This window comes from Mesoplodon bidens (assembly GCF_964165515.1).
Source record: "Mesoplodon bidens genome assembly, chromosome: 6".
Lineage (NCBI taxonomy): Eukaryota > Metazoa > Chordata > Mammalia > Artiodactyla > Ziphiidae > Mesoplodon > Mesoplodon bidens.
This window is the reverse complement of record NC_138162.1, coordinates 74,929,110-75,001,198: the sequence shown is the minus strand read 5'-3', so window position 1 is coordinate 75,001,198 and position 72,089 is coordinate 74,929,110. Positions and strand designations below refer to the sequence as shown.

General features: G+C 43.3%; 1 protein-coding gene across 4 annotated transcripts; it reads left to right on the top strand.

The window, feature by feature from the left end:
* Positions 1-32,881: 32,881 nt before the first annotated feature.
* On the top strand, positions 32,882-64,546 carry VLDLR (very low density lipoprotein receptor). Of its 4 annotated transcripts, none has more exons than XM_081236812.1 (19): positions 32,883-33,028; positions 33,456-33,595; positions 46,044-46,163; positions 49,734-49,856; positions 51,250-51,372; positions 53,039-53,410; positions 53,514-53,636; positions 53,726-53,848; positions 54,293-54,412; positions 54,517-54,642; positions 55,149-55,320; positions 55,926-56,144; positions 57,895-58,013; positions 58,624-58,763; positions 59,086-59,227; positions 60,075-60,221; positions 61,918-61,998; positions 62,841-63,010; positions 63,890-64,546. In XM_081236812.1, exons 2-19 carry the CDS (start codon positions 33,514-33,516, stop codon positions 63,923-63,925), a joined length of 2,538 nt encoding a protein of 845 aa, XP_081092938.1. In that variant the 5' UTR covers positions 32,883-33,028; positions 33,456-33,513; the 3' UTR covers positions 63,926-64,546. The 4 variants fall into 4 exon arrangements, with proteins under 4 accessions (XP_081092939.1, XP_081092938.1, XP_081092937.1 ...); XM_081236811.1 differs by having other exon boundaries at positions 32,883-33,130; XM_081236810.1 differs by having other exon boundaries at positions 32,883-33,290.
* The last annotated feature ends 7,543 nt before the right edge of the window (positions 64,547-72,089 follow it).

Here is a 72,089-nt window from a genome sequence, read left to right as displayed (position 1 = left end):
TCCACGCAGCACCAGCCCAGTGTTGTCAGTCTGTCTCCACATGACTGTCAGCAATTCCTGGAGCCCTAGAAAGCAGAAGCTTCAGATCCTAGACTCATCACCAGGAGGAGACCCGGAAGAGAATTTTGAAACTATGGCCAGTTGCAGCATCAGCTCACTCCCTCTAAGATCTGTCTCGGTAGGCTGAAGGCTGCCCGTGAGAGTCAGTGTTGACAGCTTAGACTTCAAGCTCCCCTGACACTGCTAGGTTTGGGTGCCTTGCTTCCTGGGTCCCCACTTTCCCCAAGGACTTGAGAGTTGGCAGTAATGGAAGAAGCAGATCTAGGGATAAAGTCCAGTCTTAGCCAGGTGGATTACCAGCAACTACCTATCTCCTAGCATGCTCTGGTGGGTTAGCGTGAGGAGACTATACTGGAGCCCATTGCTGAGTTCCTTCAACTAAATTAAGCAGAGCTTGGGGATATAGTTAAGAATATCAAAGCCAAGCCATCACATGACCAGGGAATCAGGAAACGGCCATGAGGCCAGGGTTAGAAATGTGGACATTAGAACCCATAAGAAGCCAAGAGAACGATGAAGAATGAGGTCAGGAGTGATGAAGACCCAAGTCAGGTTTCCTGGGAAGAAAAGGAAAATCAGGGACAGTCACTAAGGATCTGGCTGCTCAAACAGATGGGAGACTAGGGAGATGGAACTCCAACAAGAACATCTCCTGTGGCTTCAAAGGACCTGCTGCATCTGCTCAAGTCTCCTAGACTTGACTCTTCCATGAATTTACCCCAGGGGCCACTCAATCTGCTTGTTTAAAAGTGGATGTTTATTAAATTTGCTTCTGGGATACCCACAGCCCTCACTACACGTAATAAACTAATGACCCACAAAGCAAGAGGACAGCCTTCTGTGAAGCTCCAGTTGACATGACCGTCCAGACAAAGAAGGGCCATCAGATGAATCTTTGGCCTAATGGGATACATACTTCATAAGGGTTATCTCTAGGAAGGGCAAGGAAGAAATGGGACCAAGGCATCAAAAAGGGCTTTAATTTTACCTATAATGTTTTATCTTATTAAAAAAATTTGGAGTTTGAAATGTTAATTATAAATTTTACATGGTGGAAGTAAATTGCTATACTATGCTCAGCACTTTCCAATATTTTTTCTAATGAGTCGAAATAAAAAGAAAGAAACCAAGAAAAATTATGAGAGCAAGGAAGGGAGGATTGGGGGATAGGAGGCGGGGGAGGACTAGAGGGGGAAATAACAGGAAACGGGGGAGCTGGATGGGAGTGAGAGGAAAAGAGGAAACATTCATGTGGAAGGGCTCTGTGAGGCTACTAGAGAACCTAGGGGTCAACTGACACTGAAACCCAGCTCCACAGAGGTCCTTACAAGTATCTAAACTAAAGGGAGAATGAAGAAGTTTTAGAAGCCATGAACATCGAGACAAACATTCTTAGAATCCACAGATAGACCCAGAGTCCTCCTCCCAGGAATGGTGTGAACCGAGCCTCCAAAGGAGAGAAGAGAATTACAGGTGAAATCCATTGATGTTCCCAGAATTTCAGGGACCTGGTAACCCTCTGAACCAATCATCACACGTTTTTGAAGTCATTTGTCTAGTCTAGCAAGGCAGTTTCTCTGCTTTAGAATAGAAGCTCATGAGAAAAGAGGATTCACTTTGCAGTTAAATTTTGAACCAATTTGTCAGGAAATTAACCTTTTCTATGATGGAGTACTTATACTACATTTACATTTCTGAAACAGAAGTATGAGCAGTAAACATACCACCTAGGGACAGCCTACCTCTTATGCTAGAAGCACAAAAATCCATTTCCTCTTGCGATAAGAAAGAAAACTGGAGTTTTTTCCCTTATAAGACTTTAAATATCCAAAACTAGCAGCTTATAAAATTTTCAATGTTGGAGAGAAGACAAAATCCCAAACATGTACAGATTGTTTCCTTTCATTAACTGAATACTGGTAACAGAGGAGGATTCATAACTGCAGGCAAAATACATCCTCTCATTAATCCCAGCCGCTTAATTAAACCAAATGAAAGGTTCTAATTTTATAATGTCTTTTCAGATACTTAAATTCATTTATTGGGAAAGGAAGAATTTAGAAGGTTCAAGTCACATTTGGTTAAATTTCCTCAGAAGAAATCATCTTTTAGTGCAAAAGGGATTGTCTGAGACAATCTACTGACGGATTTCCTGTCCCCCACTTTTTAAGGCTGTCAGAGAACAAAGCAACCATAACACTGGGTCTGATTTCTACAAGCCACATATGACAGGAAGAAAAAAGCTTAGCTTCTTCACTGGACAGTCACACTTCAGTCCCGGGAGAAGGTAAAATCTGACCACGGCATCTGGTTAGCAGAAAACTACCTCAATTTAAGAAAATGCATTTATATATCCCTTCCTGGAACAGAAGGTAATTCAAAGTCGCAGAGAAAATAGTGACACATTGCAAAGCCATACAGTAAGGAGATAAGGAAATCTATACAAGGTCAGCAAAGAAATATCTGAACCTAGAGGTCATTCAAGACATGAGTCCAGTGCATTTGCAGTTGTAGTTAAGCATCAGAAATATTTTATTTCTGGGAGGGAGAAACACAAAATTGAAGGAAATGAGCAATAGATTATTGGAAAGTTTTGTATATGGGGACTAGTTTAAATGTAAACACCAGTGTCTAACTCTATAATCGGTAACAAATTTTTGCCCACCCCGCCCCCAAAAAAGAAAAATTCTTGACCATGAAAAAAGGGACTCCTGGGAAAGCTACTTTAAAAGAGGAAAAGACATGCCAAATAGTACCACTCTGGTCTCTTTACCGATCACCGATCCATTTAAACAGCCTCTTTTCCTAATTTTCCCAAAGCGTTGTTTTCTCACAGCATGTGGGTATATAACACTTCATGGAAGGCCTAAAACCATGGTAGGAATTATATCACAGCACCCTACATGCCTCAATAATAGAAAATACAATCACTGATTTTATGCAGCTTAGTTAAATGAAAAATGATATAAAATTATATGCAAATTCTAATTTGGTTAACATTACCCATGGTGGATGGCGGGCATGGGGGGGAAGCATACAGAAGTGCTAATAGCAGTTATCTTAAGGTAATAAAATTATCATTAACTTTTTTCTTCCCCTTCCCCCAAATTATCTACATCTTCTCTGATGCACTTGCCCTTCAACACGGAGAAGTAGACGGCCCTCTCTTCGCCTCCCACACCTTTGCGTTTCCTTTTTACATTTATAAAGGAATGTCATCTCTGCCCCAGCTTATCAAACTGTTTCAAGTCTGTCTCTCTGCACTTTCCCATCTACAAAGAACTGCCTTCCAGTTACTTATCCAAGATGACCGCCAGCTCTTTGCTGCTCAATATTTTGCACAAGTTCATTTGAAAATACATAGTATAAATGGAGAATTGCCTGAAGGCTCTTTCTTTTCCTTTATAGTCACACTTTGGCAAAATGCCAGCAATGAGGGCTATTCTATAAAGCAGTCCTATGTAATTCAGTGGCAGTCACTGTGGGGCATTTGAGAAAATTGATCCTCAGAGCTCAAAATATCCTCTTTATTTGTACCTGTGAGAAAACGTAATTGTGTTCTCAGTGCCAGGGACAATTGAGCTCCTTCTAAGAAACTTTATTTTTAAAAATCATGTAACCAAATGAGATTTTCCTCTTTGCCCTGGTTGCCAAATTTTCATCCCACAAGCACACATTTTCTACCCCCAACTTTGCCTTATTTCTCGTTGTCCTTAGTCCTCGTTATATTTTATATTCTTTTTTTTTTTTCTTTTTTTTGCGGTACGTGGGCCTCTCACTGTTGTGGCCTCTCCCGTTGCAGAGCACAGGCTCCAGACGCGCAGGCTCAGCGGCCATGGCTCACGGGCCCAGCCACTCCGCGGCACGCAGGATCTTCCCGGACGGGGGCATGAACCTGTGTCCCCTGCACTGGCAGGTGGACCCTCAACTACTGCGCCACCAGGGAAACCCTATATTCTTATTTTTTAATTGTCCTAGTCTTTATGAAACAAGATAGTTACAAGAAAAGCACCTGCCTTAATGTTATAAAGAAAATCAAGTTTGAAAAAGTGTCCATGGACTGGTAGAAGCATATGATCAGAACTTCCTTTCACTCTTCAGTGAAAAAGACAGCCAGTATCTTCTTTGGCAAAACAACACTGATAAAGGAAAAGAATACTTCTCCAACCTTCAATATTTTCTCTAAGAATCCTGGGCTGTTTTCCATAAGAAAGCTGGATCTCTTTAAGAAGTTCTGAGCTAGCAAAATGTTTTCATTAAAGACATCCAGTTTTTCTCTGTGGTTTGTCCCAGGGAAATGTGTGCGCATGAGAGGACCTGGTTGCTTATTTTGCATCAACAGAAGCACACATTATATTTCCTTTTGGGGGAAATAGTATAGATAATGAACTTCTGTTCCAGGTGCTTTCCAAACAGAATAGTAATAGGTTCTAACTCTGCTTAGCTAGAGATAAGTCAGCATGACAAGGCAAACCTGTAATTCCAAAGCAGCCACTGCATATACCTCCAACTGTATAAAGGTTATTGTATGATGGTCATTACGCCGTGGCTACTCAGAGGTCCCTTGGGACTGAGTATGAAGTATTAAGAAGAAATTCCCTTAAGTATTAAGGGTCAGAGGGAAGATGTCTGCTTTCATATTTGAAACATTCCATGCGGGCTTCCCTGGTGGCGCAGTGGTTGAGAGTCCGCCTGCCGATGCAGGGGACACGGGTTCATGCCCCGGTCCGGGAGGATCCTGCATGCCGCGGAGCAGCTGGGCCCATGAGCCATGGCCGCTGAGCCTGCACGTCCGGAGCCTGTGCTCCGCAACCGGAGAGGCCACAACAGTGAGAGGCCCGCGTATGGCAAAAAAAACATTCCATGCAATATGATCCAGAGTTGGCTTGTTTTCCTCCTAAATTACTTTCTAGAAAAACTCCCATCACTTTTTGCAGAAATGGAGCTGCACCTTGTCACAGGGTTGTTCTATGCAGCCTCAGTTGTGACGAATGCTCTTCCCCACAAAAATGAGTCCTCAAAGGATGACTGTTTTACCATAAGCAACAACACAAATTAATGGAGTGAGTTCTAACCAAGTGCCTGAAACACCGCAAAGCTTTTTACTAAAGATCTCATTACTCCTCACCACCAACCTTCCAGGTAGGCCTATGCCCATTTTCACATTGAGGCTCGGGCTGCTGAGTACCTTTTCCAGGGTCACACCATTACCAGATGACTGACACAGGATCCAAACCCAGATCTGTCTAACTCCCAAGTACACACTCTTAAACATGACTTGATTGGGACTCTACTTGTCCAGAAGAGCAGAAAGTCTACTTTCCCTTTCCAGCACCTGCCCACCCCAAAAGATCTAAGAACTCCCAGGCACTTCCTCATAAACAAGGGGCTTCTTCATCCTTCTTGTTTCTAGGTAGCCCCTAGAACCAGAACTCAGACGTCTCCTTCGATCCCAGAAGACCAGCTCTCGACAGAAGATGGTTGCTTTAGAAAACAAAGACCAGAAACCTGGTGTTATGGACTTATTGTTTTCATCACCCCAAACTTCATACACTGAAGCCCTGGAGGTAAGGTCTTTGGGAGATAATCAGGTTTAGATGAGGTCATGAGGGTGGGGCCTCCATTATGGCATTTGTGTCCTTATAAGAAGAGGAAGACAGACCAGAGCTCTCTCTCTGCTATGTGAGGACACAGAGAGAAGGCAACCACCTATAAGCCAGGAAAAGAGGAATCAAATCAGCTGACACCTTGATCTTAGCCTTCCCAGCTTCCAGAACTTTGAGAAATAAATTCCTGGTGTTGAGGTCACCCAGTTTGGGGTATTTTGTTATGGCAGTTCAAGCTAATACACCTGGGGTCCAATGAAGTTCAATAAGGTCTTCCACTGGCTATCAATGCCTTCACTAGAAGGCCTGGTCACTTCCAAGTGTCTCCAGAGCAATGGAGGTGAGCTGGACCTCTACCCTTGAGAATGGCATGACCTCCAGAGGGTGTTTTAAAATTAGAAGGGCACATTTTGGTTGTCACAATGACTGAAGGTGTGTTATTGGCTTTTAGTGGGCAGAGCCAGGGATTCTAGACATCCTGCAAAGCAGGTGATACATCTTATTCATCAAGAACAATGACCTACATGATTCAACCATCCAAAAATACTCCACCAAGCATTAAAGTTTTATCCCCTGTTTATAATTATCTGAGCCTAGATCCTGATTCTGTTTTACATAAAAGCACAAAAGATCTTGGCAAGGTTTTAACATACGCTGAAATTTCCAGGAATGCAGCTACCACGTTCAGTAAAGGGAAAATTATTGGGTTTTTTTGTTTGGAACATCACCAGTTGTGGCTCACCATTTCAGAAAACTGTATCACTAACAGCTAAGCTGCTTGTAATACAACAGTCTTCAACCCACTATACCTGTATCAGTTGGCATATGTGGCCATTGTGCTCACAGAGATTCTGCACGTGTAATATCTGACTTTGTATTGTGTCTTCTGGTATAGTTGGGCCATATTGCTTTATTACAAATTGGTTTCCATTCATTTTTTCTTTATATTATACTTAGGACATTAGGTTGATTATTTTTTGTAGATCATATATGTGTATATATGCTATTATCTATAACTTTCACTTCAAGATAGAAAAGGAGCATTTTAAGATATTTCTTACTAAAGGGGTAAACTGATAGCACTGAGAACCACTCTACTCTCCCACCAAACAGAGTGCCAAATCCTGTCTGGGCAACATGGATCTTCAATTAGAAAGAAGGAGGGTTCCCTACTCAGAGTTATCTCAGCTGTGGGTGCCACATGCCAAACGTGACTTGGGCTCCCAACTGCCATCTCTTTAGATTCACCCACCCAAGACATTTGCTCAAGGCCAAACCCTTTGCTTTTGGGAACAAGGCAACATCCAGCATCTCTGCTCACATCCAACATATCTTTCCACCCTGAGTGCTTTTACAGAGGCCTTTTTTATACTCCTATGGTACTAGATCACTCAGCCCACCCTGAAGGTTTCTATAGCCTGAAATTACTAGGAAAGAGGGTTGAGATTTTGGTCCCTTCCTTCCCAGGAAGGTTATCAAAGTCCTTATGCAAATTTACTTACCCCTACCTACCCCTTCATATGCACTTTCTCTCTTTGGAGCCAGATGAAATGCTGTGAGAGATAAGTAGGGCAGGAACTATCTCCTTTCCCCAGTTGAAGAAAGTGAGGCCCAGGAGGAGTTCAGGAGCTTACTCAAAGACACAGAGCTCATGAGCAGCAGAGTCTAGACTCCAACCCCAGTTTTTGAATCCAAATGCCAGCACAGGTCATATCACATCAAAGTGATGAAAATGGAAAATGTTGCAAAGCCATCCCAGAGTCAAACAAGCCCCTTCTGCAACATGCTGTAAAATGTATTCATTCTTTCTTAAACAAGGTAAACAGAGTCACCCCCCTAGACAAGTAGAGAGGATAGGACTTACAATTTGGACAGTATTTGGTCACCAACAGGAGCCAGAAATTCTTTTAACACACACACACACACACACAAACTCTCACCTGTTACTTACTCAGCTGCTTATTAATGGAAAATGCCCAAGCAATTTAGAATTTTATCTAGGGGCTACAAACTTCCTATTGGAATTATCAAACACCACTGCTTATTATCCCCTGTGTTCCTGAACTCAAAGGTCCTGCAGAGCCTGGGAAAGAGCAAGAAGTTTCGAGAATGCCTCTTTTTCGTGTGTGTTCCTCATCACAGCAGGAGAGCTAAGGCCACTTTCTGCACTGAAATTCCATATCGCTTTGACAGAAGCTATCCTTCCTTTCCCTTACCGAACATGGGCACCTCACCATTTCTCCTCAGTGGGTGCCCCTGAACTCCGGGAGAGCACGCCAGGAGCGGATGGAACAGCCCTCTCACTTGCCTCTCAGAACTAACCTAGATCTGTGAGCAGCATGCAGCTCTGTGAGTGAGAAGGGCTGTGGGCTTCTGGGATCTGGAAACCAGTGCTTGCTACAAGCAACGGGAGCACCTCCAGGCTGTATGAATGGGACAGATGTGCACCCCTAGTGCCCACCCATCAGCGTTCATCCCTTAAGGATGGCACTTGTTCTGCATAATCTCTATCAATGAACAAGTATCACAGATCACATTCAGTGGTTCAGATTACACACAGTGGAACCCCACTGTTAACTTCTCTCCACAAAGCAACTTTAGCACAAGGTAAATGTTTCTTGTGTCCAGTCCCCAACTTAAGCTGCCAAGTCACACAAGGATTCCGGTACAGAGTGTCACATCTATGAGAGGTCCACATTACATGCTCCAAAGGACAGAACTTTATGAAGGCTTCAAGCATTTGGGGTCTCAGTTCTGATTCCAGTAGGAATTTCAGTAGGTTACAGAAGGTACAGTCAATACAGGCTGCGGACAGACATTCCCCATGTGTGTATGTGCTGAAGCCTCCCAGTGTGGGCACCATGGTTGTGGTCCCAAACATTACAGGGATGTCAACACAGTTGAAGAGACTGGACAGCCTTAAAAGGTTAAAAATAACAAAAGGAGGGCAAAGTTACACAGCAAACAAAGAGAAATGCTTTGTGATCCCCAACCTTATTGAATATGACAACATGTATATAATGGCCAAAATTTCATAGACGCCATCTCACACGACACTAGCGACCAAAGACCAAAATAAGCCACGAGAAAACACATGACCATAGCAGGGGTTCTGGGTGGGAAGAGAGGGTGATGCACTCACAGAGACAGGTCGGGGCAGGAGGCTCCAAGTGTCCATAATAAGGGGGTTAGCCTTTGGAAGGAAAGACACTGGAAATTTCTCAGCAAGAGTAGTGTGTACAGTAGGAAAAGCTGAGAAGATGAATGACAGTCCATCTACACATGACCCTTGAACATGACCCTTGAACAGTCCATCTACACATGACCCGTGTGTATGAACTGCACGATTCCACTTATATATGGAGTTTTTTCAATAAATATATTGGAAAATTTTTGGAGATCTGTGACAATTTAAAAAACATGCAAGTGAACTACATAGCCTAGATATACCAAAAAAATTAAGAAAAAGTTAGCTATGTCATGAATGCATAAAATATATGTAGATACTAGTCTATCCTTACACAGGCACAAAGGTAAGTGATATTGCATACAAAATTAATCACATATTAGTTTCCTTACTGTTTTATAACTTTGCTTTCGAAGAATTACATTACCATACAATATGCCTCTATCTGGTAATTGGAGGAACTGCATACGAGCCTATCATCACAGTTAGGTGGGTTTTTAAGTGTAACAATGTTTCCAGTACAATATCCAATATGAATATCACTGTAATACTGTATGCCATAAAAATTTTATAACGATTCATTCATTAGTGTACAGGTTAGGCTACTGTGAAGCAATCGTATTGATGACACTAGGCTAACACAGGGCAATCATATTGCTGCTTCTTTGTTATCAACTCATGAATCATTATACCTGTAAATAAATATGAATTTCTTTGTACATTATCTTTTTACTTTTGATGCTAGTGTTAGTATAACATCTACAGTGTTTGACATCATATAAGACGGTACTGATGCTGGTATTAACAGACAAGCCATCTTGTAAACAAAGTAAACTTACAGTATGGATAAAAACAGTACAGTGTTGTAAATGTATTTTCTCTTATGATTTTCTTAATGTTTTCTTTTTCCTAGTTTACTTTATTGTGAGAATGCAGTATATAATACACATACAAAATATGTGTTAATCGGCTATTTATGTTATCAGTAAGGCTTCTGGTCAACAGTAGACTATTTGTAGCTAAGTTTTGAGGGAATCAAAAGTTATATGCAGGGCTTCCCTGGTGGCGCAGTGGTTGAGAGTCCGCCTGCCGATGCAGGGGACAGGGGTTCGTGCTCCGGTCCGGGAAGATCCCACATGCCGCGGAGCGGCTGGGCCCGTGAGCCATGGCCGCTGAGCCTGCGCGTCCGGAGCCTGTGCTCCTCAATGGGAGAGGCCACGACAGTGAGAGGCCCGTGTACCGCAAAAAAAAAAAAAAAAGTTATATGCAGATTTTTGACTGCATGGGGTTGGGGGGTTGGCACCCCTAACCCCTGAATTGTTCAAGGGTCAACTGTATAAATAAATGCCACAAACCATCACAGTCTCTTTTTCAATCCAATTCAATCAATCAAAGACTCCCACTATACCCACAAGAAGTTTTTTTGGTTTTGTTTTTTTTAATTAACAAGGGAGTATTTGGGGAGAGAAACACGAAGAGCCCACCAAAAATCCTGGTAAGCACACAATAAGGCACAGAGCTTGCTGCTGTGATTGTAAACCTAAGCAGTACAGTGGCATGTCTAGATACAGGACAAGTATTTATAGCATGATTTAAATGGCCAGCACCATTTCCTTCCAGAGATACTTTGGTGATTAAGAAAATAAAGATTCTAATGGAACAGCTACTTCATCTGACAGAGTATCACACCTGTCAGTGGAAAAAAAACTGAAGCCAGTTCATATCAGCGTCAAAGGAAATGGGAAGAGAATTTGACCTATACTGCTATACAGTCCCTGTCTTCACCTTCAATTTCTAAATAACCCTTGTTGCAATACTTCCAGTAATTCCTCCAGTGAATCTTCCCCTGAAGTGGACCGTGATTTGAGGAAATGATATAAGATCTACGAGGCACCCTTCCATTCCTCTTCATACCCTGTGACTTTTCTGCCATGGGCAGGACCTCCCGAGATTTCTTAAGAGAGCCAGGCAGAAGGCAGAAGGCAGGGCAGGGACTGGGAAGTGGAATGAAGAAAAGAAAAATAAGCAAATTTATTGGATGTGATCAAATTTCCCTTGCAAAGGCAGAAAAAGAAATAACTACCGCATCTGTACTTTCCTTCAAGTTAACAGAATTTCTAATTACCCTACTTTGCCACAAGATCCTAATCAGATCAACAGAGGGAGGTATGACGTTTCCATTTCTCTCTTCAAGGAACCTTCACTAAGACTCCAGGTTTTGCTGAGGTGAGTCAATTTGGTGTTGTCATGATAACACAAATACTTCTTGGTGTCTCGTTTTGTTCTGTCATTTTATTTTTGCCTTGCTCCAAAAAACAAACAAACAAACAAACAAACAAAATGGATGGAGGCTAGATTTAAGCATGGCCATTTGGGAAAAAGAGTAAGAAACAAGAAAAACATACAGTGTGCCTTCTTAAAGCATGAGACATAGAGTTCACCAAGAGACTGCAACGTAAACTTTATCTGGCCATGTTTAGTATTAACACCCATCTTTCTCTATGTGAGATTTAGAACTCAACCAATCTGGGACACTTGCTTAAGCTGAGTCTGGACACTGATCTCTGCTTGAGCTCCTTCCAAACTGCTGAAGAGGGATTATTCCCCTGAAAGTCTGTCCACAGTCTCCTCCCAGGGAGTAACGATGTCACGTTTGTAGAGTACTTTGAACATTCTTAGAAGAAAGGCAGTGCACAAATTCAAGACATTCTTCTCACACTATGTAAGACATAACCATCATTTTTTGTTGTTGTTTCACATTTAGAAAACAGCCCCACTAGGCAGGCAAGCGCTATGGAATCACTATAAAAGGAAGAGAAGATCTTCCATGACCTTCAGAGATTTTCTGTTGAGTGTTCTGCATAGTGTTTGCGCCAGCCAGCCTGCCCTTTCTCCCTCCTCTCTTTGTTCTTTGTTGGAGTCTCTGGCAAACGGAAGAGAGGAGTAAAGGAATGTCAAGAGAGAAACCTCAGCAATCACCCATCTTCCTTTCAGTCACTTATTCACAGAAAAATGCCTTTCTGGAGTTCACCGAGAGAACCTGATTAAAAGACCTGTTCATATATTCCAATTCAATTTCACAAACATGGCAAATATTTAAACCATAATTTTTGCTTACTATTTCTTTTTTTTTTTTTTTTTTGTGGTACGCGGGCTGGCCTCTCACTGTTGTGGCCTCTCCTGTTGCGGAGCAACAGGCTCCAGACGCGCAGGCTCAGTGTCCATGGCTCACGGGCCTAACCGCTCCGTGGCATGTGGGATCTTCCCGGACCGGGGCATGAACCTGTATCCCCTGCATCGGCAGGCAGACTCTCAACCACTGTGCCACAGGGAAGCCCTTTGCTTACTATTTACATCAGGAAAGGAGTAAGTTTTGATTGCCAAGAAGAATACTGGTGATATTGGGGTGTTACGGTTCAGAAGGTGAAAGGCAAGTACTAGATTCAGTAGAAGTCTCAGCTATGTCTCATTTCCCAAGCTTCCTCATCCCAATCCCAGTACCCTCCCAACTCCATCTCTATCTACTTAAGACCTCTGATCTGTGCTTCCAAATGGCCTTCTGTTATCTTCTTTTTTTTTTAAAGGTCCACGTGTGTTTATTTAATTAATTTACTTATTTTAATTTTATTTATTTTTGGCTGTGTTGGGTCTTCGTTGCTGCGCATGGGCTATCTCTAGTTGCAGCGAGCAGGGGCTACTCTTTGTTGCGGAGCACGGGCTCTAGGCATGCGGGCTTCAGTGGTTGCAGCAGTGGGCTCAGTAGCTGTGGCACGCGGGCTCTAGAGCACATGGGCTTCAGCAGTTGTGGCACGCAGGCTTAGCCGCTCCGTGGCACGTGGGATCTTCCCGGACCAAGGATTGAACGTGTGTCCCCTGCATTGGCAGGCGGATTCTTAACCACTGTGCCACCAGGGAAGTCTGTGTTATCTTCTTCCCAAGTCAAATCCAAGGAACAAGGTCTGATTTGGGTCATTAACCATCAATCGTCCTTCAGTTTGGATCAGTAACCATGAACCTTTCTTCAACTCTAGAAGGAAACCCCTCCCAAAGGGTGAAGCTTTTTTATTTCCCTCACATGTAAGAATTGTCCATCCAGAAAAACAATCAGACCCAGAAAATTATTGTGGTAAACATACTCTCTGAGAGAGTTCAATTTCCCCTGGGGTAGGGGAAATAATTGTTAAGATCTCAAGATAGAATTTCAGTTTCTACCAGGTCTTACATGTGTTCCCACCACGGTTTAGAAAACAACCATAACTTGCACGTTGTGAGCCTATGAGATGATCAGCTGAAATCACTATTCCTTAATGTGCAAAAACATACTCTATCTCCCACACAACTTATTCAAAGGCTCCTTTAAGACTTCAGTGGAAGATCCAGCTCTTGCTCAAAGTGCCTCTCCGAGTACAACGGAATCCCCTTAACTCTTTGATCTGTCCCCTTAACTCTTTGATCTGTCTATCCATTTATTCCAGACTTCTGACTCTAGGAATCATTAAGTGGTCTTTCCTCTCTTAGATGGCAAACTCTGTCATGCTTCATAATTGAGTGGGCACTCGATAAATGAATGCTATAGTGCTAGGAGGAATAATACACTTCCTATTGGCAGCAAATCCAAGAGAAACTTCCTTAGAAGCAAGGACTGTCAATTACCACTTAACAAGCCTGAATTTTGGCTCCTGTAGAAAAGGCAAACAAAACAAATAACAACTCACTCCTCAGTAGCAGCCACATCGCTATCTGGTTGCTGCCCTCCAGTCACCTGGCAGGCGGCTGGGCCCCAGAAAGTGCTCAGCAACTCCTTGCTGGGGAATTGATGTGCAAAGGCATGAGACTGGTGATACATAATCTATCACTGATGGGTAGACACCAGCTGGGTTCCTAGCAGTCTGGTTGGGCAGAGCTTCTGACTTCCCATGGTCCTTGGCTCTCTTACAGCTGACAAATCTAGCTGAATGTGCGATGCCAGGCCAGGAGCAGGACACACAGAGCGAGGACAGGGAGGCTGTTCTGGAACACAGACAGGGGATTTGCTCATGTTTCCTCTGCAGCAGCCGCCATGGCATCTCTGTCGCCCTTAGGGTGAAGTTCATTCAAGTGTTACCACCCAGCTTTTCCTGTCTCCTCTGGGCCAGGCAGGGCATCAGGCCTGACACCAAGTGAGTCATAATTAGAATGCAAATCACTTGGGAAGCTTAAAAATGCTCACATCCAGGCCCTGTTTCCAGACACTGTTATTGAATTGATCTTGAGTAGGACTCCAGGGTTGATAGTCTTAAAAAGCTCTCCAGGGGATTTTAATGTGCAGACGGGGTCCAGTACCACTGCCTTCCAACGTTCCAATCCTGGGCCCACACCTGTAATCCCTCTGCCTCTCTTTTACACGGTAGCTGCTGATAATAATAAAAACAACAACAAAACAATAAACGTCATTACTATGAACAAGAGTTGCTAACAATTCCTGAGCATTTATTATATGCCAGGCATATTTCTAACTGCTTTACTTGTATCAACATGAGTGCACTGAATTCTTATAAGAAGTGGGCATACTTCTTATCTCCATTTTTCAGGTGAAAAAACTGAGGCATACCGAGAGGTTAAATAACTTGCCCAAAATTTCACAGCCAGTAAGTGATTGAGCCAAGCTTTGAACCCAGGAAGACTGGCTCCAGCACCTTCTCTCATAATTGTTAACCTACATTGCCTCCCTGCATGCATTCAAGGCACAAAGGCTTTCAGGGACCACATAGGGTGACCACTGGATCCTATACAGCCATAATCACCTTCTCAAATAATCATATTTCTGAAGACATATATCGGGGCTTCGGTCGGAGCGCAGGGAGAGGACTGGCGGCGTGAACACAGCCTGCAGGGGGTTAGTGCACCACGGCTAGCCGGGAGGGAGTCCGGGAAAAAGTCTGGACCTGCCGAAGAGGCAAGAGACTTTTTCTTCCCTCTTTGTTTCCTGGTGTGCGAGGAGAGAGGATTAAGAGCGCTGCGTAAAGGAGCTCCAGAGACGGGCGCGAGCCGCGGCTATCAGCGTGGACCCCAGAGACGGGCATGAGACACTAAGGCTGCTGCTGCCGCCACCAAGAAGCCTGTGTGCGAGCACAAGTCACTATCCACACCTCCCCTCCCGGGAGCCTGTGCAGTCCGCCACAGCCAGGGTCCCGTGATCCAGGGACAAGTTCCCCGGGAGAATGCACGACGCGCCTCAGGGTGGTGCAACGTCACACCGGCCTCTGCTGCTACAGGCTCGCCCCGCATCCGTACCCCTCCCTCCCCCCAGCCTGAGTGAGCCAGAGCCCCTGAATCAGCGGTTCCTTTAACCCCGTCCTCTCTGAGCTAAGAACAGACGCCCTCCGGCGACCTACACGCAGAGGCGGGGCCAAATCCAAAGCTGAGCCCCTGGAGCTGTGCGAGCAAAGAAGAGAAAGGGAAATCTCTCCCAGCAGGCTCAGGAGCAGCGGATTCAATCTCCACAATCAACTTGATGTACCCTGCATCTGTGGAATACCTGAATAGACAACAAATCATCCCAAATTGAGGAGGTGGACTTTGAGAGCAAGATTTATTTTTCCCCCCTTTTCCTCTTTTTTGTGAGTGTGTATGTGTATGCTTCTGTGTGAGATTTTGTCTGTATAGCTTTGTTTCACCATTTGTCCTAGGGTTCTATCCGTCCGTTTTGGGGTTTTTTTTTTTTTCTTTTTCTTAAAAAAATTTTTTTTAATAATTATTTTTTATTTTAATAACTTTATTTTATTTTACCTTACTTTATTTTATTTTCTTTTACCCTCTTTCTTTCTTTCTAATTTTTCTCCCTTTTATTCTGAGCCGTGTGGATGAAAGGCTCTTGGTGCTGCAGCCAGGAATCAGTGCTGTGCCTCTGAGGTGGGAGAGCCAACTTCAGGACACTGGCCCACAGAAGACCTCCCAGCTCCACATAATATCAAACGGTGAAAATCTCCCAGAGATCTCCATCTCAGCACCAACACCCAGCTCCACTCAACGACCAGCAAGCTACAGTGCTGGACACCCTATGCCAAACAACTAGCAAGACAAGAACACAACCCCTCCCATTAGCAGAGAGGCTGCCTAAAATCATAATAAGTCCACAGACACCCCAAAACACACCACCAGACGTGGACCTGCCCACCAGAAAGACAAGATCCAGCCTCATCCACCAGAACACAGGCACTAGTCCCCTCCACAGGAAGCCTACACAACCCACTGAACCAGCATTAGCCACTGGGGACAGACACCAAAAACAATGGGATCTACGAACCTGCAGCCTGCAAAAAGGAGAACCCAAACACAGTAAGATAAGCAAAATGAGAAGACAGAAAAACATACAGCAGATGAAGGAGCAAGATAAAAACCCACCAGACCTAACAAATGAAGAGGAAACAGGCACTCTACCTGAAAAAGAATTCAGAATAATGACAGTAAAGATGATCCAAAATCTTGGAAATAGAGTAAATGCAAGAAACATTTAACAAGGACCCAGAAGAACTAAAGATGAAACAAACAACAATGAACAACACAATAAATGAAATTAAAAATACTGTAGAAGGGATCAATAGCAGAATAACTGAGGCAAAAGAACAGAAAAGTGACCTGGAAGATAAAACTGTGGAAATAACTACTGCAGAGCAGAATAAAGAAAAAAGAATGAAAAGAACTGAGAACAGTCTCAGAGACCTCTGGGACAATATTAAACACACCAACATTTGAATTATAGGGGTTCCAGAAGAAGAAGAGAAAAAGAAAGGGTCTGAGAAAATATTTGAAGAGATTATAGTTGAAAACTTCCCTAATATGGGAAAGGAAATAGTCAAGTCCAGGAGGCACAGAGAGTCCCATACAGGATAAATCCAAGGAGAAATATGCCAAGACACATATTAATCAAACTGTCAAAAATTAAATACAAAGAAAACATATTAAAAGCAGCAAGGGAAAAACAACAAATAACACACAAGGGAATCCCCATAAGGTTAACAGCTGATCTTTCAGCAGAAAAACTGCAAGCCAGAAGGGACTGGCAGGACATATTTAAAGTGATGAAGGACAAAAACCTACAAAAACCTACAACCAACATTACTCTACCCAGCAAGGATCTCATTCAGACTTGATGGAGAAATTAAAACCTTTACAGACAAGCAAAAGCTGAGAGAGTTCAGCACCACCAAACCAGCTTTACAACAAATGCTAAAGGATCTTTTCTAGGCAAGAAACACAAAAGAAGAAAAAGACCTATAATAACAAACCCAAAATAATTAGAAAATGGGAATAGGAACATACATATCGATAATTACTTTAAATGTAAATGGATTAAGTGCTCCCGCCAAAAGACACAGACTGGCTGAATGGATACAAAAACAAGACCCATATATATGCTGTCTACAAGAGACCCACTTCAGAACTAGAGACACATACAGACTGAAAGTGAGGGGATGGAAAAAGATATTCCATGCAAATGGAAACCAAAAGAAAGCTGCAGTAGCAATTCTCATATCAGACAAAATAGACTTTAAAATAAAGACTGTTAGAAGAGACAAAGAAGGACACTACATAATGATCAAGGGATCAATCCAAGAAGAAGATATAACAATTGTAAATATTTATGCACCAAACATAAGAGCACCTCAATACATAAGGCAAATACTAACAGCCATAAAAGGGGAAATCAACAGTAACACATTCATACTAGGGGACTTTAACACCCCACTTCCACCAATGGACAGATCATCCAAAATGAAAATAAATAAGGAAACACAAGCTTTAAATGACACATTAAACAAGATGGACTTAACTGATATTTACAGGATATTCCATCCAAAAACAACAGAATACACATTTCTCTCAAGTACTCATGGAACATTCTCCAGGATAGATCATACCTTGGGTCACAAATCAAGCCTTGGTAAATTTAAGAAAATTAAAATTGTATCAAGTATCTTTTCCAACTACAACGCTATGAGACTAGATATCAGTTACAGGAAAAGATCTGCAAAAAATACAAACACATGGAGGCTAAACAACACACTACTTAATAACCAAGAGATCACTGAGGAAATCAAAAAATACCTAGAAACAAATGACAATGGAGACACGATGACCCAAAACCTATGGGATGCAGTGAAAGCAGTTCTAAGAGGGAAGTTTATAGCAATACAATCCTACCTTAAGAAACAGGAAACATCTCGAATAAACAACCTAACCTTGCACTTAAAGCAATTAGAGAAAGAAGAACAAAAAAAACCCCAAAGTTAGCAGAAGGAAAGGAATCATAAAGATCAGATCAGAAATAAATGAAAAAGAAATGAAGGAAATGATAGCAAAGATCAATAAAACTAAAAGCTGGTTCTTTGAGAAGTTAAACAAAATTGATAAACCATTATCCAGACTCATTAAGAAAAAAGGGAGAAGACTCAAATCAATAGAATTAGAAATGAAAAAGGAGAAGTAACAATTGACACTGCAGAAATACAAAAGATCATGAGAGATTACTACAAGCAACTCTATGCCAATAAAATGGACAACCTGGAAGAAATGGACAAATTCTTAGAAATGCACAACCTGCCAAGACTGAATCAGGAAAAAATAGAAAATATGAACAGACCAATCACAAGCACTGAAATTGAAACTGTGATAAAAAATCTTCCAACAAACAAAAGCCCAGGACCAGATGGCTTCACAGGCGAATTCTATCAAACATTTAGAGAACAGCTAACACCTATCCTTCTCAAACTCTTCCAAAATATAGCAGAGGGAGGAACACTCCCAAACTCATTCTATGAGGCCACCATCACCCTGATACCAAAACCAGACAAGGATGTCACAAAGAAAGAAAACTACAGGCCAATATCACTGATGAACATAGATGCAAAAATCCTCAACAAAATACTAGCAAACAGAATCCAACAGCACATTAAAAGGATCATACACCATGATCAAGTGGGGTTTATTACAGGAATGCAAGGACTCTTCAATATATGCAAATCAATCAATGTGATACACCATATTAACAAATTGAAGGAGAAAAACCACATGGTCATCTCAATAGATGCAGAGAAAGCTTTCGACAAAATTCAACACCCATTTATGATAAAAACCCTCCAGAAAGTAGGCATAGAGGGAACTTTCCTCAACATAATAAAGGCCATATATGACAAACCCACAGCCAATATCGTCCTCAATGGTGAAAAACTGAAAACATTTCCACTAAGATCAGGAACAAGACAAGGTTGTCCACTGTCACCCACTCTTATTCAACATAGTTTTGGAAGTTTTAGCCACAGCAATCAGAGAAGAAAAGGAAATAAAAGGAATCCAAATCAGAAAAGAAGTAAAGCTGTCACTGTTTGCAGATGACATGATACTATACATAGAGAATCCTAAAGATGCTACCAGAAAACTACTAGAGCTAATCAATGAATTTGGTAAAGTAGCAGGATACAAAATTAATGCACAGAAATCTCTGGCATTCCTATACACTAATGATGAAAAATCTGAAAGTGAAATCAAGAAAACACTCCCACTTACCACTGCAACAAAAAGAATAAAATATCTAGGAATACACCTACCTAAGGAGACAAAAGACCTGTATGCAGAAAATTATAAGACACGGATGAAAGAAATTAAAGATGATACAAATAGATGGAGAGATATACCATGTTCTTGGATTGGAAGAATCAACATTGTGAAAATGACTCTACTACTCAAAGCAATCTACAGATTCAATGCAATCCCTATCAAACTACCACTGGCATTTTTCACAGAACTAGAACAAAAAATTTCACAATTTGTATGGAAACTCAAAAGACCCCAAATAGCCAAAGCAATCTTGAGAACGAAAAATGGAGCTGGAGGAATCAGGCTCCCTGACTTCACACTATACTACAAAGCTACAATAATCAAGACAGTATGGTACTGGCACAAAAACAGAAATATAGATAAATGGAACAGGATAGAAAGCCCAGAGATAAACCCACGCACATATGGTCACATTATCTTTGATAAAGGAGGCAGGAATGTACAGTGGAGAAAGGACAGCCTCTTCAATAAGTGGTGCTGGGAAAACTGGACAGGGACATGTAAAAGTATCAGATTAGAACACTCCCTAACACCATACACAAAAATAAGCTCAAAATGGATTAAAGACCTAATTGTAAGGCCAGAAACTATCAAACTCTTAGAGGAAAACATAGGTAGAACACTCTATGACATAAATCACAGCAAGATCCTTTTGGACCCACCTCCTAGAGAAATGGAAATAAAAACAAAGATAAACAAATGGGACCTAATGAAACTTCAAAGCTTTTGCACAGTAAAGGAAACCATAAAGAAGACCAAAAGACAACCCTCAGAATGGGAGAAAATATTTGCAAATGAAGCAACTGACAAAGGATTAATCTCCAAAATTTATAAACAGCTCATGCAGCTCAATAGCAAAAAAACAGACAACCCAATCCAAAAATGGGCAGAAGACTTAAATAGGCATTTCTCCAAAGAAGATATACAGAGTGCCAACAAACACATGAAAGAATGCTCAACATCATTAATCATTAGAGAAATGCAAATCAAAACTACAATGAGATATCATCTCACACCAGTCAGAATGGCCATCATCAAGGAATCTAGAAACAATAAATGCTGGAGAGGGTGTGGAGAAAAGGGAACACTCTTGCACTGCTGGTGGGAATGTGAATTGGTACAGCCACTATGGAGAACGGTATGGAGGTTCCTTAAAAAACTACAAATAGAACTACCATATGACCCAGCAATCCCACTACTGGGCATATACCCTGAGAAAACCATAATTCAAAAAGAGACATGTACCAAAATGTTCATTGCAGCTCTATTCACAATAGCCCGGAGCTGGAAACAACCTAAGTGTCCATCATCGGATGAATGGATAAAGAAGATGTGGCACATATATACAATGGAATATTACTCAGCCATAAAAAGAAACGAAACTGAGCTATTTGTAATGAGGTGGATAGACCTAGAGTCTGTCATACAGAGTGAAGTTAGTCAGAAAGAGAAAGACAAATACCGTATGCTAACACATATATACGGAATTTAAAAAAAAAATGTCATGAAGAACCTAGGGGCAAAACGAGAATAAAGACACAGACCTACTTGAGAATGGACTTGAGGATATGGGGAGGGGGAAGGGTAAGCTGTGACAAAGCGAAAGAGAGGCATGGACATATATACACTACCAAACGTAAGGTAGATAGATAGTGGGAAGCAGCCGCAGAGCACAGGGAGATCAGCTCGGTGCTTTGTGACCGCCTGGAGGGGTGGGATGGGGAGGGTGGGAGGGAGGGAGATGCATGAGGGAAGGGATGTGGGAACAGATGTATATGTATGACTGATTCACTTTGTTATAAAGCAGAAACTAATTAAAAAAAAAAAAGAAATCTAGAAACAATAAATGCTGGAGAGGGTGTGGAGAAAAGGGAACACTCTTGCACTGCTGGTGGGAATGTGAATTGGTACAGCCACTATGGAGAACGGTATGGAGGTTCCTTAAAAAACTACAAATAGAACTACCATATGACCCAGCAATCCCACTACTGGGCATATACCCTGAGAAAACCATAATTCAAAAAGAGACATGTACCAAAATGTTCATTGCAGCTCTATTCACAATAGCCCGGAGCTGGAAACAACCTAAGTGTCCATCATCGGATGAATGGATAAAGAAGATGTGGCACATATATACAATGGAATATTACTCAGCCATAAAAAGAAACGAAACTGAGCTATTTGTAATGAGGTGGATAGACCTAGAGTCTGTCATACAGAGTGAAGTTAGTCAGAAAGAGAAAGACAAATACCGTATGCTAACACATATATACGGAATTTAAAAAAAAAATGTCATGAAGAACCTAGGGGCAAAACGGGAATGAAGACGCAGACCTACTTGAGAATGGACTTGAGGATATGGGGAGGGGGAAGGGTGGGCTGTGACAAGGCGAAAGAGAGGCATGGACGTGTATACACTACCAAACGTAAGGTAGATAGATAGTGGGAAGCAGCCGCAGAGCACAGGGAGATCAGCTCGGTGCTTTGTGACCGCCTGGAGGGGTGGGATGGGGAGGGTGGGAGGGAGGGAGATGCATGAGGGAAGGGATGTGGGAACAGATGTATATGTATGACTGATTCACTTTGTTATAAAGCAGAAACTAATTAAAAAAATAAATAAATAAACTTAAAAAAAAAAAAAATGGATTAAAGACCTAATTGTAAGGCCAGAAACTATCAAACTCTTAGAGGAAAACATAGGTAGAACACTCTATGACATAAATCACAGCAAGATCCGTTTTGACCCACCTCCTAGAGAACTGGAAATAAAAACAAAAATAAACAAATGGGACCTAATGAAACTTAAAAGCTTTTGCACAGCAAAGGAAGCCATAAACAAGACCAAAAGACAACCCTCAGAATGGGAGAAAATATTTGCAAATGAAGCAACTGACAAAGGATTAATCTCCAAAATTTACAAGCAGCTCATGCAGCTCAATATCAAAAAAACAAACAACCCAATCCAAAAATGGGCAGAAGACCTAAATAGACATTTCTCCAAAGAAGATATACAGAGTGCCAACAAACACATGAAAGAATGCTCAACATCATTAATCATTAGAGAAATGCAAATCAAAACTACAATGAGATATCATCTCACACCAGTCAGAATGGCCATCATCAAAAAATCTAGAAACAATAAATGCTGGAGAGGGTGTGGAGAAAAGGGAACCCACTTGCACTGCTGGTGAGAATGTGAATTGGTACAGCCACTATGGAGAACGGTATGGAGGTTCCTTAAAAAACTACAAATAGAACTACCATATGACCCAGCAATCCCACTACTGGGCATATACCCTGAGAAAACCATAATTCAGAAAGAGTCATGTACCAAAATGTTCATTGCAACTCTGTTTACAATAGTCAGGAGATGGAAACAACCTAAGTGTCCATCATTGGATGAATGGATAAAGAAGATGTGGCACATATATACAATGGAATATTACTCAGCCATAAAAAGAAATGAAATTGAGTTATTTGTAATGAGGTGGATGGACCTAGAGTCTGTCATACAGAGTGAAGTAAGTCAGAAAGAGAAAGACATATACCGTATGCTAACACATATATATGGAATTTAAGAAAAAAAAAAGTCATGAAGAACCTAGGGTTAAGACAGGAATAAAGACACAGACCTACTAGAGAATGGACTTGAGGATATGGGGAGGGGGAAGGGCAAGCTGTGACAAAGTGAGAGAGTGGCATGGACATATATACGCTACCAAACGTAAAATAGATAGCTAGTGGGAAGCAGCCACATAGCACTCGGAGATCAGCTCGGTGCTTTGTGATCACCTAGAGGGGTGGGATAGGGAGGGTGGGAGGGAGGCAGATGCAAGAGGGAAGAGATATGGGAACATATGTATATGTATAACTGATTCACTTTGTTATAAAGCAGAAACTAACACACCATTGTAAAGCAATTATACTCCAATAAAGATGTAAAAAAAAAAAAAGACATATATCTGATCTCATCATTTCTTGATCCAAAACCTTCATGGTTTACTAACTGCTTATGGGATACAGATCAAAACGATACACAAAATAACTTCCCCAACTGTACTTGGCTACCCCTCTGGTATCTACTCCCACCTTAAGCCACTCTACCCTTCAACAGTTCAGAATTACTTGCACCTCCTTCAAACAACCATAAAAAGCAGGCTGGAAACCCCAGGCTTCCCTCCACACTCCAGACGCAGTCATTAGCATTTGAGCTCCTCGTAAATGTGTTTCTAAACGATTTAGAGATGCTAGGACAAAGCCTTCTCAAAGAGCCAGGTTGGACAGAAGCATATCCATTTAGAAACTCAGCCCTTCAAGGAATGCAAGCAGCAATATCATACGAATTTAAACTACATACATAGCCAAGTAAAACAACATTAGATATATCAACTATCCATTTCCACCAAACTCCTAAAAGTTTGAAAATGGAATTATCCTGGTGAAATGGTACATGCTTCATAGCTCACTGCATTACTCATAACTTGCAGATTAAAATTCTTACGTTCTAATAAGCATCTATACTTAGCTAGCACGGTAGGGACCACAAAGCCCCTACTTCCAAAAACACTCCAGTTGTAAGAGTGTTTTAAATGCTATAGCACTACATTCTAAAACCTCTTGTAAACTGCACTTATGACAAATGAAAGCAATCCAATTTGGGACCAGGATCAGAGGAATTAACTATCAGAATTAAAGGAGAAGTGGTCAAGCACTTCACCCCTGCCTTGAAAAACAAAACAAAACCCTTGCAAACTAAAGGGCACTATGAATTCACAATGCAGCCAGAATGTAGATAGCCTACATTGGTGTACCTCAATTTGAATCTAATCTACTTGTCGTTTGCTTTACATCTCTCAGGTCCGTAAATCTACACATTGCCCTTTGATACTGCATTCACAGCTGTCATCGACTGGACAAAACCCAGTTTGTGCTTTCATTGTTCAAAGGGAGAACATCTTTCTAATGGGCCATCCAAGTTCCAAATAATGTTCCCCTACCCTGTTCGAGGTAAAAAGCTCATACATTTCAGAATCATCTGACTTTACCTAGTCTAGCCCAGGATATCTCAACTGTGGCACCACTGATACAGATAATTCTTTGTTGAGGGGGCTGTTCTGTGCACTGTAGGATAAGCAACAGCAGCCCTGGGCTCAACCCCCTAAACAACTACAGTAGTACCTCTCCCTGAGGCATGACAACTTTAAAATGTTCACTGGGGGCAAAACTGTTCCCAGCTGAGAATCACTGGTCTACCCTCATACTCAACCCATTATGGAGTTTCTCTCTAACCATAACTCTATTTTTACCACATTTGGCCACACTTTTACTCTCTGAAATTCTTCAAAAGCCATCTGCAAAATAGTCTTTGGCCTTGGGATTTCAAAAAAAGGTGTTCTTATTAGATTGTAACCCTCAATAAAGGTTCATTTGTAATAAGCCCACATGGAGTGTTTGATTCGGGGCTGAGGTATGGTGGGAGTTGACTTGGTCAGGACGCCCAAGAGAGCAACTGTTTAAGATGGTCCTTACTGACACCTGCATTCCTCTTCCAAAACCGTGCCAGAAGGGGTGGGCGTGTTATTTCCACTGTAAATACGTCCACAGGTGGAGTTTTGCCCAGTGCTTTACCATATACATGCTACTTCCCTCAAGACGGTGCCTCTATCAGATAATTACTTGTTAACAATGGAAAACTCAATCCAAACTGGGCTTAAGCAACAAAGGGAATTTATTTGCTAAGAAAAGTGAGAGTCCTACAAATGGCAGCTTTCAGGAGAATCACGCCTAGGCTCCAGCTCCAGTTTGGGTGCTGTTTCCCTGATTCTCTCAGCTTCCTCTTCTCCATGAGTCAGCTGGTCTTCAGATTGGCTTCCTTCACAGTGGCACAATGGCTACAGAAGTCCTGGCCTAAGTCCATACACTACATTGCTTATAAAAGAGTGCCTTGCCATAGAGGGAACCTACCTCAACATAATAAAGGCCGTATATGACAAACCCACAGCCAACATCGTTCTCAATGGTGAAAGGCTGAAAGCACTTCCTCTAAGATCAGGAACAAGAGAAGGATGTCCACTCTTGCCACTTCTACTCAACACGTTTTGGAAGTCCTAGCCATGGCAATCAAAGAAGAAAAAGAAATAAAGGAATCCGAACTGGAAAAGAAGTAAAACTGTCACTGTTTGCAGATGACATGATACTATACATAGAAAATCCTGAAGATGCTATCAGAAAACTACTAGAGCTCATCAATGAATTCGGTAAAGTTTCAGGATACAAATTAATACACAGAAATCTGTTGCACTTCTATACACTAACAATGAAAGATCAGAAGGAGAAATTAAAGAAACAGTCCCATTTTCCATCGCATCAAAAAGAATAAAATACCTAGGAATAAACCTACCTAAGGAGACAAAAAAAACCTGTACTCTGAAAACTATAAGACACTGATGAAAAACATCAAAGCTGACACAAACAAATGGAAAGATATACAATGTTCTTGGATTGGAAGAATCAATACCGTCAAGATGACTATACTACCCAAGGCAATCTACAGATTCAACACAATCCCTATCAAATTACCAAGGGCATTTTTCACAAAACTAGAACAAAAAATCTTAAAATTTGTATGGAGATACAAAAGACCCCAAATAGCCAAAGCAATCTTGAGAAAGAAAAACAGAGCTGGAGGAATCAGAACCACCCCCCTCAACTTCAGACTATACTATAAAGCTACAGTCATCAAAACAGTATGGTACTGGCACAAAAACAGAAATATAGATAAATGGAACAGGATAGAAAGCCCAGAAATAAACCCATGCCCCTATGGTCAATTAATCTATGAGAAAGGAGGCAAGACGATATAATGGATGAAAGACAGTCTCTTCAATGAATGGTGCTGGGAAAACTGGACAGCTACATGTAAAAAAATGAAATTAGAACATTCTTTAACACCATACACAAAAATAAACTCAAAACAGATTAAGGAGCTAAATGTAAGATGAGATACTATAAAAGCTCTTAGAAAAAAACAAAGGCAGAACACTCTTTGTTGACTTAAATCACAGCAATATCTTTTTGGATCTGTCTCCTAGAGAAATGGAAATAAAAACAAAAATAAACAAATGGGACCTAATTAAGCTCAAAAACTTTTGCACAGCAAAGGAAACCACCAACAAAACGAAAAGACAACCCACAGAATGGAAGAAAATATTTGCAAACAATACAACTGACAAGGGATTAGTCTCCAAAATTTACAAACAGCTCATGTGACTCAATATCAAAAAAACCCAAACAACCCAGTCAAAAAATAGGCAGAAAACCTAAATAGACATTTCTTCAAAGAAGACATACAGAAGGCCAAGAGGCACCTGAAAGCATGCTCAATATCGCTAATTATCAGAGAAATGCAAATCAAAACTACAATGAGGTATCACCTCACACAAGTCAGAATGGCCGTCATCAAAAAATCTACAAACAGTAAATGCTGGAGAGGGTGTGAAGAAAAGGGAACCCTCCTACACTGTAGATGGGAATGTAAATTCGTACAGCCACTATGGAGAACGGTATGGAGGTTCCTTAAAAAACTAAAAATAGAACTACTATATGATCCAACAATCCCACTCCTGGGCACGTATCCAGAGAAAAACATGGTTCAAAAGGATACATGCACTCCAATGTTCACTGCAGCGCTGTTTACAATAGCCAAGACATGGAAGCAACCTAAATGTCCATCGACAGAGGAATGGATAAAGATGTGGTACATATATTCCATGTATATATATATGTGTGTGTGTGTGTGTGTGTGTGTGTGTGTGTGTGTGTGTATATGTGTGTGTATGTGTGTATATATATATACACATACACACATATATATATATACACATACACACACACACACACACACAATGAAATATTACTCAGCCATTAAAAAGAATGAAATAAGGCCATTTGCAGCAACATGGATGGACTTGGAGATTACCATACTAAGTGAAGTAAGTCAGACATAGAAAGACAAATATCATATGATACTGCTTATATGAGGAATCTAAAAAAAATGATACAAATGAACTTATTTACAAAACAGAAACAGACTCACAGATTTAGAGATTGAACTTATGGTTACCAGGAGGAAGGGTAGGGGGAGGAATAGATTAGGAGTTTGGGACTGACATATACACACTACTATATTTAAAATAGTTAACCAACAAGGACCTACTGTATAGCAGAGGAATTCTGCTCAATATTCTGTAATAACCTAAATGGGAAACAAATTTGAAAAAGAATAGATACATAGATATGAATAATTGAATCACTTTGCTGTACACCTGAAACTAACACAACATTGCTAATCAACTATGATCCAATATAAAATAAAATTTTAAATTAAATAATTAAAAATAACAACACTGGGAAAAAATTTTAAAATAAGAAAATAAGTCAGCGAAAAGGAAATAAAAGAAAAAGAAAGAAAGAAAAAAAGGGTGCCTTTCTAACCAAGCAAAAATCCTGAACTTCATTATAACTGAATCAATTTGAATAATGTGCTTAGGGCTGAAGTGTCCAATCAGTGTGGCCAGAAGACCACAGGCTGACTGGTTGAGACCCTTGAATTGATCACAGTGGCTGAGGGGGGAAGTTATGCTGATGGATTTAGAGCCATGGTTCTCAAAATGCATTCCCTGACTAGTTACATCAGCATCACCTGGGAACTTGTTAGAAATGCAAATACTCTGGCTCCACCCCAGACCAGCTGAACCAGAAACTCTGGGATGGTGCCTAGCAATCCGTGTTTAACCAGTCCTCCAGGTGATTCTCATGGAAGCTAAAGTTTGTGAGCCACTGGTTTAAACCATCAGATCCTACCTGTAGAGCCTAGAGTGGGGTGAATCCCGTTTATTTCACTGGCTGCCACACAATTAGAAAATGGTGGAGTGGAGGCCTGAGAAAGTACCATCAAAATACTTTAGAAGGAGAAGGCTCCAGAAGGGGACAGTTCATTTCACTTCTTACTTCCTATGGTAAGGCTATGAAGCAGAAAACACAGTAATGAGTGCTTCAGCCTAGCAACGTGGTTTGAAAATGACTTCTGCTGCCCATATTTATTAGTTTCCAGGGCTTGAAGAAAAAGAAATGCCCAACATTAAACTTCCCGTTCTCTATGGGCCCTAACCCACTCTCTCTGGGGAAATTGGACAAATATATACATACAGGTGTGAGAGAAGTAAAGCTACTTGGCAGTTAAGACTGCATTGAAGAAGACATTCTCTAGGAAGGTTTCTTAATCATGGCTAATCCTAAGTCGCCTGGAGTAAGGTTATAAATCCAGCCTCTTGGGCTGGACTAGACCTACAGAGTCAGGATCTCCAAGGGAGGGACCTGGGAATCTGTTTTTAACACACATTTCCAGGGATTCTTTTTTTTAATTTATTTATTTTTGGCTGTATTGGGTCTTTGTTGCTGGGCGCGGGCTTTCTCTAGTTGCGGCAAGCAGGGGCTACTCTTCGTTGTGGTGCTTGGGCCTCTCATTGCATTGGTTTCCCTTGTTGTGGTGCATGGGCTCCAGGCACACGGGCTTCAGTAGTTGTGGCTCACAGGCTTAGTTGCTCCGTGGCATGTGGGATCTTCCTGGACCAGGGCTCGAACCCGTGTCCCCCGCATTGGCAGGCAGATTCTTAACCACTGTGCCACCAGGGAAGTCCCCAGGGATTCTTACAGATTGACCACAGTTGGAAAACACTGTTCTAAAAGCTATATGCAGAGGACTGGGGAGAAAAATCTCATGAAAGAATTACATGAATATTTCTGACTGCAAGTAACAGCTTCTTCCTGTCCTTTCTTGGTGCCTTCCGTCACTACCAGGGCCTCTAACTGTTCTTCCTCTAGTCTCATCCTACACTGCTTCCCAAAGAAGTCACCCTACAGACCACTTCACGTCAGAGTGAGCTTTCTAAAACACACTGAATGTCAGGCCTCTGATCACAATCTATCACGGTAGAAATCCATCACAAGTCCTCACCATGGCCAACAGGATCAAGTCCGAAGTGTTGGCATGAAAGGCGGGGGAGATAAATTAGGAGTCTGGGATTAACAGATATGCAATGCTATATATAAAATAAATGAATGACAAGGACCTACTATACAGCACAGGGAACTATATGCAATATCTTGTAATAACCTATAATGGAAAAGAATCTGAAAAAGAATACATAGTCTCACATATATGTATATGTATGACTGAATCACTTTGCTATACAGCTGAAACTAACACAACATTGTACATCAATTATATTTTAATTTAAAACAAATTTTTTTAAATGGAAAAAAAAAAGCGTTGGCATCTCATTTCCTTATAATCCAGGCCCTGACTTTCTTCCTTACCCTTACCTCCTGCTGTCAGCCATTGGAACCCCATTATGGAACCATCCTGAAGCCCCTGCATTTCCTTCAACACTTGATGTTCTCTTTGCCTTTGTTCCCTCTGTTCACCAGGGTCTTCCTTCCCCCTTCACCCAGAGTATCAGTCAAGCTAACGAGAGGTCATGCTGAGGTAACAAAAGCTCAGTAGATAAAGACAGCAAAGGTTTATTTCTCACTCAATGTCAGGAGGTGGTAAGTTTTTTCTCTAAAGACCCAGATGGTAAACATTACACACTTGGTGAGCAACATACAATTTCTGTTGCATTTTCTTCTTCTTCACTTTTTTGTATAACTCTTTAAAAAAGGTAAAAAACCACTCTTTTTCACAGGTCATACAGAAACAGGTCACTGGCCATCTGCTGACCTCTACCCTACATGATCATTGCCAGAGACACACAGACAGCAGAGAACTACTCAATCTAGTCATTCAGACCAGGCTAATGGAGCAGCCATCTCTTGAGCATTTCTAGTCACCATGCAGACCAAAAGAGAGGGTCTCAAACAAGTCCCACTAAATGCCCCAGTCCAGAAGTGACACCCTAGAACTTCTGCTCACAAATAATTGGCCAAAATTGGTCTTTCAGCCCCACCTAACTATAACGGAGCCAGGAAGTGCAATCCTACCTACCATGTGTCCAGCAGTAAAGAGAATTGGAATTGCTTGGTAAAAGTGATGACTTCAGCTCAGAAACAAGTGCTCTGGAAAGCATTTTCTGACCCTCTGGTCCCCCAGTCAGATTAGCTACTCTTTGCCTGTAACCTTATAGCACCTTGAAGCCTAAGCGTGTGCTGTGCATAGGGTACCACAATCGCCAACTTCTCTGCCTCCCCCACCAGATCCTGAGCTTCCTTAGACAAGCATCTCCGTATACCTACTGCCTAGCACAGCGCCTGCTACCCAGGGATGCTCACTGTGTGTTGCTTCAACAACTTAATGAACGTGGTAGATTGTGGGAGCGGGGTTGCCTATGCATTTACCTGATGGCTCTGTATGCAGCAGTGTCAGCCTCTCTGAGCCTAGTTCAACCACACCCATCTCCACTCATGATAAATTTATCATTTTGGTTATTCGGTTACTTTCTATATTAATCAAATTCACTCTTCCTTACAACCTTTCCTTCTAATAATCAACACTTTGCAGAGAGCTGGTCCTTGAGGCCACAGAGCACTTTAAGTGAATTGGTTTTGTATTCAGTGTGTAGGTCAGAAGGCAGGCACAGAGAGGCACTGAGATTTTCCCAAGTTACACAGCCAATGAGAGGTGGAGCCAAAAGTTATGCTTCCTTTTGATCCAACAAGAGAGCTACAGGATTGAACATAGAGCCGCAGCTAAGTGCACCAACAGTTTACTTATATCCTTTGTAGACACAGAAAGCATAACGTGTATGTCAAAGGCAAACCTTATTATACCATCAGTGTTCCATATATACCATGTATATGTAGTATACATATTTATCTGAGTAAAATATTAAAAACAAACCACATGACTATATTAATGTGCTCTTTCAGAACCCCGAGAATATTGAAAATGCCACACACCTGTTTTACCACCATCCCTTAATGCCTGTTAGGTGAGCAACGCCTGCACGCATCTTCACTACTAATGACATAAAGCAGAGTTCAACTCAGTTTCACACGCAACACATGTGCTGCAGTTTGTATCAAACATGTAACCACAGAGCGAGCAAAACAGAGTTCAAAATGAACTGTAGTACAAGTCTCCACCAATACATATTGACAGAGTCAAGCCCCTTCGTGTAGACCATTCACAATCCGGGTATCCTCTGACCCCACCAAAGTGTATCCTGACCTAGAATTTTCCTGTCCTCTCCATCTCCTGGATCCAGTAAGATCCTAATAAACATCCCTGATGGTTAGCCTTGACAAATGCCCTGGAGCACCAAGACAAGAGGAATACAGCTAGGCAGGAGCCCTCTACTTTTCACATCATCAACAGAATAGCGTCAGAGCTGGTCCTATTGAAATCGGTGGAGCTTGAGTCATTCAAGATCGAAACAACTTTTTAAAAATATACAAACCCTTTATTTAAGAAGGTGAAATAGCTCGGCGTGTCCTCCCAGTCTGGTTAAATGGGGACAACCAGGGGAAATTGTGCAAGAAAACTGAAGTACACAAAAGCAAATTACAGGCTCCGGATTTTGCCAGACACAAAACAGGAATCAATCCTTTACAGGAGTCTTGCCTTTGCTTCCTTTTTTCTTTCCTTGAGCCTTGTAATTGAATGTTGCAAACTATATCAAGAAGAATAAACCGGGTCTCCCCTCCCCCAAGCAAGAAAAGGTTAAGCTTTTAATTACAGGCCCGCCGACTATCATTTGTGCAATTAGCAATTAACTATAATCGTTGATGAGAGAATGCAGAGCTGCGCTAGCGATATCCCCCTCCTCCTCATCCCAGACTGGGTTACTTTCGTCCCATTCTATTACAGAGGACCAACCACAACCGCGCGCACTCTCCTTACACACACGCTCTCACTTAAAGACACACTTAATTTTTAGCAAAAATGGCATCTCAGCGTTTGACTGAGACAGGCATCCCCAACCCCACAGCAAAGTAGCCCAAACGTTTAGACCCACTCGTCTTCACCACTTTTAAGTGGAGAGAGGAAGCCCAAGGAAGAAGCTACCTACCAGCCTCACAGGACCAGCCTCCTCTGAGGCGCAGGAGAGGGTGGTAGAGAGACGCTTGTTGCCCCTGGAAACTGCAAGTCCCCCCCTCCGGGCTGTAAGCCGCGTTAGTGGGAAGGCGGTGGCAATAGCCTCCGTAGTTGCATCAGTGCTAACTACTACTACTGCTGCTGCTGCTGCTGCTGCTGCTGCTGCTGTTACTGTTGGCGGCTGCCGGGAAGGTACAGTAATGACTGTAGGGAGCGCACAGCTGCTGCGGCGGCAGGTTCCCTAGATCAGGAAATTAGGGCAGGCACCGGGGATTGGAGGCGAGGGCGGCGCGCGAGCCAACCAGCGGCCGCCCCGGGCCCCCGTGAGCCCCGGGCGGACGCGCGGAGCAGCTGGGCCCCGGGAGCACTCCGGGTGGCAGCGGCGGCCACGGCCACGGCCACTCACGCTCATACTCGCACGCACACTCACACACCCCCGGCGCAGGAACCTGGCTGCCCCGAGCTTATAAGAGGAGCGCGTCGAGGGTGGGGAAGGAGGGCTGAAGCCGCCGCGCCCGCCCCCCCCGCTGACCACTCCCCCTCCTGCCCCCTCCTCGCTCCTCACCCCGCGCTCCAGCGGCCGCCTGGGTGGGTGCTCCGCGGCCGGCTCCTCTCTCTTCTGTCTTCTCCGCTCTCGGCTCCCCACCCCCTCTCCCTTTCTCCCCTCCTCTTCCCTCCCCTCCTCTGCAGCGCCTGCATTATTTTCTGCCCGCGGGCTCGGCTTGCACTACCGCTGCAGCCCGGGGAGGTAGGTGGGTGGGTGGGTTGGCTGGTAGGGGGGTAGATTGTGCAAGTTGTAGGGGAGGGGGCGCGCCTCTTCTTCCCTGCTCCCTTTCCCCCCCTTCGAACTCCTTCCCCTCCTCCCCTTCCCCCTTCTCCCTCCCCGCCCCCACCTCCTTCCTCCTTTCCGAAGGGCTGGTAACTTGTTGTGCGGAGCGAGCGGCGGCGGCGGCACCATCCAGACGGGCACCATGGGCACGTCCGCGCGCTGGGCGCTCTGGCTGCTGCTCGCGCTGTGCTGGGCGCCCCGGGAGAGCAGCACCACCGGAGCGGGTGAGTGAGGACGCGCCCCTCCGCGGCCTGCCCGGACCCAGCCGGGGCGCCAGGGGGCCCCGAGGCGCGGGTCTCCTTTTGCCCACCCCCCTCCTAGGAGGCTCCTCTCCACTCTCGTCGCCTTCTCTCCCTCCCCACCCTGGTGGCGCCTCTGAGCTGTCAGCACCGCGGCTCCCGGGAGCCAGGCTGGGGGGATAGTGAGATTTGGGGTGTCCTAAAGCCTTGCCCGAACTAGTCTTCATTCCCTTACACTCCCTCCCCTAAAACCTGTGCTTTGCCTCGTTTTTCACTCCGCTTGGCCGGGGATGGGGAATATGGGCTTCTGAGCCGTTGAACAATGGTTGTGTGTCTTCTGCCAGGCGGAGTGTTAGGAAGGAGGCAGAGGGCCGGGTGGGCCGGGACGTGCGCGGCAGCCCCCGGAGCGCCCCCTCGGACTTCACGGAGGGTGGGAGCGGGTGGTGGGTGAGGAAGGGCGCCTCCGGCGATGCGGGGCGCCGGGTGCCGACCGGGACTGGGGTTCCCCGCGGCGCTGAGGAACCCGCACGTTCGGTGGGCTGCCGCCGGGAGTCTCCGCCGAGAGACTAGAAGTGCGCAGCCTGCGCACCCGGACTGCGACTCCCCAGGCGCCGGGCAGTCTCTGTGTAGTGCGGGTTAGAGGAAGAGTGAGGTTTGAAATAGGACTCACCTCTAGATGTTTCTCCGCTCTCCGGGGAGTGTTTGTAAACCTCTCGGGTCTCCAGGATAGCTGAACGGGGGAGGGGAGTGGAACGAAGACTTAATCAGGTTAGTTTGCTGAGCCTCGTTCCCGGTGAGATTTCCTCGAGAGGAATTGGGTCCTAATCTGGTGACTGTATAATTAGCCTTCATTCTAACCAGTAGATCAAAGGGAGTAGCACGAGAGCTGGGAGAGCTGGTGTGTGTGACTGTGGCTTGTTGGGGAGGGCGGTGGGGACTACTGTCGGATCCCCACGGTGTGCGGCACTGGGCCTGGGAGCCCTGTCCTCAGCCACTCTCTCACTTGGGGCCGCACAACTTTCTCAGGCAGGCGACAAGAAGCCCTTCTAAGAGGATTCGGTGAGAATCCTGGCAGGTCCCTGAAGTGATCTCGACATGACACCAAGGGGCTGGCTCGCCAGCTCTGGGGAAATGGGATGGAAAACTGCCCCCGTCCTAAGTACCCACTCCAGAGTCCCTAGCTCCTGTCGCCCGGTGGCTTGGGAGACCCGCTTGCCTGCAGTCACGTGTCTCCTGAAGTGAGAGCGAACTTTAATGTGTGGTCAAGCAGCCCCTCAAGCAATACTTGGGGGGGGCGGGGTTTGAGTCTCCGAATGCCCCCTGCCCTTAGGTTCTGACTGTCCAGAGCGTGAGAAGCTGGGACGGGCTTTTCTGCGCTCTGCGATTGGCTGGCAGCCCGATCACGTTTAGGTTGGTCACGTGGCTCCGCGGGCTCGTAATGTAGCAGCCTGAGAAATGTTATCTTTAAGGGAACGTGAAAAACGGACAGTCTCCAATGGACTATTCTCTCAATTGCTTTCCCCTGCCTGGACTCCTTGAAGAAAGGCGAGTGTCTAGTGAAGATGGCCCCTGATGTGTAACCAAACTAAGAGATTGGAAAAACCCTGAAACGTTTTCAGACTCTAACATTAATCATTAATGGTTGAGCAATACTAACTTATTAAACGATTTCTCAGAATAGTGCCATGACTTACATTACACCTTTCATATCATTTCAAAAGACTAAGATATACCAGAAACCACTGATGACTGTCCAGGAAGGTGGGAGAGAAGATTCGTTTTTGCTGCGTTCTTTTCATATTCTTTTAATTTAATGTATAATAACTTTCCATTGGAGGTTAACTTTATCCTATAGAACGCTATGAATGCACCTAAATTGTCGAAATGAGTTAGTTGAAGCCATATGTTCACCTTGTATCAGGTAGATGAGCCTCCCTTTTGCTCCCCTAGGTCACATGTGAAATATGTGACATGCCATGAACAGTGGAAAATAGAAGCCCATGTAAGACTTAAATTCTTCGAAGGAAAGGAGACACATCCTTTCTGAGCTGGAGGAAATTTGGGGTTGGCTGAGGCAGGTATTGACCCTAAGCTAACCCAGGCTGGCTCCTGTCTGAAGTTCAAAGCCCCAAGGCATATGGACTGACTCTCTGGCCCTGGTCTTCTACACTCTGCCCATACACATGCATGATGCTGGTCTAAAATACTCTAGGACAGGGCATGTGTGCTTTAAGACTGCCAAGGAACTGAAGTCAGGCTAACAAGAGAAATTAAAATTCAGTAATGGAGCATACCTGATGGAAAAAAATCCCTGGGAGTTCTAGGACATTTTCCTCCAGCCTAGGTAGTCAAGATTAGGATCTGGGGTGCCATATATTCATTAAGGCCAGAGCCTAGAAGAACCAGGGTTTTGTGAGAGCTATTCAGATATGGCTAACCACCAACGAAAGAGTCAACGGAACTTCTCCTCTTGTGGGGAGTGGGTTGGTGAAATTGGCAGTACCTGGAGGGATAGGAGACCGGAGGGCAGGGGGAAAATAAACCTGACTTATCCAGATAGCACCAAGAGGAGATAGGGCAATAATCATAATCCTCATCTAGATCAAAGAATGAGCATGTGAGCATGCTCCTCTTTAAAGGGGGGTACCTGCCTTTAGCTATGTACCTGCCCTGGCTCATTTTGGTTCTTTGCTCGAATTGTTTGGAGTCCCTAGATACCTAAAGCATGTATAAAGGCCAAGTTCAGTAGAGCTGCCAAATGTTAGGACTTCAATATAACCATACTGTATATTTTAATTATAGCAGCCTCCATGCTCAAAAGAAATGCTTCTGCCTTTTATAAAATTGGATACCCATAAACTCAATCTCACTTGAGTAGTTTTGCTACAATTCTAGAAGAGGTGAAAAATAGTCACAAGCCCCTTCTGTTCCAGGAGGAATGTCAAACTGATCAGACTTAGCAAGAACTCCTAGAGGAGAGCACAACCATAAGATCAAGGGAACAGATAGCCCCCAGCCGTATGGCTTCGGGTTTTGGTCCAGAGACCAGAAGACGTGGCGCACCGCATAGAAATATAGATATTAGCTATTTAGACCATTTTCTAGTTCTTACAGAATGTGAATAAAGTTGTCCCTCTCTAGAGGGAATAGTGATCAAATTTTGGCAGTCATCTATACAATTTCAAGTCATAATTAAATTTACTTTGGATACTGACCTTTCTTTGGAAAGCCACCTCCACATTACTAGTCTATAAAAAATTAAATCCCTCAAAGGACTATGATAAGGTCCATAATGCAGCTTATGATAAAAGTTCCTGCCTTAGAAGCATTTCTCAGGGTGGGCTAATACGGCTGCTCTCCAGGTGGTTAGGTGATAGACTCAAAATTGCTTCGTTTGTTCCCGTCTGTGCTTAGGCCACAGCACGGAGACTGCTTTCAAGAGAAAGAGTCCAAGAATACCTTGGGCAGAGATGGATGAGATGTACCTGTTGAGCAGAAGTAAGTGGTCCAGGGGCAGTTTCTTGGCCCACCTAAAGAGTTGTTGGCTAGGAAACCTGAAGACTGATAGCTTTTCGTAGGACTTAAAGACAGAGGAATGACTTAGCTCTAGGAGAATCTGGCTCTGTAAATGACAGTTACCTCTGTGCATTTTTTCAGTCCAAATTGGAGTCTCTGCTAAGCTTTTCTCTTGGCTTTCAATAAAAATTCTAAACATTGTTAACAGTGCCTAGTTAGATACACTAGATGCACTTCAGGGACTAAATGAGATGGCAGGTGATACCTTAAAACTTAGCACATGTTTCCCTTCATGCGAAGTTTCCTAGAAAAGTTTGGGCCTGATGGCTATATGGGGGCTCTAAATTAACAAGAGAATGCCTGCCAGGTGCTGTGAGAATAAATACAGCGATTCTGCTAGAAGTGGCTTAATACCTGCTTAGAGATCCTTTGCCCACTTTGTATTTTAAAGATGCTGCATGGGTGGGCGGAGCAGGGACAGGGCATTCATGGCCCTGTGTTTAAGAGAGAACTTCGGGGGCAGAAACTATAAGACAGGACCATGGTTGTGGGAGGGGGAGGGGTGGGCTATCGGGTGGGGCCTGTAATTTGCCAAACAAGGGAGGCAATAAAATCCTTGGTGATAGACAACATTTGCAAGTTACTTCGTGTGTTATAATTGTTCCCCCAGATACTATGAGTAAATAAGTTCTTTTGTAGACTGCCTCTAATCTTTAGTTTTCTTAAGATACCTTTCCAAGGTCTGAGCTACTAACTGATCTGTAGGTTCCCTAAGTAGGTGGTAGCTTGATGCCAGCATCCTTTGAACCTCTGCTCAAAACCACTTGACTTCCATTTACTGAGTGCCCACCACATGCCATATAGCACCAGGCATAGGCGACACAGTGACCAAGAAGTTGGGCTCTTCCTTCATGGCATTTAGTATAGTGGGGAAGTCAAACCAGGAAATCAGTGATCCAAAGACAGGCTGGAACAGAAGCTCTGGATGGGAGCGAGCAGACCCAGTGGTCAAGACTTAATCATACAAGAGGCAGGTAGCAGCTGAAGATTGCTGGAGGTCCCACACGCCACGTGGGTTACAGCTTATGAAGATTTCTCAAAAATCACCGAGAACTTAAGACTGTCATGTGACAAAGCCAGGAATTAGTCCATCTCTGCAGATGATCCTACAAAGGTGATAGCACTCAGTCAGCCATGGATGGCTGCCAATGTTACCAAAAATCCGTCAGAGGTAAAAGCCCTGAAATTTCTAACTTTACCAGTGAGCCACTGCGAACTTTCCCTGCGTGCTGGAACCTCTCTCCTCACGTGGAAACGAGGCTGACGTACCCACACTGACACACTCGTTCTGATATATAAGTGCAGGAAAGTGCTCTGTTTTTAAATGATAAAGTTTCTGAAGATGAGGTCAAAGTACCCTCCTAGGCACTGAGAACTGTGGCCTTTGTCACCTAAGAGTCTTTCAAAGTGTGCTAACTAGGGAAACAACTGCTCATACTTGGTTTCAAGTTCAGGAAACCTGGGAAGAATGCTTTGGGAAAAAAATCTGTAGTTCAGACCAACTCTATTAGTGAACTAACAAATCAACGGATGCATTGGGGAATACTCGCTAGTGCCTAAAAAATTTTTAGACGTCAGGCACCTGGTCCCAACTTACAAAGACACATTCCAGGCCCTGCCATAGGGGATCTCCGTTTGTAGAGATGGAAACACGTAGGTGAGCACATCTCAGTACGTGACAGCTCTGTGACAGGCACAGGAGACAGTGAGACCACACCTAATTGGTCAAGAAAGCAACTGAGGGCCTCGTTCAAGGATGACATTTGAACAGGTGGTAAGCGATAGGGAGAAGCTGGGGGAAATGGGTAGGAAACTAGACTCAATCCTAGAGCCCGTGAGAAGCCTGCAAGTGATCCCATCCGTGGCACTCTGGGCCATTCTTGGCTGCCTGATTCACCGTCTTGATGTGGATAGAGAACGTGGCAGCCTGGAGGCAGAGGAACAAGAGAGAAATTTAGATCAAGTGAGAGATGAGTGCTTGGACATGCCCAGGACTTGATGGCAAAATGTCAGGGGAGAAGAATCTAGGCTCACTGTTGGACTACTGATTTAGAGTAAGTGGTGGGTCAAAGATCAGGCTCATGGGGATGGGAAGACAGATTTTAGAAGAACCTCTTTACCGTGTATGCCTATTAAGATATCCAAGTAGGGTTTCCCTGGTGGCGCAGTGGTTGAGAGTCCGCCTGCCGATGCAGGGGACACGGGTTCGTGCCCCGGTCCGGGAGGATCCCACATGCCACGGAGCGGCTGGGCCCGTGAGCCATGGCCGCTGAGCCTGCACGTCCGGAGCCTGTGCTCCGCGACGGGAGAGGCCACAACAGTGAGAGGCCCGCGTACCGCAAAAAAAAAAAAAAAAAAGATATCCAAGTAGATTTTACCTAATGGCACAAAGTTTGTCGTCATAATCTCTGTTGTTAGATTGGCAGTTGTCACCTATGTCCATCCAGTGATGCACACGACTTATGGGGTGAGTACTATAGAGTCCAACCCTGAGAATGAAGTAGTCACCCGCATTGCGGGTAGAATCTTAGCCTCCTAACCTTCCCGCAGTGGTTTCAAAGTGTGGTCAGGGACCAGCAAGGTCAACAGCCTCCGGGAACTCAACAGAAATGCAAACTTGGGCCCCGTGCCCGACCTACAAAGTCAGAATCTCTGGTGAGGGGGCAGCATTGGGTTTTAATAAGTCCTTCAGGGGCTTCTGATACAAACTTGATCTTGAGAACCACTGACTTTTACCACCCACAAAACTAATAACTTCCCAAATACATCAGGAGGGCCTTAGCTCTTTCTAGACAAGAAAACCAAGCATTATAGTCCTTCTGGGAAAAGACCTGCTAGGGATACTGAGGCAGCGTTTTTTAAAAATCAAAATGGGGACGGGAGGGTAGGCTCTATCTCAACAATAAGGCTCTGTTAGGACAGTGACATCCTGACAAGTGATAGTACCTAATTCTGGATTAATTTAAACTGACACTACTACCCACATCACAAGTCAGCAGAATATTCTGGAAGGAAGTGGTCCTGAGTCAAGTGCTCTAGTTGGTATGCGTGCTCAATCACATGGTATCTGGAGCCAGACTGCCTGAGTTCAAATCCTAGTTCTGCCCCAGGTGATCTTGGGCAAATACTGTCCTCCCTTCCCCGAACAGGTTCCCTGGTATGTAAAAGGGGAACAGTAGCGCTGACTGTGTAGGATTGAGAATTAACTCAATTAAGAGACTGAGGTCTTAGAACAGTGTTTGGCTAAGAATAAAAATTAAGTTATTTATCCATGATTCTCAAGATCATCTCACTCTAACGTAAATGGGAAAACTGACAATTGAACCGTAGGATTGAGTGAATCAGAAGGATTAACCCAAGTATTTCCCAGTTTTTCGCTGGCCCCCGCCTGGTTCTCACAAGGCTTCAGAGGCTGTCTGTAAGGCCCGAATACAGCTCAGTTCCTCTTCCTCGGTTCCTCTTACTAACCTTCTTCCCTTGTAGCAAAACTTCTTTGCTGACTTGAAAAGCTGCTTGTCCTAAAAGGAGTTTTAGCCTATGAATAGAAAGATTGGCGTTCAAGTGGCAAGCGGCAGGAACGAGCTGGACTAAAAATAAATGCCCTTGGCAGACCCAGAAGTGCCAAAACAAATGGACTGAAGAAAGTTCCAGGAGATGATAACAGACGTACACTCGAGCAAATGGGAGGGCTGTGAAAGATGTGAACACTTGGCCTTGCTAGTCCCAGCAGCATGGCAGCCGCAGCCCCTCTGGGCAGGCTGAAGTTCATGTCTGAGCCTGACACGCAGAAACGTCTCCTTACTGTGGGCATCCCTTCTGGAGCACTCCTGCAAAGGTGCCACTCGGAGCCCTACAGGGAACTTCGTAGCCCACTTGGAAGGCTTGGTATTTACTGTAAGATCTATGCAGTTTTTGTGTTTTTTTTAACCGAAGCTTACCTACTGTTCTTCCATGTTAACCCTTGCAGGGACAATTAGACAACAACGGCAGGCTGACTTCTAAATGCATTAAAACCCCTGAGTGGCTTGGAGCCAGTGAACTGCCAACATGTCTGGGTAGCAGCGTTAACTATTTAGGTAAGCAAGGCTCCTGGGACATGGGCGCCTTGAAATAAGTTTGCAGAGTCTGATATCAACTGTGTAAGCGCAGAATTAGTGAGGAAATCTTCAACTCTTCTGGGCATTCAGTCTTTCGTTACAAGTGTAAATGGCCGTGTAGGCGACTAGGTACAAGTGACTTCCAACCCCCTGGCCCAAAGGGGTAGGGGTATTCATCCTAAGTATTAGAGCTGAAAGGAAACTCAGATCTAGTCCAACCATTTGATTTCTTAAAGTTATGGAACCCTTTTCAAATTCTTACACAGAACTCCAATGCTGAAAGGAAACGCTGGTGGAAACAGGCGGAGTACCCAGGTTACCCTGTGACTTTGAGGAACCCACTAAAAATCACACTGACTCCGACTTTTCACCTTTCTGAGCAGATAGACCCTGGGTTGTAGGATGCCGAGCGCTTCTACTTGTAATTTATTTTCTGAGGCATCATTGGCTTTAGCTTAGCCTAAGCACTGAAAGGACCTTGGGTGTCGATCATTTCAAGCTCACCCTGTTCTCTTTATGAAAGTATGATGCTGAACTTGAGACTTAACTGTCATGGATGGAAATAGACTACAGGCCTACAATCCTGTAATCCCCCAAAGCTTTGCAAACCTAAAGCTTAACTCGTCTGGTGTTTTCGATTCTTTTGGAGCTCTGTACGGCAGCATTCCCAGGTAGGCGCCACAGGTGTAAAGGGAGAATCTTCCTGAAACTTGGGCACAAAACTCACCATGCTGCAATCAGGTGGCTGAGCTCTCCCCGCTTTGCACGATGCAGGGAATTAAACAGAACCAGGGAGTCCCTTCTACCCAGGAGCAATCTTTCAAAACAAGGTGCTTAGGAAACTTAAGAAACCGAGGCGCGGCCATAGAGCTTAGGATCTTTCTTCTCTTCTCTTTAAAGAAAGAGCCCTTTATAAAGCCAGCTAGCTTTACCCACCCCCACTCCCACCACTCTCCTCTTTTAAAGAAGCAGGGATGGTTGGTTAGCAGCTACTCCAGTCCTAACGCCATTGTTCTCCTTTCTTAATGGAGAGCCGTGTGTGTCATGGTAAAAACACAGCTTTATGACCCTCGGGCAGAAGCTTGGGTGAAGTGGAAACGTCTGAGATAAGAGGTAGAAATTAAACTCCTTTTTGTCTTGAGATATTGGAATAAACACTAAGGAAATGCCTGTGTCTGTCCTGAGCCCACTCAACAGCGACTCTTAAAGCAGCATTACTGGGATTTTAACCCAGCATTTATTACTGTTGATTGCCTGTATGTTACAGTTCCATTCAGAGAGCTTCCTTAAGGTGATAGTGGACTAAACACCAGCCTTAGGCTATTGTTCGCCCATATTTAATCCCAGGCCAGCTTGAGTGTCTATAAAATCTGTAGTTACAATCAAGGCTCATTGTTAAAGAGATCTGCCAGGTAACCTAACCCCAAGTGGAAAACCATCATCTGACGCCTACTTTTAAGTCCCTGTCCAAGTTGGATTATATGGTTACCTTTTTGACAGCATAGATATCAACATCGATGTTTTTGTCTCATTTTGACCAAAGAGCTAAAACCTTTGGTAACTAACACCTTGTAAAAAGGTATTCTAATTGCAACCTGACTTTTCTTTCCAAGTATATGTATATTTCTGTTCTCTGACTATCATAAATTGTTCTTTTTTTACTTTCCAAGTAAAGTACTCTAAGTAGATTCTTACCACTCCTACAACAGTCAGAGGTCGTGGGGATAAAGAACTACAGCCAGTGGGCCCTGGAACAGATAGCCCCAGCATTGAGAATATTAAGACTATCTTGAGACTCCAGTGATAAAAGGGGGAGGGTGAGAGGCAGCCAGGCACTTCATACTTGGTTTCGCAGTATAAAAGCTAGCGTGCGATGCTTCCTGACAGCCTCTACCCTCTCCTTGTTCCCCCTTCTGTGCCCAATAAAATATTTGTGGATTGGATGAATAGTATGAAATACAGGTAGGAAGAGGAGTTCCCTGGTGGCCTAGTGGTTAGGATTCCAGGCTTTCACTGCCATGGCCCGGGTTCAGTCCCTGGTTGGGGAACATCCCTCAAGCCACGCAGCACGACCAAATAAATAAATAAATAAAAATGGTTAACATGGTAAATTTTTTTAAATGCCAGGGGTGGGGGTGGGGCGCGTGGGTGGATTTCCTGGTGGTCCAGTGGTTAGGACTCAGCACTTTCACTGCTGGAGGCTGGGTTCAGTCCCTGGTCGGGGAACTAAGATCCTGCAAGCCACGTGGTGTGGCCAAAAAACTAATAATAATTATAAAAAATAAAATAAAATAAAAAATGAACCACAGATAGGAAGTGCCATTGATTCATCCTGCTTTGTATCTGGGTCCTAGCTTAACTACACTCTTGCGGGCAGAGTGGTACATATAGTTTTTAAATGAGTACATTTAGTACCTAAGTAACCACACACCCATATGGTAAACGGACCAAATTTTAATCTCCCTGGGAATTAGCCACACAGTATAGAATGTTCCCAGACAGTGGGGAGTAGCTGATAGTACGGATGCCAACTAGAGCATTGTGTACATGACACAAGAGTTCCAGTCTGTGCTTGTCACTGTAGCATCTGTTCTTACGCCCACATGCCACAGCTGCAGATGCTGAAAGGTACAGGAAGTCGCAAGGCTTTCTGCTGGGAAGACCCCCCTAAGGAATCTGCATGAACTATATGGCTCCACTGTTTTTCTCGAATATTTGCAGTGTATTTGCTGTAAGCAACCAGATCTTTGCCTTTTATCTCGAAGAAGTTACATCCTCCAGAAGGATAGACCTGCTAATGATAGGAAACACCTGAATGTCAGCTGTCCCATTCCAGGCAAAAAAAACTAAGTGCCCTACTTCCAAGTATTCATTCATGCCATTATGTGAATTATATTCATACACTGAGCATAGGAAAACTGAGTTTCAGAAAAATAGAATCCAGGTCTGTGGCTCCCACCTTGCTTTGTTTTTCTCACATCACTAAGTTAAAAATGACCTCCTTTTGGGTGTGGAGAAAAGGGAACCCTCCTACACTGTTGGTGGGAATGTAGCTTGGTACAGCCACTATGGAGAACAGTATGGCTATTCCTTAAAAAAAATTAAAAACAGATCTACCATATGATCCAGCAATCCCACTCCTGGGCACATACCGGAGAAAACTATAACTCAGAAAGATACATGCACCCCAATGTTCATTGCAGCACTGTATACAATAGCCAGGACATGGAAGCAACCTCAATGTCCATCGACAGAGGAATGGATAAAGATGTGGTGAATATATACAATGGAATATTATTCAGCCATAAAATGAATGTAATAATGCCATTTGCAGCAACATGGATGGACCTAGAGATTATCATACTAAGTGAAGTAAGCTAGACAGAGAAAGACAAATATCGTATGATGTCACTTATATGTGGAATCTAAAAAAGTGATACAAATGAACTTATTTACAAAACAGAAACAGACTCACAGACTTCAAAAATAAACATCTGGTTACCAAAGGGGAAAGGTGCAGGTGGGGGGAGGGATAAATTAGGAGTTTGGGATTAACATATACACACTAGTAGGTATAAAATAGATAATCAACAAGGACCCACTGTATAGCACAGGGAACTCTACTCAATATTCTGTAATAACCTATGTGGGAAAAGAATCGGGAAAAGAATCTGAAAAAGAATGGAGATATATATATGTATAGCTGAATCACTTTGCTGTACACCTGAAACTAACACATTGTAGCTCAACTATAATATAAAATAAAAATTAAATTAAAAAATGATCTCCCTTCACCTCTTAACTGTACCTTCTTCGTGCTTTTTATCTTATCTTGGAGTCATTTTGTAAACACGTCTTTTTCCAATTAGACCTCAAATTCTGAGATGAGGAACCATGTATTAAACCTCACGCCTTTTCTAAATATCCTTTACTTTGCTCGTAATAGAAGCATCATTGATGAGTAACAGTATAGAATGCGGACAAGAAATGCCATTAAAAGATTAGGATTTGGGGGCTTCCCAGGTGGCGCAGTGGTTGAGAGTCCACCTGCCGATGCAGGGGACACGGGTTCGTGCCCCGGTCTGGGAAGATCCCACATGCCGCGGAACGGCTAGGCCCGTGAGCCATGGCCGCTGAGCCTGCGCGTCCGGAGCCTGTGCTCCGCAACAGGAGAGGCCACAACAGTGAGAGGCCCGCGTACCACAAAAAAAAAAAAGATTAGGATTTGGCTGCATGATTATAACGACACAAATGAGTTAAAGGAATGGGAGAAATGAGTCCACGGGTGAATCCCCTGCCCTGCCACCTGCAGTCTCTGGGCAATCTACATTCCTTCTATCTTTGTCTGGCTCCATTGACCCAAGATTACTATTCCAGCCACCGTGCCTAGTTTTCAGGAACCAGAAAGGAATAAAATTAAGGAAACTGGATTCCCTGTGCCTTTGAGGGTATTTCCCAGAAGTTGTACACACCATTTCTGCTTACATTCCATTAGCCGGAACTTAGTCCCATGGCTATGCCTCCTGCAAGAGAGGCTGGGGAATCTAGTCTTATCCAGATGGTGTGTGCCCAGCTAAGAACTCAGTTACTGTCAGTCACTGCCCCAAGGCCCATCCAGCTCTGGCCCCTACAGTGTTATAGCCTCTGAGTCTGCAGCTGTCCCTCCAAGAGGACTCCTATCCATGGGTTTCAGGTAACCAGCATCTCTAACTTACCATCCTTGTGTCCCAGCTTAGCTAAGTGTTCCCTCCTGATTTTAGGAAGAAAAGCCAAATGTGAACCCTCCCAATTCCAGTGCACAAATGGCCGCTGTATTACGCTGCTGTGGAAATGCGATGGGGACGAAGACTGTGCTGATGGCAGTGACGAAAAGAACTGTGGTGAGTAAAGAGCTGGACAGTCTCACCTGCCACCTCACTAGGACTTACGCATGGTATAGAAAGATGATGATATTATATCTTAGTTTCTACAAATGTATTGGGATTCTGAAAAATAGAATCCACTCCTAAGAACTGCTTTGAACTCGAGTCCAAAGATTCTATACTTCCTGGTCTGGAGGGATATGATCGAGTGTTTGATGTCAAGTTAGCGACTTCAGTATGGAATTTTGAAGATACAGTGGAGTTCCTTTCAAATGATAGACCCGGTTGATCTTAGATCAGACAAAATTTGGGTATAGGAAGCTAGAGGAAGGAAGGGAGGACCAGGAATAGAGACAGAAGATTGCTTAGAACAGACTTTCTTTTTTTAATTCTCAAATGGTTCCAATCCCCAAAAAGCAAGCCGTGGACAGTAAGAAATCCCCTGCAATTTCAGGAATTAATTAACTCCTGGTATACAAACTATAAGCCAGCCCAGATCAAAGATCAGATAAGGATTCTTTTTTTAATTCCCTGTCTACCGAGATGCTGATTTTAAAGCACTAGGCAAGATGAAAGACATTCTCTCCCCCAAGAAAATAGGGATACGCCATCATACCCATTGATCAGCATCTATTAAAAGATCATTATGAGAAATGCCTGTTTTTGCAACCTATGTAACCTCTCATTAAGCCAGGACAGCTGAGAACTACATGTCAAGATGGCATTTAGGTACCTCGAATACACGCTGAAGTTTGCTTTATGATCCCTTTGTTCTGTGTTGTAAAACTCTTGAAATAAGGTTGTTCATGAATGTCTGTGATAACATTGTCATTTGCCTTTTAAAAGACGTTACATAAAGATGTCCACTATACAAACTAAAAATCCAGAAGAAAAATAGAAGCTAAATGTAGATTTCATCAACTGCCATCTTGTTATGCCCTTACCTACTTCTTCATGCATCGTTACTAAAATGCTATAGTATAAACATACTGGCAGACAGTCCTGTGCTTGAGCTCTCAGAGCAGTATCATGGATGTCTGCATGCCAGTATGTAAATTAGCAGCTCATTTGGAAGCAGAGTAAACCCATGCTGCAATATCAGAAAAGCAGCTTATCTCCAGTCTCAGGACCAAGAATAGTTCTCCAGTGTGACACATTTATATCATTTGCATTCTAACACTAAGGTTTTAATCTATTCTACAAGATATTGAGTTCCATGCTCTTTCTGGGTTACCTGTGTGATATAATTCTCTCACTAATTTTCTCACTAAAGGACCTCACTTTTATCCACTGTTCTCTTGGTGTAAGTAGCCATTCTTCTGTGCTAAACTACATTTGGCAAAACCCATTTGTTTTTTTTGTTTTTTTTTTTTTAGAGAGTAATTATTCTCTCCATGGTGCGAAGTCTTACTTTACCATTTGACTACCTCAGTAGAAACTAACCTGAGTCACTGTAGGGGTCATCACTGGCTTTTCCTAAAATAGTCTCTGCATAAATCAATTCTAGCCACGTAACAGGAAGGTTTGGAAGAGGTAAGGAGGTAGATGTACCTACAATCAAGATCACGCAAAGTGGGAAAAAGTAAATATATTCTTGGCCAGAATTCGTCTCTGCCTCTCAGATATGAAGGTAGAGAAGGAAAGTGGGAGCTTTTGTCGGGGAAGTTCTGAATGCTTATTTTGAGATGTTCCTCCATGGAAGGGAAAAGCTACACAATTACTTAAAACTTCCAAAGCCAATTCCTATTTTTCCTGTCCAACCTCTTGATGTTGAACTTGGTTACAATTTCAGCAGGGCCTTTTCTTTCAAGCATGTCAACTAGAATATTTAGTCAACTTCAGCTTGGATTCTGCAAGCCATGTTCTATCAGTCCTAGTAACTCATTCTTCTACAAGCGTTAGGCTGAACTGATACATCAGTAACTTGGATACCCCAAGAATGGAACTGGTAGTTCTCTTCCCCTGTGGCACATCTAAACTTCTATCCATCTCTCAAGGCCCAGTTCAAACAGCCTATCTTTACCCTCCCAGTCTGTGCTCAGAATGGAGAGAGAGGAACCCTAGCAATCTATCTGACCCTGTGTATCTTGTTCACTTTGTAGTATAACCAGTCTTTTCTATCCCTGTAACATCTTATACTTCTTAAATTCATGAGGTCTCTTTACAACCATTCCATACTCTCTCTTTTGCAACTTCTGAAGAGTATCACAGGGTGAATTACAATAACTGACTCTGAGACCCTCTGGCACCTTCCTGCATGCTCAGGAGAAGATGGGCCTTGGATATCACTTAAACTGTTAACACTGGTGTTTGAGTATTTCAGTGATTTTAGAAGCAGGAATGAATCTAAAGTCATATGGCCTTTCATGTTCCCTTGGCTACACAATTTGAGGAGATAAATAATGCTTTTCAGATCATCATCATTGATCATCCCATCTTGAGTTCTAGAAATTGACTATAATCAGTGTCTCCCCATTAACAATATCTGAGGCTAACCCAGAGCGGCTGTCTGGTTTACTACACTCTGAACTCTGAGTGCTGTACCTGGCTTAAACCCCTGACTTGAGGTGGTCCCTTTCATCTTTTCAGCAAATTGTTGGCTTTTAGCTGATTTCCCATTACAGAATATTCGTTAGAGAAGAATGTTTTAAACTGGAGATTCAAGTAGAAAGGATAGGCACACGGGCAAAGAAGAATATAATCTGAGAAGGATGACCCTAGAATACCCGACGTGGCTCCTTGTCAAGCCCCTTCTTACTCCCCGACTTCCTCACAGGTAGGATGACCAAGCTGCCTGCTTTGCTTAGCACAGTCCTGGTCAACGCTTAATCTTCCCGGGAAAATTAACACTGTCCCCCTTCTACTGAGATTGCGTCAATTTGGACAGCAGATTGCATGATCACCCTAATTAAGGAGAAAAGGCTGCCCTAGTAAGAATTAGTAGCAGAACTGATACCTTGTCTTAGGCTATTTAACTCTAGTAGTCAGTTACAGGTGCTGGCCGCTTCCATAGCAGGCTCAGTGACTTTTAGCTGGTTGATGTGAGCCCACCCTTCGGATGCTAAATACAACCTCTCTTATACTCAGGTTTGAGCTTTCTCTATTTCTTACCCAGTGGGTTCCTCTGCCCCAGTAGACCTGTAGGGGTGACAGTATTCAGTACTGGAGCTGGGTCTTCTGCCTCTGCACTAAACCCATGTGTTGTTACAAGATGCTGCTAGAACAGTTATACCATGATCCAGTCGTTTGACTGTGAAACTTGAATGACTTGGAAGAAATTCATGAAAAGAACAAAATTATTACTTAATCTCAATGTTAGCAAGCAGGCAAGAAGTTCATTATAAGGGATCCCTTGACGTCAGTGTCCTCTAAATCTCTCAAATGATCACCTTCCTCCTCTGGGGAAAAAGGGGGAAAAAAAACCGAAGATTTTTCTAAGATTCTCCTGGATATTGGCAGTTGAGTGCTAACTGACTCAGATTTATTTTTTAGAGTAAAACATATCAAAATGCAGTTGTACCCCCAGTGGGAATGTAGGGCTCTTGGGTGAGTGACTTCAACTTTAACCCTGCAAATCACCTTTCGTAGTGAAGAAGACATGTGCCGAGTCTGACTTTGTGTGCAACAATGGCCAGTGTGTTCCCAACCGATGGCAGTGTGATGGGGATCCCGACTGTGAAGATGGTTCTGATGAAAGCCCAGAGCAGTGCCGTGAGTGTGACTTGCTTTGGACTTGAACTTTTCCAAGCTGTTCCGTGTCTCATGGCTCTAAGTATTGTATAATCTAAACCTTGGTTAGTTTTCCTTGGCCTCCCTTAAAGTTAGGCCAGTTGACTCCAAGGTCAGTCAAATCATTCATTAACAGCCAATCTTTAAAAACATAAAGAATGTTCTTCCTAGTCTAACAAGACTGACGTTCTCTTGGGTAGCTTCACTATTGAACATTTAAGACTGAAGCCAGAAGATTCAAGAACTCCTTGACTAGGTGCATAGATTTCAAATGTTTGATGATAATGACTCTGAGTGGATGGTACTCTGGTCCTGGAAGCTAAGTCAAGATGTGAGGGTCCCCCCGTGGGCCAAGTATAAGCTTTTAGATGCACAGCTTCTCATGTTGTGAAAAAAAAAAATCCATTACTGAAGGGGTAAGGTGACTAGAAAAGGATGATAGAGCAATTTTTAAGAAACATGTAACATAAAGTTATTAAAGTAGGGAGCTTACAGCTTATTCTTAAATAAGAGAAACTTCATAGGTATGCAAATACGTGTGTGTCCTTAGGCTGATATTCAGGAAAAAGTCTATGAGATCATAGAGGAAGATGATTTGGGACTGTTAAATTAGAATCATTTGCATGTCCTGGTGAAGAAAGTCTCAGTGTTCCTTTTAAGGCAGTAGAGGCCTGTTAAAGCACTAAAAGTGGACGTCTAACATGAACAAAGTTTAGGTCTGGAATCAAGCAGAAAGGAAGAGATGTGTGTTAATTTCAGTTTTCCAGGCAAGATGTAAGGGAAGTTATATGAGCATTGGCCAAGGGAAGTGAGTTACCATAGGTGAGGACAGGTTCCATAAAGATTCAGCCCAAGTTTTTAGTGGGGGATGACCCCATAAAGTCAAGAATTAGGGGGTGTCCCTACTTTGCAAGATGTCAGTGGAAAGGAGGTTGTGAAGGAAGCCTGTGAAGGAATCCAGGCAAAGGAAGACTTCATAGGTGATAGACCATCTGGCTTTTAATGAAGTTGGGATTAGGTTGCCAGTATCTGGTCTGTCACTTGATACCCAGCAGATAAATAATGGTCAAGGAGCAGGCCAGCCAATGAACATAACCACGCCAAGTAAAACAAAAGCCAGGACTGCGCACACCATGGAACCTTGACAGAGTAGCACGGTCAAGGCTCTCTGGTGGACTGCCAGGTAGCCTAGATTGGCATGGCTCCCAAGCCGTGGAGCTGTCGAAGGATCTGCCCAGGCTTCAGCTAGTAAGTCGAATTTCACCCGTGTGCCCGGCCACTGAGTTACAGATGTCACCACTTCCAGGCAGCACAGGAGCAGCAGCTTTGCCCTCATGAGTTTGGAGGCTCTTTTGAGACTGTATATCATCAACAGATATGAGAACATGCCGCATAAATGAAATCAGCTGTGGCGCCCGTTCCACTCAGTGTATCCCAGTGTCCTGGAGATGTGATGGTGAAAATGATTGTGACAGTGGAGAAGATGAAGAAAACTGTGGTAAGAAGATCAGTGTTGAGTGGCTTATCCCAAAGACCCTTTTGCTCAAAGAAGGGTGGGCATGAAGGTGCAGTTGACTTGACTTGCCTTTTAATGACTTCACTCTCTGCTCTACTACTTGTCCTTCCTAAGCGCCCTCAAACTCTGAGAGAAGTTCGCATGGTAACTGACCATTGCTTGCTTGGGTGTTTCTTCTAGGCAAATAGAAATAAGAAGGTAAGTCATCCAAGGCACTTCCATGTAGAAGTAGCTCAGTAAAGCCGCAGTTGTGTGGACTCTTGTCTCAGCCACGACAGTAACTCGTGGGCCTTCCTCACTTCGGCTCAATCAAGCTAGAAAGGGACTAAGGCCAGCAAACACATCCCTAGGTCGAAAATTGGATCTGCTTAGTGGAGTAAACTACTTGAGTCTCACACAAGCATTTCTCAGCCCCCAAACTAGTTTTTCTTTTAACCTTTCCAAAAGTTAAACTGGCACAGAAGTAGGAATTAACATCTTGCTGGCAGATACCCAAAGACAACTCTACCCAACTGGTGGTACCTTTGTCTCCTATCACAGTTCCTGCCTGTAAAAGCGAACTCTTGTTTCCTAGCCTTTCATGTTTCTGCTCTTGGAAAATATGTAATAAAATGCTCGATGTTAAAGGTGAGGCCCTGGGAAAATCTCTAGGTTAAACAAACATTGCATTGAATGTTCTTTCAAGCTACCGCCCTTTTTATAGGGCCTCCTGAGACTGACAAGCACAGGCCTCTTGATGCAGTAAGTGTACAACGAGCTGAGGGTACTTGTAGTTGAAACACCAGTCTTGCGCGTAGAAGTCACCTCCTGAGGTCATTACCACTGCACCTAGTCCAATGAGTTTTGGCATTTAATCCTAGAACTGAGATTTATGGATTGGCAAGCTGTGGCACTGCCATGTGTTTCCCTCTTAAATCCAGACTTTGCTTCCCAAGAGAGTCGTGGTCTCCACCCCAATCACCACCAATTTTTGACCTTAATTAATCTGGCAGGAATTTGAGTCAAAGTACAAACTGGCTAGTCTGACTAGCTTATCGTTATTATTGCACCTGGCTGCTAGATTGCGGTTCTAGCCCCAGAAGTGACTTTCTAAAACTTGAAAGTATTGACGACCTGTCATTCCTGATCCTGGTTGGAAGGACCAAAAGAGAAGGAACCGTGTATGGTGTTATAATACATGGGGGCTACTTTTTGGTGATGGTGTCATATGCTTATTATGAATGAATGTTTGCTTATATACCTGATGCATGATAATCTCAGCTCATGATATGTGACCTGGCCTGATGAGCAGTATATCCATTTAAAGATAACTCATGTCTGCCTTCCCCAATGAAGTCTCTTGTGACAGTTTAAGTTATTCATCACTGTCCCTTTAAGATGCATCTCATCTCAAATTAATTTCTAGTCTTCAACTCTTTTCTCAGTCCTACGTTTCTCTTCTTATTCAAATGTCCTAGCATCTTTTACATGGTAAGACTGTTTCCTAGTATTCTGAGAACTGCCTATTGATATAATCTGACTTTAGCTTTTAAGTTAGGCAAGAAAGCTGGGATTCATGATCCATGATCGGCATGTTAGACTTTGGGACAAGATGCTTGAAAGGACAGGTCTGGATGCATTTTCAGTGGGGCATCCTCTCTCTCGATAGGCAACATAACGTGCAGCCCTGATGAGTTCACTTGCTCCAGTGGCCGCTGCATCTCCAGGAATTTCGTGTGCAACGGCCAGGATGACTGTAGCGATGGCAGCGACGAGCTTGACTGCACCCCACCCACCTGCGGGGCCCACGAGTTCCAGTGCAGCACCTCCTCCTGCATCCCCATCAGCTGGGTGTGCGATGACGACGCAGACTGCTCGGACCAGTCAGATGAGTCCCTCGAGCAGTGTGGCCGCCAGCCAGTGATCCACACCAAGTGCCCAGCCAGCGAGATCCAGTGTGGCTCTGGCGAGTGCATCCACAAGAAGTGGCGATGTGACGGGGATCCTGATTGCAAGGATGGCAGCGATGAGGTCAACTGCCGTAAGTAGCTTTCCTTATCAGTATGGCACGTTCAGTTCTCTCCCATGTATCAACCAGAGACACTTTGGCTGGCTTCACCCCCTGCCGTTCCCTCCCGCTGTAGCTTCCCGAACCTGCCAGCCTGACCAGTTTGAGTGCGAGGATGGTAGCTGCATCCACGGCAGCAGGCAGTGTAACGGCATCCGAGACTGTGTCGATGGTTCTGATGAAGTCAACTGCAAAAATGGTAAGGGTCCCTAGTTGTGGGTTGTTAGTCAAAGGACTGCTCTGATCAGACCCACGAATGGCATCTCTCTTCTGTGTTTCTCTTTGTAGTCAATCAGTGCTTGGGCCCTGGGAAATTCAAGTGCAGAAGCGGGGAATGCGTAGATATCAGCAAAGTGTGTAACCAGGAGCAGGACTGCAGGGACTGGAGTGATGAGCCCCTGAAAGAATGTCGTAAGTGAAGGGGTTGCTTAAGGACAGATGTGGGAAGGTGAATTAGACCCGGCAGAGCTAATGCGGTTTGGAGCCTGCCTAATGCCTGGGTAAACTACTTTAATGAACTAGGTTCAATTGTTGGGCTTAAAAGTGAAATTTTATGACTTAGAAGTAGTGACAAAGTAGTTCCTAGTTTCACCCCCTTCAAGAGAACCAATCAGCAATAGAGAAACTTGACTAAATACTGCTTAACTAACTGGTAACATGCCAAGGAGATTGGGTTTACTTTTCCCCCAATACACGCTGAGATGCATATCTATAAGACCGATTATTAGATCTTAGAAAAATCATGGGCTTGACCAGACTATCTAGACAAGTTATCTCAAACAGCCTGGATCTTAAATGTTAATAGGACAAATATCCATTTGAGTGTTGAGTTACTCTACTACCTTTTGATTTCAGATGTAAATGAATGCTTGGTTAATAATGGCGGATGCTCCCATATCTGCAAAGACCTAGTTATAGGCTACGAATGTGACTGTGCAGCCGGGTTTGAACTGATAGATAGGAAAACCTGTGGAGGTGAGTCGAAGAACAGAGCCCAAGCCCCGGGGGTGATGGGAAAGGTCAGTAGATCTCCGTAGGTTATCTAGGAACAGCAAGACTAATTCTAATTTCCCTCCTAGATATTGACGAATGCCAAAATCCGGGAATCTGCAGTCAAATTTGTATCAACTTAAAAGGCGGTTACAAGTGTGAATGTAGTCGTGGCTATCAAATGGATCTTGCCACTGGCGTGTGCAAGGCAGTAGGTAAATGGACTTGGACTGGTGTTGCTCTGGTACCTTTATGAGTACACGATTATGAAGGGTACAGCCAGTGACTACAACAGTCAAACGAAATATAAAATTTTAAAAGTACTTGAGAGCAATGATACTAAACTCACAGTGCGATATCATAGGTTAAATAGCAAATTGTTGCCCCAGACTCCCGCCTTGGTCAGTTCCTTTTGCATATGGTACCTTGAATATCTGCTTACTCACTGCTTCCAGAACTTGAGTGCCATTCACCTAATTCAAATAAGTAACTTATCGTCAGCCGCCCTCTTATTGAATGCTGTGACTCTGGGGCTGTCTTCTTAAACCGTAGGAAGTGCTGAAGTGCTCGCAGGTCCCAGGGCATGGACTTCAGCAAGTGTACTCCTGAGGCATTCAGCAGTGCCCTCACGTTTTAAGTGCTCCTCTCTTGGGAGGAGGGGACTTGGAAGGATGTTGCCTTCTTACAGCAAAACTAAATTAACCTGACTCCTGTCTTGCAGGCAAAGAGCCAAGTCTGATCTTCACTAATAGACGAGACATCCGGAAGATTGGCTTGGAGAGGAAAGAATATATCCAACTAGTTGAACAGCTAAGAAACACTGTGGCTCTCGATGCTGACATTGCTGCTCAGAAACTATTCTGGGCTGATCTAAGCCAAAAGGCCATCTTCAGGTAACTTTCAGTCCTTGGCATCTTCGCCTAAGTCATTGTCACTGGCCTTTGGGAAGGTGTGGAGGAATTTCTCTTGTGTCTTGCTCCAATCTAGCATCTAACTAGTTGGGAATAATAATTCTAAACACTGATTCTTTATTAAATTACTGCCAGTTCCTCATTAGAAACTAACAATCGCCTATAAAATAAAAGATGGCTACAACTACAAGATTATAACAGACAACATCTTAATGTTTCCAATTTCCCCCCCTTTCTCCCCAGTTAGTTGAGAACCATTCATAGTTGCTACAAATAGAAATGGTAGTGATAGCTTTTTCTTAACGGCAACTATAGAAGCTCAGGTGATGGTTACTGAAACAAATAGCTTCACTTAGAAGTGTGGTGTTCTTGCATGTAGAGTACAGACCAACAACGAGATAACCTACAGTATTGTTTAGAATCAGTAAGCAGCATGGTTACATAATTAGAGTGGCGAGCTGAGCTATGGGGTTTACTAGAGTTCTTTCCGAACAAAGTTGTTGACCATTTTGTGAGCAGAAAGTCCATTCTCCGGGCTCCGATGGTGTGTCAAACTCTTAAATTTCTTGTGACCTATTCTGTTTCAGTGCCTCAATTGATGACAAGGTTGGTAGACATGTTAAAATGATCGACAATGTCTATAATCCTGCAGCCATTGCTGTTGATTGGGTGTACAAGACCATCTACTGGACTGATGCGGCTTCTAAGACTATTTCAGTAGCTACCCTAGATGGAACCAAGAGGAAGTTCCTGTTTAAGTCTGACTTGCGAGAGCCTGCCTCCATAGCTGTGGACCCGTTGTCTGGGTTTGTATTCTGTGTTTTTCATCATGTAACCTTTCGGATGCTATCTGCATAGGTCAGGAGCTTTCCTCATGCCTAAAGCAGTACTTAAATCCCAAGACTTAGCAACTCCCCAAAACGAAGAATCATCCAGTCCAAGATGTCAGTGGTGCCACGGTTGAGCAACCCGGGAATGGCCTCATCTATACAACAGGCCCTCCCTGAGCAGATGACTGCTGGTTCACATTAGTGAAACAACATTTCTGATTTGAGGTACACCAAAAGCTGTATCTAAACCCTTATGCCCACCCAGCTTCTATGCAAGTGACTTTTTTTAATTGAAGTATAGTTGATCTACAATGTTGTGTTAATTTCTGCTGCACAGCAAAGTGATTCAGTTATACATATATACATTCTTTTTTATATTCTTTTCCATTATGGTTTATCACAGGATATTGAATATAGTTCCCTATGCTATACAGTAGGACCTTGTTGTTTATCCATTCTATGTGTAATAGTTTACATCTGATAACCCCAAACTCCCAATCTATCCTTCCCTCACCCCCGCTTCTCCTTGGCAACCACAAGTCTGTTCTGTACGTCTGTGAGTCTGTTTCTCTTTCATAGATAAGTTTGTGTCACTATGCAAATGATCTGTAATTTCTGTCTGAACGCTTTATCAGGTCAGCTCTGGATGATCCAACCTAAGTAGTAGCATGAGTTGTAAGGATTTTGGTAACCACATTACCTCTAGGCTTTCATCTAAATGTGCAAATTGTCTGAAAGTCCAATGGAAATAAACAGACCTCTCTAGAAACATTTCACTGAGGACTTCCCCCAAATTGCCCCTAAATAATATAGAAAAGCATCTGTTAGGAATTTGACTATAAAGAAGATGTGGTACATATACACAATGGAATATTACTCAGCCATAAAAAGGAATGAAATAGTGCCATTTGCAGAGACGTGGATGGACCTAGTGACTGTCATACAGAGTGAAGTAAGCCAGAAAGAGAAAAACAAATATCATATAATATCACTTATATGTGGAATCTAGAAAAATGGTACAGATGAACTTATTTGCAAAGCAGAAATAGAGACACAGATGTAGAGAACAAACATATGGATACCAAAGGGGGAAAAGGGGGTGAGATGAATTGGGAGATTGGGATTGACATATATACACTACTATGTATAAAATAGATAACTAAGGAGAACCTACTGAATAGCACAGGGAACTCTACTCAGTGCTCTGTGGTGACCTAAATGGGAAGGAAATCCAAAAAAGAGGGGATATATGTATACACATAGCTGATTCACTTTGCAGTACAGCAGAAACTAACACAACATCGTAAGGCAACTATACTCAAATAAAAATTAATAATTTAAAAAAAAGGGTATTTGACTAAGGCTGTAGTGATCACAGTTGGCCCCCATGAAGCCTCACTAGAACACAGTCAGCCCACCCCTACTGTAAAACTTAACAGATATTCATCTTTTATTCCACTGAAAGAATTGGCCTTTTATACAGGAAATATATAACCTGTGACTTTGGGCTGAAATTTAAATATCAGACTTATATAGTTTAATATAGTTAGTAATGAGCTTGTAGATTCAGTGTTAACTTCTGTTTACCTAGAACGTAATTGAGACCCTTAAGTGGCACAATTTGTACGCTAGAGTTTTCTGCTCACTCTTTGAAAATGTCTGTCTCAAGCTGCAACTTTATTCCTTCTAAACCACCAAGGCTTATTTCTAATTTAATTCTTCCCAGCTTTGTTTACTGGTCAGACTGGGGTGAACCAGCTAAAATCGAAAAAGCAGGAATGAATGGATTTGATAGACGGGCGCTGGTGACAGCAGACATTCAGTGGCCTAACGGAATCACACTCGGTATGTATGTTCTTCCTTCCTCGACCACAATTCGACTGTCTGCAGGGTTTTAACTCATCTCCATAGTTAATTCTGGACTACAGCAGACAACTCCCACGGTGCCTTCTTTAGCAGGGACTTAGGATGAGAGGAACCGAACAGTACAAGTGGAATGGTGGACTTAACAGATGACATGCTCCATAATGACTAGCTTTTCTATCCATTTGGAGCTAACATGTGACAGGAATTAGGTGAATCTTGGGCCTTGTGAACTCTCATCCTACATACTCCTGGCCTAGGTGCCCTAGCATTTCCTGAATTGCAGGCTCATAATGGTTTTCTTCTGGCTCCTAAGGGGAGAACAACAAAATGCTCACCTCTTTTAATACTTCTGTAATGTCACTAACACTTCTTAAGTCAGTTACTTTGACAATCTCAGGTACCCCTTGAGTCCCCCCAAATGAATGGGGGTACAGATTCTGCATGCTGCCTCACAAGGTTGGTGGGACCCTGTTAACAACCCCTGCTGGAGAAGGAACCGTGAACGTAGAGTATTGGATTCCTTAGCTATTTTAAATGGAAGCGGAGCAGTACTGACTTCTTATACAGTGGCCATTCTTCTCCTACCCAGACCTCATAAAGGGCCGCCTCTATTGGCTGGATTCCAAATTGCACATGTTATCCAGTGTGGACTTGAATGGCCAAGATCGCAGGATAGTCCTAAAGTCTCTGGAATTCCTAGCTCATCCCCTCGCACTCACGATATTTGAGGTAAGACGTGTGTCTCACATCTAAGTGTATACCTCTGAGTTACTGTAGCACCTTGGGGAGAAAGAACAGGGGAAGGAGGGAAGGACAGAGGGGCATGACTTGAGAAACTGCTTTCACCTAAAACCTGGGACAAATGACATACTGATTCCTCATAGCATTTTAAGAAACTTGAACTCATGCTTCTCTTAGAGTTTTACATCTGATGTCCCAGACCAGCTTTAAATAAACTTGGTCCATTACATTGCCAGTAAATAATAATGACCTTAGAGACTGACTCATGTTAATCCTACACGTACATACTAATATGGGGGTTCTGTTTTAGGATCGTGTCTACTGGATAGATGGGGAAAATGAAGCCGTCTATGGCGCCAATAAATTCACTGGATCGGAGCTGGCCACTCTAGTTAACAACCTTAACGATGCCCAAGACATCATCGTCTATCATGCACTTGTACAGCCATCAGGTACTGTGGGGAAGCAGAGCCCCTCGTGGCTACTTTCAGGGTAGCAGCATGACACAGTGCCCCTGGGTATCTGTAGCTCCCTAGCAACTCAGCTTGCTCTACAATGGAACTTTCCCCTCCTGGACCCTCCCTCAAACCTGGTGCTCAGTATATTTTATTCTGACTTGCAAGTCAAAGAGCTTGAGAATTTCATCTCTTAGCCGCCCTCCCAACCATCCACGTTCTGTCTTTTATTTCAGTCCCTCCCATATCTCCTTGGCATTCATTCCTTCTTGCTAGGACTGTTGCACTAGCCTCCAAAGTAGCTTTTATGCCACAGCCTTTTCCTCCCTCCCCACCATGGCACGTCTTATATGGAATTGTGTGCTTCCTCAAACACTATGGTCTCCTGCTCAGAATACTTGACTGGTTCTACCCAAATGAAACCCTTAAACCTCCCCATAGCTGGGTTCCTTCCGGTTTGTGGGAGTGAGGCAAAGCCACAGAGCATGCTTCTCTTCTTCCTCTGAGCCTCAGACTAGCCAGTTTGTAAGCTTTGGACCAATAGTGAGGCCAGGTCCGGTCACCCATCTCCTTTCCCCACCTCTTCCCTCACCACCCATCTGTTTATGGCATAACTCTTGTCCTACTTCCAAGAAGTTTCTCTGGCTCTTTGCTGTCCTTAGAGCATGCTGCCTGTACCCTTAAATTTATCCTTCACTGGTATTGGTTTAACTTTAGGGTTTGACAGAGTATACAAGTTTAGACTCCTTGGAGACAAGGAGTCATGTCTTCAGCATCTAGAACCAAGCTTTATGTATAGCAGGCACCGGAAGACCCATTTTAAAGGACTTTTCTTTCTGAACAGGTAAAAATTGGTGCGAAGAAGACATGGAGAATGGAGGATGTGAATACCTCTGCCTGCCAGCCCCACAGATTAATGACCACTCCCCAAAATATACCTGTTCCTGTCCCAATGGATACAATCTAGAGGACAATGGCCGAGAGTGCCAAAGTAAGGCTTTTTACTTTTCAAACACAAGCAGGACATACAACAGGCTTTAGAGTAAAACACTAGCTACACAAACTAGCCTGGATTTTAAGAATTCTGTTTTAACTCACTCTTGGAATAGATTGGAGAACATATCTGCTACTGTTGCATGCCAGGAGTTCACATCACTACTTCAGGACTAACTCATTTCAACATTAGATGAGTCTATAGGTGACTATGCTGATTTATACCAATTACAGCACTGAGCCAGCCAACTTGCAGATAATTAAACAAAGTCTTAACATTTTCCTCCAAAGAAAGAGGCCTGAAATTAGGCTTAAAAAAGGCCTTGGGGGACTTCCCTGGTGGCTCAGTTGTTAAGAATCCGCCTGCCAATGCAGGGGGACATGGGTTCGATCCCTGGTCTGGGAAGATCCCACATGCCACGGAGCAACTAAGCCCGTGTGCCACAACTACTGAGCCTGGGCTCTAGAGCCCACGAGCCACAAGTACTGAGCCCGCATGCCGCAACTACTGAAGCCTGCGTGCCTAGAGCCCGTGCTCCACAACAAGAGAAGCCACCGCAGTAAGAAGCCCGCGCACTGCAACAAAGAGCGGCCCCCGCTCACCGCAACTAGAGAGCAGGAAGACCCATTGCAGCCAAAAAAAAAAAGGCCGTGGTTACAGGAAACCTTCTGGCCGTGGTTACAGGAAAACTTCTTGGGTGACATTATCTTAAACTCCTACTTAAATGAAACGTGCATTTTAGTCTCCTGTTCTTAGCTTTTGATTAACTGGCAAATTAAACCCGCAGGTTGTGAGCAAGGATCTCATATTGTGAGGTTTTTATTAGCGCGATACTGAGTCCCTACGGGGACTAGCTCCATTTACTGAGAAAGCAGTTATCAGACAATTAGGCAGGAAGACTGGTATGCCTGGTGGTCTGGTTTTGAGAGCATTTCTTGCAGCTTCCAGTAGCCTGGGACTTTGCTTAGAGGGGTCCTTAAGTGAGGCCGTCGGTCCTTTTGAATTGTCCAATTCCAGATGCTTGCAATTCTGCCTGAAGACCCCAGTGTCTCTCTGGTTTTGCTGTTTCCCTTGGTTATGGCACACCCACCCTGCAACTTGGTTTGGCAGTGGTTTGTCAATTTCCCACAGCGTTCAAATAACCCATCGCATGGCTTGTCTGGGCTAAATGGCTAGCCACTCTGGAACCTTGGCATTGACCTGGTTCTTGGTTTTATAATTCAGGTACTGCAACTACTGTGACTTACAGTGAGACAAAAGATACCAACACAACAGAAATGTCACCAACTAGTGGACTAGCTCCTGGAGGTATTGGGTTCCGTTCTGCAAACTGTTCATCTCAGCTAACAGCCACACTCTTTGTACCTACCTGTTCCTTAAATCATTAAAGCAGCCTTTAACTACTTGTTCTGCCCCTAATTGGTGACCTATATTTAAACTCCAAAGACTTAGAACCTGCAACCCTTAGCCTGACCTGACTCATTAAGATTTCTCTGAGACAGCTGTTAGTGAAATGGCTCTTATAGCATGAGACTCACAAATACTTCTAGACCGGTTATCCTTGGTACACGATTGTAGTAGATATTGAACATCAGTGATGGATGCAAAAGGGCATGAGGCTCTCTACCAGGTGGTTGAATTTCTAAGTCTGAATTCAGATCCTTCTAAACTGATTCCTTTTATTCCCCTGTAGAGATCAATGTGACCACAGCAGTATCGGAGGTCAGTGTTCCCCCAAAAGGGACTTCTGCTGCCTGGGCCATCCTTCCCCTCTGTAAGTAGATTCCCCACATATCTGGATCCAAGGAACTTCTTAAATACCCGATGGGTATTTCTAGTTCATCTAGAGATGCCCTTCCCATGGCCCCTTGTACTGTCATAGGACGCGTGACACTGAATTACCCTTGCTCCCCTCACCAGCCCGGCACACTGATTTCAGAGTCCACAGCCTTCTGTACAGTGGTATCCTTAGCACAGCGACCGGCAGTGATGAAGGGTGCTTACTGCTTTCTACTTCAGAGCTGTTCGTCTGGCTTTATCCCCTTTCATAATAAGTCCTTTCCGGTGAAGAGCACTGTTCTGTTCCCCTTCGAAATATGTATAACACTTCATACAGAGGAGCTACGCAAATGCTAAAATGATTTCTTGAGGAGTTATAGAACTTGTAGAGGGTAAACTAAAAACAGTTAAGAATTTTCAAACCCTCTAAAGCCATTCTAGGGCATGTGAATTCTAAAGCACTATGCCAAATGGCCTCTTTATTCCCAAATTATGGGATTCCAAGCTTGGCTAACAAACCAGGAGGACCCCTTGAAGAGCCCTCCAGAAGCTTCTGCAATTCGAATTCAGTCAGCCTGGGGAGGGTCCCAGGACTCTACATTTGCCCAGATGGATGTGCTGAGCTGAGCGCCAGAGTCTATAGAATAACACAACCTCTGGTCTGAACTTGTTTTAAGCTCCCAGCCCATTTATACTCTAACTTCTAGTCATCCCAGATTCCTAAAACATGAAGCTTTTATTAATTAAAAGCTTGGATTATCATGGATTCTTTAGCATGATCTTTTTTGTATGTTTTGAAACTAGACCTTGTTTAGTCACCTTCTAACTTTTTTTCAGTGCTCTTAGCAATGGCAGCAGTAGGTGGCTACTTGATGTGGCGGAATTGGCAACACAAGAACATGAAAAGCATGAACTTTGACAATCCTGTGTACTTGAAGACCACTGAAGAGGACCTGTCAATAGACATTGGTAGACACAGTGCTTCTGTCGGACACACGTACCCAGCAGTAAGTTAGCTTTGTGTCTTTATGTACCATGACTCGCAGTAGGACTTTTTGGAAAGGAGACCACAACTCAAGCTATGGCTGCCTGGGCTAGAAAGAGCCATTAGAATCATGGACCCACCAAATGCTTCATCTACTACCTGGAGATTAGACAGTCTAGGCTGTTAGAACTTAAGTAAGTCAGTTGACAAGTATCTGCCCCAAACAGAATGACAAGTCAATTAACGACATCACTATACAATTTGAGATATTTTGGGTTATAGAAACTACATGTAAACATTAGCATGAGCCAAGTATCTCCTTTCTGAACTGTTCCATCAGTTGCCTGCTGGATACTTAAAAGTAAATTAGCATATCATATATAGGGGGGTTGACTTAAAGTCAGTGTATTGAGCAAGATTCATTTAGCCAAAATGACCAAATACTTGAAAATGACCTATTGCACCTTGTAGAGCTAGCTTTCCTTTCAACAGTAGAGTCAGTCACTTGTTCTTCAGTTGAAACTCACATGGAGTATTTGGCCTTCACTTACAGAACTCTGAACAGAACAAGTGCTGAGCACTCCCTCAAGCTCTGGTGAAACAAGAGTGTGGTCAGTTCACGGCACACGTGTGTCTTTTCACATTTTTCTCCAGGTTCTAAAATCATTAAGTAGAACAGGCAGAATTAGTCACACTGTTTTCTCTCTCTACCAAGTAGATAGAGTTGAATTCAAGTTAAAATGCATTAGTGATGCAACTCAATACTGTTTGGGATCTGGCTTCCTTCTATGCACCTTTGGTCTCTGAATGACCAACACAAAAGCAAGGTTCATTTTAGAGACAGAAGTTGCTACCAGTGAGGGAATCACCAGACACATTCCATGCTTTTTCTCTTCCACAGATATCCGTTGTAAGCACAGACGATGATCTAGCTTGACTTCTGAGACAAGTTGTGACCTTTGAGGTCCAAACCAGTAATAACCCACTTCGGAATGGTAACCGAGCCAGCAGCTGAAGCCTCTTTCTTCCTCCAGTTTGGAAGAACATCGAAATATCTTTGCGTGGATCAAGCTTGTATACTTAACCATTTTTATATTACTTTTGTAAATAGTCCTGTCCACATTCTACTTCAGCTTTGGATGTGGTTACCAAAAGTATCTGTAACCCTTGAATTTCTAGACAGTATTGCCACCTCTGGCCAAATATGCACTTTCCCTAGAAAGCCATATTCCAGCAATGAAACTTGTGCTATAGCGTATACCACCTGTACATACATTGTATAGGCCATCTGTAAATATCCCAGAGAACAATCACTATTCTTAAGCACTTTGAAAATATTTCTATGTAAATTATTGTAAACTTTTTCAATGGTTGGGACAATGGCAATAGGATAAAACGGGTTACTAAGATGAACTTGCCAAAAAATTTGTAAACTAATTTTGTACGTATGAATGAAATCTTTGACCTCTCAGTGGAGGTTTGCAAAGACTAAGTATTCAAACTACTGTACATTTTTTTTCCAAGTGCTAAAAAAATTAAACCAAGCAGCTTAACCATGGTTTGTGCCTATTCCTCTAGGATGAACTTCTATAAACAAGCTGAGTTAGTATCAGGTGTTCTAACTAAATATATGAGCTATAGATCTTGATATTGTATTATATAAGGAAGCCTACAATTTGGCTTGTTTCTCTTACAATCAAGTGCTAAAAGGATGAGGTACCACTTAATACTTGCCTCCCCAAATATTTATTTTGTAAAAGAAGCTAGCTTAACCTGCACCTGGAATTCTTCTTCTTTGAGGAAAGTTCCTATTCTCATTCATTTGTTGCCTGATCCAGAAACATATGCCAAGATTTCTGTCAATTCTGCTTCTCTGTACTTAAGTCTCTGTTTTACATGTCCTATCATTATATACTGTTCAAGGGCAAGTGCCTTGCAAAGCACGAGTAAGGACTTACTCCTTTTACATGCCTAGACAGTCAACCCTGAGGAGAGCTAGGGAGGTAACAAGCAGAAATGCCATTCTTGAACAGTCTAAAGCAGTGGTTCTCAGTGGACTTAAGGTTAGCATCTGCATCACCTGGGAACTTGTTAAACATGAATATTCTCAGGCCCCACCCCAGACCTGCTGAATCAGAAACTCTGAGGGTAAGGTCCAGGGATATGTGGTTTCAGAAGCCCTTCAGGTGATTCTGATGTGAACTAAAATTTGAAAACCACTGTTCTAAAGTGACTTCATGGAGAATCTGTAAGATGATCTAATTTGTCAGGCTGGCTGGCATAGGATGGACTCCTTCTATGGACAATTTTTGAAACGTGTGATATGAAGAGTAGATAAGGACTTTGGGTAGAAGAAAAAGTAGCACAGAGCTTGCATAAATTTTTCATCAGATTGGCCATTTCTTTCTCTAAAGCCACAGGAAGCCAACAAGCAAGGGAAGATACAATGCTTTAACCCTGGGAGGATGCTCTAGGTGACAGTCCACTGCAGAAGGTGCAGCAGTCTTCATGGATTGAATGATCAGTGCAGTAGCCAAAGGATGAAGAGAAGATGTTTTGAGTAGCTAAATGGATCAGTGGATGAGTCAGAGTCCACCTTCATATGGAATATAAGTAAGACAGTGGACATGTAGCTTGTGGCTTAGGCAAAGAGATCAATAATCCTGGATGAAGAAGGTGCTTCTCTCATCTTGTTTAATAGATACCCTCTTGAGATGTTGGTCAAATGGATGAAAGTGAAAGAAAGAATAGGCGTGAACCTTTTTTATGGGAGATGAGGAGGTCAAACATGTAGAGCAAAAGGACGTAGTTGTGAAGGTAGGACTCTTCTGGCCACCTGTTGCTTCATCTTTAGGTAGTGATAACACTAAACAGGATGTGGTCTGCTGATGTGAGGTGTCTGCAGTGCCTATTTGATAAGTAGGTGAGCATTCATCTTATGTAAACTCTAAAGGCCATTTGGTTGACTGGGACTTTGACCCTGCTCTGGTACAAAACCCACTGATTGGTTTATTCATTTGGAGCAATACAGAATTCCCTCCTAGGAAGCTTAAAGACACCAGTGTTTTTTCCCCCATTACAAGGATTATACAGTATTCATCAACTCTTACGCCCAAAGTCATCGTTTTTAAGAAGAAAATCAAGCAGATTCTCCATCATCTCTTGGATTCCAGTCCCTACTGTGTTCCTCCAGGTTCTAGGTCCCAATTTCCAACCTTCAAAGAGTCTAAAGCATCTCATTCTTTTACCTTGCTCTCCACAGGAATTAGCCAAGGACAAAAGCTCTAACTTAAAAGGTACACACTCATTTGAAGAAATGAAGTAACTAGATATTTCTATGGAAATTAGAATAGTTACATGGCTAGCTAATTCAGCATGAATTAAGAGTGCATGGGAGCCTAGAGCCTCTGCATCAGTATCCACACAAGAACTTTAAGAATCCTATGTGAAACCTTTTGCTGTAAGTTTGCTGTGTCTCTAGAGTTTAATGTGGGAAATGAGAATTAAGAGATAAAATACGAAGCTTAGCAAACGCTAAAGGAGGCTGTTTGAAGTTAAATGAGCCTGTCATACAAGTCACAGAAAGGAAGTCCTCCAGAGGCTTTACCAACTGCTAGAAAGACTGATACTGATAGATGAATAAACTGGTTTGTGGCCTCTGGTAAAGAAATCCAGTCAAGTCTTTGAGTCCAAATTTTTGAGTGGCCTTGGCAAGCTATCTGTTTGGCAAGAAATAGTCCCAGTTGATCAACCACCTCTCTTAAAACATTCTAATAGCTATTTTAAAGCCTTGGTATCATTTCCGAACCTGTGGTATTCAATTCTTGATGAACACAAGGCAAAAAAATGGAGACTTCAACTATGGCACTTGCTTCTGTTCCTTATATCTTTGGAAGTCTGATAGCCCTTCTCAAAAAATGAGAAGACAGGCTTTCAGTAGCAAAACTATAGGACATTTAAAGGACTAACTCTTCAGTTAACACTTAGAAACGGGAGACCTAAATAGAAGGGTTTTTTTTTAACCTCTTTATTGGAGTATAATTGCTTTACAATGGTATGTTAGTTTCTGCTGTATATCAAAGTGAATCAGCTATACACATACATATATCCCCATATCCCCTCCCTCTTGCGTCTCCCTCCCACAGAAGTTTGCCTTTTAACTATCCTCACACTCAACCAGAAGATTCTGATGGGGTGTAGTCCCGTGTCATGCAGCCCAATGAGTAATTTCCTAGAATTCTTACCTTGGGAAGCAGTTTATTATTTTGAACCCAGTAGAAGCTTGACTCCTTGCTTTAATGGTGGGGAAACTTTCAAAAAGCATCTACACTTTTGCTGCGACAACTTGGGTCTGAGAATGAAGAATACAACCTGCTAGTTTTTATCTCTGATTTTTGGGCTCTCAGTTTCATAATCAAGTGTTCAGCCTGACTCTTTGGGAAAATTGAGAATTGTATGTCCATGTTTCAGCCATATCGTGGACCTAAACTGTGGAAGTTCAGGAATACATAAAAGTCGAAAAAGGCTTCAAAGGTATCTTACTTCCAAATGCAGCAGGAACAAATTTGAAGATTAAACAATGGCATGTTTTTGGACTTCGTTCTCTCAAATCAAGCATAGAAGCTTTCCAGCTCAAAATAAATTCATGGGAAGGGTGATCAGCCTTCTTTTTACATGAAAAGCTGAATGCGAGATAGTGGTGAGGTCCTATATGTGAAATGTCGGGGTCCGGGGATAAGCTACTAAGAAACAGCCCACAGGAGTGGCCCATCTCTCTGTCCTGTCTCCCAAATGCGTTCAGTGTTTCTGAGCCCGGCTCATCTGAGAGACAGGAACGAAGCAGGACCACCGACCAACAGCCCCACTGTCAGTCTCCTTCCATCCAGTCACTGAGGCAGGAGGAAGGCAGGCTGAGGGTGGAGGTACAGGCTCTGCAGGCGACCCTATGGCACATCAGAAACAGTTTTCTTCTTCACTGTGCTCAAGGGCAAAGTCAGATTGGCAGTAAGGAGGTTAAGAATGCTGGCTGCTGCGTCAGCCTTGCATGTGGTACATTTGGGCAAGTCACTAAGCCACTCTGTACACCGAGGTGCTGGGGACTGTCTTGCTATGACACGGTAAGGATTCAGTGAGAAAGCACACGAAAGCTCATCCCTGCATCTGGCATTTAGAGGGTGCAAGGCACACGTCACTGCTCTATGTCACTCTCAAAGGCAAGCCTCTACTTGTATTTATGGTGGCACGGTCTAGAAACTGGTAAGCGACTTGCCCAGTGAGAATTACAGGTAACTTAACTCATTTGAGTGTAACACGCATTAGACCTTGTCCCAACTGTTTTCCACTATACCTATCTAATGAGATCACAGTCTGAAATTCAGGTAGGAATAGTACCTTTATATAGATAAAAAGGCTGAAAGGATTACATGCTTTGAACCCTAGAAACAGAGCGAGTGTGTTTCTGCCTCAACCTTATGACTTCACTGCCTAAGACGTGGAAATAAATATTTGGGGGCCTGCACAGGCTTTGGATGGCAGCTAAAGCACTTTGAATCTCCCTTAACTTCTCAACATACGTTTAATAATGTGCTAAATAAATGCTCTCATGTATTTTATTTGATCTTCACAACAAACTGAATAGGTAAGTATTACCTCCATTTTATAGATGTGAAAACTGAGGCTACAAATAACAAGTGATTCCAAACCCTATGTGCTTACTGGCATCTCCTCTCAGGAAAGGAGGCAGTGCTGTGTAAAGGTTAAGGTGAATGTCACGTTGTATGTTTGCTGAGTTCCCTTTACTAATGACCTTAGGATGCTTCCACAGTTTCTCAGATGCCCACAATGGCTGACTTCCAATATGGCGGCACACAGGGGTGGAACACTAGCACCTCCACATCAGGTTGGCACAGAATAAGTGTATTAGTTCTGTGTCATGCCTACAAGATGCTGAAGTTCCAGAATTATTTTCCTTGGCCATCACAGAAGCAGGAGTAGATTACTGGATTGCAAAGTGAAAGATAAAGAGTCCCTAAAGGAATTTATAGACATGCAACATCATTCCTGTGTATGAAGACACTGGGGAAAACAAGCTGTAACACAACAAATCTTAAATTTTAAGGTTATTATAAGGAGATACATGCCCAAGAAGACAGAAAGAACTGGAACTTGAGTCCACGGAGTGATGATGCTGTAACTCTTAAGACTGGATCTTAGGTATTCTGGAATCTACCCCTGAGACCTGGGCATTGCTCACATTTCACACATACACAAGGACGGGGAAGAATTCTTTGAACGAAATGACTGGCTTTGACAAAACTCTCTTGCCCTTTTAAAAATGTCACTTGAGGACTTCCCTGGTGGCGCAGAGGTTAAGAGTCCGCCTGCCAATGCAGGGGACACGGGTTCGTGCCCCGGTCCGGGAGGATCCCACATGCTGCGTAGCAGCTGGGCCCGTGAGCCATGGCCACTGAGCCTTCGTGTCCGGGGCCTGTGCTCCGCAACGGGAGAGGCCACAACAGTGAGAGGCCTGCGTACCACAAAAAAAAAACCCAAAAATGTCACTTGATACCAAAATGTGATTTAAGAGCATGTAAGGCCTCAGGAGTCCAGAGCGTACAACCAGTTATCACGCTCAGAATCTTCAGAATTCTAGAGGCACATGTTGGGACACATCCCATCCTGCTGACCTGTAGATAAACATTGTTTTATTAATGAACTGTACGTTTAACCTAAATAAAGTTTATTTTTGAGAGAACTGTTGTGAGCCTTTCCTTTTTCTAGAGAACTTTTCCAAAAGTTTTTACCCCAATCTTTCTCCTTTTCTCAACTGAATATGGCTCAGTCACCCCTTTCTGGGAACCAACCAGGGCCACCAGATCTGGGCCCATCAAGTTGAAAGAATGAGAGATGTCCCTTTTCTTGCCATCTTTAGAAGTATAGTTAGTGCCTCACCATAGACAGCCAATGTGCCACCTCTCAAACTCCCCCTTTCCACCCCTCCCACGAGAGAAACAAAAATCAAAGCCACTATTACCAAAGAATGTTAGGCCAGAGCTTCCTCCCTGTGGATGACGGAGAACAGGCCCTAAAGGTAGGAAGCCCCAGGGTGACAGGACAAGACAGGCCTTGACAGGCAAGAAAAATCATTTTGATACTTTCCCCTCATCAGCTCTTAAGTGGTCTGTGTTGAAATTATATTTATGATAAGGCTAAATTTTTGTGAGCCTTTAGACATAGATAGTCCATCCGAAACTTCTTCCAAGCAATGCCTCCCAAATGTTTGGGTGATATTGGGTGCTAAACCTTGGAATTGGCTCAGGGAGTAGTGGGAAGAAAATAAGGAAATTGAGGGAGAGATAAACTGTCAAAAAAAATCTATAAAAGCTCAACAGAGAGTCCTTAATGAATTTAAGATTCACTTAATGAGTGAAATGTTGAGTGAATACCAGCTCTGCAGTGACAGAAATGTAAGGTTGGGTGTTCCCTCCTCCACCTGACTAGCTGTGGCCACGGGTAGGTTGCTTATCATCCAAACTTCTGTCCTCTGAAAACCATAACTCCTACTTGCATAGGGTCCTCCTAAGACAGAGAGGCAACACTTATAAAGTGCTTTACTCAAGTAACAGCTGCTATTTCTTCTCCAGTGCCAAAAAAATCATAATTCATTTTTTTAAAAAGTTAAAATTCTTTACTTGTGTCCATTTGGAGATCTGATTTTGGTCTGCACTCATACTCGATCCCATTTGCAAGTGTTCCCTCTTAGGCCTCCCCTCGAAATGCTAGCATTTGGAGATCTTTTTTCATTCCAAGAAATCAAAATTAATCGTGCTGTACCTAAGAGCTCTGCAGGAATCCTTGTATGTGTGACCCTCTGCTGATTAAAGCGCACAGGTGACTGGTTTAAGTTCACCGGTTATACAGAGAGGTCTGTTTAATCAGTGGGGGGGGATAAGATGTTAAACTTTGTACCACTCCAGAAGGTGAGGTTAGCATGATCTTTGGATTTATCACGCTCAGCAAGTGTGATGGGCCCATAACCTAAGAGATGTGGGAGAATGATAAATATTGGGTCTGAACATTTAACTAATGCTCTAGGCTCTTATTTAGAGGTATTTCTTGCCTACTGGTTGATCGAGGGCAGAGAGTATGGTTTAAACCCATAGTCATGTATGTTTTCTTAAATTCGTCCATTTACATGTGATATTTGCCAAGGACTAGTTCTCTAAAGCTAAAAGGAAATTTGCCTTTTTACCTGACCCCAAACAAATAGCCCTGTGATTTCCTGAGAAGGGCTTATAAATGCTGGAGGATGATTTTAGATAACTAGATAAGAACTGGCGTTCCTTCTCTGGTGTCAGGGGACTTACAGTGAGAGTTTCTGAAAGGTTCGAGGACAGTTTTATAATTGGCATATCCTAAATTGATCATCAGTTAGGAGGGAACTCAAAAAGCTCTTGAACTTTTAATGAAATTGAGGAAAGATATGTATGAACCAACCCCTTCAAAAGGTACCGCCTCTACACACACACACACACACACACACACTCTTCATTTGTCCTTATTTCATGCATTTGTTCAATACCACCTATGTGCCATACTTTGTTCTGGATTCTGGGGAACCAGTGGAGGTCAAAACAGGCCAAAGCCCCATCCTTCATGGTGCTCATTCTAGCTGGGAGTCAGGAATGGAACAGACATTTAATATGTCAGGTAGTGATAAGAACTCCAAAGAAAAACAAACAGAGTAGAGGGCAGAGAATGATAGAATGAGCTATTTTAGAAACAGCTATCAAGGAAGCCCTCCAAGGAGGTGACTTGGGCAGAGAACCTGGTAGAATTGTGGAAGTGGCCTACTCAGGACAGAGCAGAAGCAGAAGTCCCGAGGCAGGAGCATGCTTGTTTCATCTATGATAAAGCAAGGTGGCCATGTAGGTGGAGGTGACCAAGGCAGAGAGGGAGGGGAGAAGGGAGCAGCAAAGACCAAGTGATGTAGACTTCTAGGGCTGTGGTTGGGGGTTGGGATTTTAAGTGATGGGACAACTTAAGAGGGTTTGGGGGCAGTAGAGGGACATCTCATTTTAAAAGGATCGTGCTGACTGCTT

What these genes read in the sequence shown, in the direction of transcription:
- VLDLR (XM_081236812.1), top strand. Translation starts at nt 33,514, where the DNA reads ATGGGCACGTCCGCGCGCTGGGCGCTCTGGCTGCTGCTCGCGCTGTGC. An exon ending in TGGCGTGTGCAAGGCAGTAG is followed by an intron (nt 54,643 to 55,148) that starts GTAAATGGACTT and finishes CCTGTCTTGCAG; the next exon opens with GCAAAGAGCCAAGTCTGATC. An exon ending in AGCCAAAAGGCCATCTTCAG is followed by an intron (nt 55,321 to 55,925) that starts GTAACTTTCAGT and finishes ATTCTGTTTCAG; the next exon opens with TGCCTCAATTGATGACAAGG.